Below are 72,089 nucleotides of genomic sequence, written 5' to 3'. Positions count from 1 at the left end.
CTCTCATTTTGCTACAGAATCCCCGCAAATGTGCCATGGGATCACCGTGCCCTTCATATAAATCAAACTTAGGCATCTTGAACCCAGCCGGGAGTTGGACGTCCGGGAAAGGGCACAGATCTTTGTAAGCTACGCTGACTTGGTTGCCCAATCCGTGCAGGTTCCTAAAGGATTGCTCCAGGATTTTGAACCTTCTCAATACCTCATCCTGTTCATGGGCTTTAATAGGCTTTTCAGTCTCTACCGGTACCTCAAAGTGCGGATTGTAGGCCTGTGGTTCGGGGGCATGGAATGTATTCTTAGGGGGATAGTATTGCGTATCGTGAGCCTGAAACAATGGCTTACTGGTCGTTCTTTGTAGGGTGGCTGATGTGGGTCCCACAAAAGTGGGAATATTTGGTGTTGGGAGAGGTTGATGGGGTGGTGGATCTTGGGAATCATGTGGGCTTCTTTCCTGATGATAACGGGGATTCGGGAGGCTTGTTGAAGGGCCGGAGTGAGAGTATTCCGGCATGTGCCCCAGTGGCTCAGGGCTCTTTTGTGCTTTGGCTAGAGCCAGCTGCATTGCATTCATCTCTAGTCCCATCCTTTCAATCTTTTCCATTGCTTCTTTTAACAACTGGCTCATCGGCCTTTCTTTCTCGTTACTATTCTCTGAAGTAGTCATGCTTGTTGCTACTGGTCCTTTGGATCTGGTTTGGTAAGAGTGTGTTGCCAGAATTCTTTAACAACTAACTGTCTGGATTCAGACAACAACAAACTTTGTTAGCGTTAGAGCTTAATAGATTTGATCATAACACATAGAGGATGCAATGCTCCTAGGCAGTTAACCGTTTCTACATGCTTTGCTTCGAACAACATGCGTCATCCCGGCTTGCTCATTTATCCCTTTTTAAAGTACTTTGGGAAACCCTGTGTTTTATTGTATTTTCTTTCTTTCTTTATTAAAAACGGTCGAATCTTATGGGGATTGCCTACGTATCACGTCCCCGCGCGAATCAGACCAGGCGTAGTTCTGCCTTAAAGTAAGGACACACAAAATTCTTGTGAAATCATTAAATTCATTCTCAAAATTTTACTATTACAAATTACTTCAAACAAGAAATAACAATAGTACAGACCCCACAGTTTTTAACTCGGTTTGACTAAAACAACATATGGGAAAAGCAACAAAGCCAAATAAACAAGACTTGATCAAAGATTAGTTTTCCAACTTAGGGGCCCGCGAGGCATCATTCGGCCTTTCCGCGGCCCTTGGTGTGAGGTCCCTCTGCAGGCTTTTCAATTCATTCATGATTCGGTGGACGCAGCCCATGATGGAAACAAGGAGGGTCTTCCGAGGCATTTGCTCGCATGCCAGGCATCTCATGTAGATGTAATGCCCAATCTCGTCGATCCTTCCTCGAATGTTGTCCCTTTCCGTGAACAACTGCCTTATCTGTCGGTTCTTTAATCCTAGTGTTTGCGCATTGGTGGCAAGTTGATCCTGGAACATCTCCATTTGCCTTTCCATTCTGGTCATTGCATTATAACAGCGCCTTCTGTCGGCTTGGGCATCTCGTGTTTGCTTGAAGATCCGCTCTTGAAGAGCGGAATTCGTTTCCTTTAACGTTCCGATGCTCAGTTCATAATCCCTTATGACTTGCTGCAGGCGCTGCCTCCGGGCCATTGTACCTTTTGCCCACTTGGTCCGCAATCTTGCTGTGCTAGCCTTGGATCTTTCCAAATCTTTCTGGCATTCCGCAACCTGATCCTTTAACCCCGCTATCAATCTTTTATCCGCCCGGCTCCTCAGCTGATTGTCGGCCTCCCTTTTCATCTTCCGGATCTGAGCTTTGAGGATCTCGCCTTCTCTGATTAATCTATTCTTTTCTCCCTTGTGGGAGGCAGACTGTAATTGGTATTCAAACTTCATATCCTGAACTTGTTGCTTTAGTTTGCCTGTTTCGGCAAGATATTCCCGCTCTTTGGCCAACCAGCCCCACTGCTCTTGTGAAGACTTGGCAAATTCCTGCAGGTGAGGTCTTTTGGCCGGCCTTCCAGATGATGTCTCCCCTTTGTACCAGGCCTGATACCCGGGTGAAACTTCCCCTTTTGCCGGATTCGCTACACAGGTATTCGCTTCTAAGTATTGACATTGACTCCAAATTTGGCGAACCCTTGCTTCAGAAAACTGGCCATAGGGACTGATCTCAATCACCTGGGTGCTTAGATCCTCGTCTTTCGGTACTATCTGACACCTCCCAAGTTGCCTTAAAACCCGATGCGGCGCATATGGTTGAATGCTCTTAAGTCCCATTAGGAGAAAATGGGGCCTGGCTGCTGGCATGTATATGACTTCGTCGATCGGTAACCATCCTAGCGTCCACTATATTTGACTGGCGTCGAGGGTACGGAAATATGAGGTCCATGCCGCGACTCCTTCAGGTAGGTAGGTCTCATTAACTCTGGTATAGAACTCCCCTATGCAGGTCTTTTCAATGGACCCATGGCTCAGAAACTGGGCTCGGTGACATAGGTGTTCGGTCATCCACATTTGCAACAACAAATTGCAACCCTCGAAAAAGTTTCCCCCGGCTTTTCAAGACGTGAGAGCCCGGAACATATCAGATACTATCATGGGTGCCAACGTACTATCTTTCTGTGTGAGAAACGTACTGACGACCCCTGCTATATTTATGTCAATATTCCCGTCTTTTCTTGGGAATACTAAGAGTCCTAAGAAAGTTATCATGAAAGCAATCCGTCTATGTTCTTCCCACTTTTGACGATTACCTTTGCTGCACAACTGGTTTTCTGGCTTGTCGAATCCTTCTATGTGACCATATCTTTGGTATATGAAACTCATGGTGCAAAAACCTTTTGCCAAGTCAGGGTTATGAGTTGTTCTGACTATCTTTAAGGAGTCCAGAAACCGGTGTATTGCTACAGCTCTTGGAGCAATCAGATATTTGTGCCTCAATGGAGTCTCAGCGCTGCCGATATACCCTGCTATTTCTTCTAAAGTTGGGGTAAGTTCAAAGTCCGAGAAATGGAAGACATTGTGCGCAGGATCCCAGTGGGGGACTAGTGCCCTTATGATATCTCCCCGCGGCCTGATATCCAACAAACTTGTGAGACCTTTCAGATACTTCTTGATTTCGTCATGCCCTTCTTTGCCTAAATCATTCCACCAGAGCCGCAATTGGAAGGGGATTTTATTCATGATTGAAAAGGGTTCATTTGGAGTCGTGCTCATTCTGCACATTTATTAATAAGATTTTAACAAATGAAACTTATTCTGACAAAAACAAAAACATACGCGATTTTTCTCAAAAGGATTTCTGAACACGACCTCTCAGCACTTCATGAACGAAGATTTTTTAAGGTTGTGTGGTAAAAAAAACGAGGTGGCCGTCTGTACCAAGGCAGCCTTCCGGAGTTCCTTTTGGGAACATTTGGCTATTTTTGATATAAGCGGCATCACCCGACCCTGTGACAGAAAAATGTACTTGGCGTTTTTGCTACTTTTATTGATTATCAAAAATGGGAGGTTGGACCCGGCGGAGGTTGCATACGTATCTCACACCCTATGAGAATCAAACCTGCGTAGTTCGGGCAATTTAAATGAACAAGCATCTCTTTTTTCATTTTTTATTGCAAGACAAACCATTTTTGAAAACAAGGTAAAATAACTCTTCATTTTTCAAAAAGATAAAATAACCTATTTTTCCAAACCAAAATAAAGACTCTTTTTTCATTTTCTTTTCGACAAACGATTTTCCAAAATAAACGAATCAATTAATACCTTAACTGTTAGGTCTCTTTTTGTTTCCTCTTTTTTTCCTTTTATCAACATTCCCAAGATTCAGGAACCAGTCAACATGCAGGTTTGAAACAAATATATGTACGCAGCAAGTAAGATGCATCAGGATGGTCTTCTCTGTTTCAGGTTGCTATTCCTAGATGGACCCAACCCCTGTATTGAGCCCCCTAAGTCAAAAATGCGCATGATGCAGACAAGCGTTCCTACTAGGGATCCGACATGAAGTCACGTTATTCTATGTTCAAAACCTGGGTCAGTGTTCTAGACAGTGTACCCGAGCGAACAACTCGAGCTGAGGAAGGAGCTCCTTTCCGGGAACCAAAAGGCCAGCCGACTTAGAAACTTTCCGAGCCTCTTTTAATTAGGGTATGACACTAACAGAATAGGGAGTCTCAACCAGTAAGCACATCCCCGGAGGTAAGAAGAGAAAGGTTTCAGCACAATTTATATACAGTTCAAATAGTATCAAAGCGGTAAAAGCAGCATTTAGCACATTAGGCTCAAAACATGTAAAAATCAGATAATAAATAAAGCCAAATAATAACAATTATTTTAAGCTCGAATTCTTAACCCTGAATCAGTGGTTCTGGGTCAACAGTGAAGGCTACAACAAAAATCCCCAGCAGAATCGCCAGAGCTGTCACACCTCCTTTTTCCGCACCCGCGAGGGTGCAAGGGAGTTTTTTCCAATTAAAGGACAATCGAAACGGGATTGGTTTATTTATTTCAGAGTCGCCACTTGGGAGATTTAGGGTGTCCCAAGTCACCAATTTTAATCCCGAATCGAGGAAAAGAATTACTCCGTATTACAGTCTGCGTACCAGAAATCCGGATAAGGAATTCTGTTAACCCGGGAGAAGGTGTTAGGCATTCCCGAGTTCCGTGGTTCTAGCACGGTCGCTCAATTGTCATATTCGGCTTATTTATCTGATTTTATACAAATGTGAACTTATGTGCAAATTTTATCTTTTAACCGCTTTCATAATTATTATTATTAAGAATGTGAACCTCGCTTAAAACATGTCCTTGGACTGCGTCACATGAAATGCACCCACAATCCGGAACATAGTTTATTCGACGTTTTGGGATTTTGGATTTGGGTCGCATGAAATGCACACCCGAGTTTAAGAAGATAGATTATTAAAGGTGCGCCTAAAACAACTAGCGTCTTGTTATTTTGGGGAAGGTCGTAAAAATTTGCTAAACGGCACATCCCGAATTCTAAATATTTTAATATATACATACATTTAGAGGGCCCCGCAGCTTTGTACATTTTTGTTTGTCGAGGCTCGTCTCATTCTTATTTTTAAAAGGAATTTGCAACGTCATGGACACGCATCTCGAACCACGTCACAATCAATGTACCCGTGATTAGAAACACATCTCTAATCCGTCGAGATTTGGATTTGGGTCACATAAATGTGCACCTGAATTTAAGAAGGTAAGATTATTAAATACGCGCTTAAAGAGACTATCGCGTTATTATTCCGGGAGGGTCGTGAGATTTGCTAAACGACCCGCCTTGGAAACTGAATGCTTCGATATATACATTTAACGAGGGCCCCGCAGCTTGTGCGTTTTTATTTGTCGAGGCTCATCTCGTCCTTATTTTAAAAGGATATCCTATAGCAACTACGTTTCTTGTCGCGTTTGTCTCTACTAATTGAAAACAGAGATAGTCCTAGTTAATTACATGCTTGCAGGTTATTTATAGCAGGATTCAAAATGCTTTTACAGAATAAGAAAACGTGACTGCGCACACGGACAGCTGATCGAACATTATGGGCCCAAATCCAGCTCATGCGGGATGGGCTAGACCTGGGCCACTGTTTATCCGATGCGGGCCTGCTTGGTCTGTTTCGACCTGGGCTCGACCTTCATGAGGTTGGGGAACGCAGACTTGTGCTATTTGTTATAAAGGTGTGGTTCGACAATTATAATAAGGCAGTTTATCAAAGGGGAATGAAATTAACTAACATGGATAGTTTTATTCTTTGACATGCATTTAAGGACATGATAATCACAAAAACACAACTAATTTCCAAGATGTAGCTTATTATACTGCCAATCCTCTTGTCTGTCAACCTACCCACCATATGATATTAAATTATCCTACATTTACATTCACTATATGAAAGGACCAACTCCAATACCCAAGCAAGATTGTAAACCATTACACACTACATGATACTTGATATAACAACTACATGTGGACATAGACGTCTTCAAATCTTCTCTTTCGTATTCATGCTCAACTTTCAAGTTACATGGACAGTATTAGTCGTGTACCTGGTATAGAGAAACAAAAGAAGAAGGAAAATGATCAACTGAGTGGTACACAACAAGCACATCAGCAGCAGATAAACAACACAACACAGCAATAACCAAACAGCCACAGTGATGAAGCTCAACAAGTGATCGAGCAATGAACAGACAACCCTAGAAAACAGAGTAGAGAGACAGCAGGAAGCCCAGGATATCGAATGTAACAGCAACAGAAATCCAATAACCACAAAAGCCCGGCAAACAACCAACAGCAAACAACAAAGACAGCTTGACCACCTTGAACTCTTATACAGTTTTCAGACTATACTCATTCACAGTATTCTGAAATTTGTTTCTGTTTTTTCCTTTTCAGTTTTCTTACTCACCGAATCTCTATGAAGACTAAAGAATGTCCAACCCCTTTTATGTTCTAAAACAACTTATTTATAAGCCAAGCCCCAGGTTATTCCAACTGTCTTGGTTCCTCCAAGTCGCAGTCTGCCCATACCCCTTGATCCCCCATGCCTAAAGGCATCTTTCTTGAAGTAACTTATCAGCCCCCATGTCTGTCCTCTTGATCTAATCAAGAGTTATGGGTTTAGTTAATTATTCATTTAATTCCCATACTCTTATGTCTTGTTCCCCATTGGCATTAATTTAATCCTAATTCAGTACCCTATTTGTCAGCTCACTTAAACCAAGCTTTTTCTGTTCTTTTCAAACCCCAGACTACCCCTGTTAATCCTTGGTTATTATTGCACTAACCCTCTGCAACAATGGGGCATTTTGAACTTCTGAAGGTTTAAAATCGAAGCCTTCCTAGACTGAATCTTTCAGTTGTTTTGTAATACAGTTATAGGCTAATTTCAGGCAATGTAGAGCATCCAACTAACAATCAACAGGTTCGTTTACTTACGTGAAGTTGTATGAATTAGAATATTTGACCCTTCAGTTATAGGAAACTAATCGACGACGTTTATCAAGTCGACTATACTAAATATAACAGGTAATAATCAGTCGTTCATATAAACAACACGTACAGGGTCCCGAATGACTTCAGACAACTTTTGTTCAATTACTGGGAACCTATATGAATTAACTAATTTGACGATTAATCTAATCGACGAGCATGTATATCACCAGATGTATTCACACATACAGAAGAACAAACAACCAAATAAAAGGTCTTTGACAGAGATGGAAGAACTTTGACAGAAAAAATATCAGAAATTACCAAACAATCACAACAGAAACATGCTAACAAACTTAATCAGCATGCAAATAAAACATAAAAAGAAAAGAAAAACTTACTGAAAACTTTTTAAGAAAAAGTCGACCCAGGTCCGAATCAGATTTGGCCTTTTGAAGCCGAATAAACTTTAATCGGGGTATTCTCAACCGAGAACACCCTGATTGAAGTCTATTAGACCCCAAACCCTCTATGAAACAAGTCAGATTCCCCAGGTTCTGGTGTTCTAGGGTTTGGATCTTCAGATTTGAGATTCTAGGAGTTGTGGGTAGATTCGGACCAAACCAAGCTTGGTTTGGTCATGAGGGAGGTCAGGGGAGTGTCTGGTACGAATATGGTGTGGTTTGGTGTAGGTCAGAGTTCGACTCGAATCTTCAAATGAAGATTCGAGAAACTAGGGACTGATTCGAAGCACAAGGATAGCAGATCCATGTTCAGGGCAGTGAGGTGCATCAGGGGTGTTAAGGGGGTGGTCGCCGGCATCCTTGCCGCCGGGTTCTGGTGAAAGGGAAGCCATGGCGGCTGCTAGGGTTTCAGGGGTTTGGGATCCCTTCTGAGAGAGACGAAGGAACGGGGGTGGGTGTTTGGATAGGGGGGGTGGGGTAAAAGGGTTAGGTTTATATATGCATTGGAGGTTTAGATCCTGGCTGTTGGATCAAACGAGATCTATGGCCAGGATCTATTCACTTAGGAAAGACGGTGTCGTTTGGGTGTGATGGTGGGTGAGACCGGGTAAGGCTGGATCGGGTCAAAATTTGACGGGTTTAGGGGATGTGATCCTGGCCGTTGATTCGTTTGAGATCAACGGCCCAGCTTAGATGGGACAAAAACGACGCCGTTTGGACCGTGTCCGGGCAGCCTGTGTTTGGGCTGGATTGGTGTCCTGGACTTGGGCCTATTTCTTTTGGCCCAAAACGATTTCAGCACTCTTTCTTTTGTTTTCTAGTTTTAAACTAAAATGAATTAAAAAAAAAATAACTAAAAGAAATTAAAGCAACTAATATTGTAACACTTTAACCTAATTATCACACACATATGGAAATATTTAAGTAGGTTAAATCCCAACCTAGAATAAAAGATGCATATATATATTTTTTGAATTTTCTTTTAATGACCGAATTATGGTTTAATGACATACATATTTTGTATTTTGTTTGATAAGATTAAACAAAAAATGGACAGAACCACAAATGACTACCAACACGTGTCACGTGAAAATCAAAAAATTGTACAGCGAGGCCATTTGCCATTATTTTTGATTTCTTTTGGAGTGATTGTCCGTGAAGCAAAAATCACATGCTTACAGAGATGAAAGCAAGTAAAGGGAGAGGAGTCCTAAGTTTATAATTAATATGGATCAATTCAATGCAATACCCAGCGATCACTCCCCAGAAGAGGGGTCGCACGTGATATTAACGCATCGGTCATCATATCCATATCTACCCTTCCCACCCTGTTAAGGTGTTAAGGCGCGAAATGGTATCGTTATTTATTGCATGCTATTACCCGTCCCAACCTATCAGTCCCGGGGTATCAGGACTTCTAATCCTAATGGGGAAGGAAAGAGATATAGGCATATATGGGGTTCAAAGGTTAAAATTCTAATTGCGACATACAAAACAAGTAACAAATATAAGGATGAACAAAACAAATAGGTAAGGCTCAAGTAAACCCCTTAACCAAACAAACACTTAGTTTAGCATGTCTTAGCATATACTGATTTTGTCTTAAGTTAAAAAAAAATCAAACGCCAAGCGGACTAGTTCAACACATACATTTAGACAGAAAGTCTACATTAGGCAACTCGGATCCGATTGTCAGAGATTAAGGTATTTTAAGCGAGTGATTTAAAAGGTACTGGTTTCAGGAAAAAGTAGTCCAATGCAGAGGAGTTTTGAAAAGGAAGTATGGACTGCAGTAAAAATAAAACACAGAAATGGTTGTGAAAGAGTTTCAGAGATAGAAATATCTAAGGAAAAGGGTAAGTTGCAACTGTTTTAAAAGATAATTTCAGGGTCTGAGTAAAACATTTAGACAGAATGTTTAGAAAGAAACTGTTTAAGAAAAAGATGTAGATTTGAGGGATTTAAAAGCATACTGAGTCAAGAGAGTTTTTGTTAAAGAATTAAGACTTCTGAAATCGTTGCTGTATTAAGACGTTAAGGACCAATTAATAGATTATTATTACTTTAAGCGAATCAGACGAGTTTGATGCTGATCCTATAGGCATGATATCTATTTTGATTTTTAAAACCTGTTATTGAACTTGTAAAAGATGATTGTGTTAATTAACCCTACAGTTTGCCTAATGCATATGCATTCCTTATAGGCATGATCTCTATATGCATTGATTACATGAACGTTAAGTCCTATAGGCATGATTTCTATGTGATTTGTAACACAATGAAGCGTTAACCCTATAGGCATGGTCTCTAGGTGATGTGGAACCAGAAATATTGAACAGCCCTATAGGCAGGATTTCTAAAAAATTACAATCCTAAAGCATGGTTTCTACCCCTACTGATGCAAGAATGTAAAACCCCTCCCACACCCTTTTACTATATTCCCCAAATCCTTTATACAAATTATTACAGACCAAAAGAAAGAAAATAAATACATTAAAAACTAACAGCTAGATCCGAGCAACCTAATTCAATCTTAATGCCCAACAACATATGATTAACCAATTCCGAATTTCCAAAGCCTTCTCTTTATCCAAAGTGTTTCAAAGTTCCAAAGAATCTCAAGGATTCCTGGCATTGCTTACACTCAGGATACCATTTAGAATTAGAATAGTGTAGTGCGGAACCGCCAGCCCTCAGGCATCCAAGTTCAGTGGGAGCTCAAGGGTCCCAAAGCATGGCTTACCAGAGAGGGGCAGAACTTAGAACTAGGAATGAGTGCAAAGTGAAAGAGGGATTGGGGAACCATAACAAAGGGTGGTCATGCCCAGCCATGGGTATAGACTGGCACACCCCTGACCAATTGCTTGGTCCAAACAAATTAAGATCAGACTTTAGAAGTCAGACTTGAGTTTGGATGGTGATTAGAACACCACCAGACTTGAGTCAAGGCTCAGCACATAAAGGGGGAAGAAGGGAGTGGGAATTGATTTGAGTAAGGGTTCAAAGACCTAGTTCAAAGTCATGGGCAGCAATAACAGGGTGCTGCCATGACTCAGAATTGTACTCTCACACAAAAGGGGGTCAGAGGGAAGGGACTCACCTAGAAAAGCATTTACAGAAACACAAGGAAAGAAAGAAAGCATAATAGGCTAAGGGTGCGGAAACATAAGGAAGGAGAGCATAACAGACTAGGATGTAGATGCATAGTGCAAGAAAGCACAACAGGCTAAGAGTAAAATAAACACATAGTAGAGAGGGTATTATTTAACTAGAGTGACATACCATTTGCAAGTTTTAGAACAACAGAACAATAAAAGTAACTAAAATAGCCAGAAGTCAGCAGGATCAAAATCCAAATTCCTCCGCAAGTACTTGAGAGTTCAAAAGGAACTCAAGAATGTTTCAGATAGTTAAAGAGAAGAGGATCAGAGTGCTCAGTATTAGAGGTAGAGTAGTAGTAGAGAGAGTTTTTTTTAAAAATTGGATAGTGTTCAATTGTGAAAAAAAAGTGCTCGAAGTGTGTTTGAATTCTGAAGTTTTTTTTTTGTGTGTTCGTGTTAAGAGAGGAGCATGTATTTATACTTTGAAATCAGGGTAAGCAAGGCAAGAAAATAATCATGTATCAATTAAAATCAATCAATAGCAGAGATTCCTTTATTTAAGGAGTCCAAATTTGAACGGTAAAAGGCAGAAATTATTTAAGGAAAGGGGATCAAGTAACACATTGTGCATAGCATACAAATAAGGGGTAAATACATAGGGGAGGATTTGAAACACACGGTTAAATAAATAAGGCAAGGAGTAAATAAATTAGTACATAGTAAATCAGGAAATCAGAAATTCAAAATCACTAATGAACCGAGTCAGAAAATAGGGGAATCGAAAGGTTAGAGAGGGTCTTCAAATTAAACAAGGAATGAATCAATCAGGCTTACACAAGGAAGTCTGAAATCAGTCCCAAAATCAGAGGTTATTCTGAGTGGGAAATTCTACCTATAAAGAGTGCATAAGCTTTAAACATGCGAGGCTGGATTTCAATCAAAAATCAGTGAGTAGTGGACTATAGGCAAGAGGGAATATCAGAGAGCATGCAGAAGGTCAGGGAAAGATGAAACAACTTCAGGAACTCAGAAATTAGGGATTTGAAACCAAACAAGTTCAGAGATGGGAAGCAAACAAGTCACGTAACAAGTGGCCTCAAGAACTCGAATGAAACCCCCGAATTCTAGGGTTTTTACCATTAATCGAGTGTAGAGACGAAAGCAAGTAAATCAGGCAGGAATAACAACAAAATAAGTTCAGAAAACCCAAAGGAACTTAAGACCTTACACATTTCATGAAAACATAATAAAAGAACAAGATATAGTAAAAGAAATCATAAGGAAACGGTAGAAGAAAGTATAGTCGAAGAAAAACACACAAGAATCACAGTAGAAAAAATATAGTAAAAACACATGAGAGTCACAGTAGATCAAGTAAAGCTAAAGAAACCCTAAGTCGAAGAAGATGAACGGTTTTGAAAGCAAAGTTTTGAAAGAAACTTCGAGAAATCGTTTGAAAACCTTAAAATAAACATAGATCTAGAATAGATCTAGAGAAATTAGGAGAACCTCGAAAGGCTAGGGTTTCAGAAGAACCCTAGAGGCGAGAAAGGCCTGGAAAAGGTCTGATCTGAGTCGGATGAGTCAGAGATAGGATCAGGACATGCCGGAGCAAAGCCGGAGATGGCCGTGAAACTTGAATCGGCGGAGATCTGAGCGAAAACCTTCAAGGTCAGACCTCGATTCTTCAAGCAGCAAGTGTACAAGAGCACATGGAGGTGAGTATAGGTCACCCAGGGCTTGGGATGCCATGGGTTCCGGTGAAATAGGATAGAAACCGGTGGGGAAGATTAGGGTTTCGGAGAAGGCTTAGAGAGAGTTTGAGAGGACGAGGGTTTAGAGGCGGCGTATCTGATATAAGTGATTTAGGGTTAGGGTGTAAGTGGGAATTAAAAAGGAAAGAACTGATCGTGGCCGTTGATCAGAATGATCAACGGCCTGGATTAAAAGGGGAGGCCGGGCGGGTTAGGTTAGTTGGGTCAGGGGCGGGCTAAATTGAAATTGGGTTGTTTGATTTGGGGATTGAAATTGGGTCGAATTGGGGTGCAATTTGGGCTGTAATTGAAATGCAACTGGGGCTAGGTTTTAAATAGCCACTTTTCCCCTTTCTATTTTATAAAAATAGTAATAACGATTTTAAAAGCAAATTAAAAATACTAGGTAGGCAAATATTATAAATATTAATTTAAAAATATTGGAGCAAATTTTATTGTTAAAAAATGCTATTAATTACAAAATAGGCTATAATTGCAATTATATGCAATTTAGCTTTAAAAATGTCAAATAAATTGGTAAAAATATGCAAAAATCACCTTAATTATATTTTGGTGTAAATATGAGAATGAAATAAGTTATTCATCAAAAATGATAATTTTGGGAATGATTTTGGATTTTTGTGGTATTAAAATAGGTAGTAAATTGGTTTAGAAATCACAAAAATACCAAAACTCTTAGGTGTGCTTATATATGCACATATATGCTATTTTGAAAATATTTTGGGTATAAAATACATAGGGAAAAATTAGGTATCAACAGCTGCCCCTCTTTACCCGAGGAGGATGAAAGAGTTATCGGGTAAAGACAAGATGGCCAATTTTGACCGGAAACGGTGATTGAAAAAGAACTTTGACCGCACTTTGGTTTCTGAGCTGCCTACATATCTCTGGTTTTACAGGAATCAGGCCACATGTAGTTCAGGAACCATTGACGGAATGTGTCGATGGAGATTCGAAAAGACGGACGCGATGGTCAGATTTAAAAGGTGTTTGGAGTCGAATAGATTGTGGAGAACCGGAGCGGGATCGCTCCTGCTGAGGCGGCCATGGGCCAGCCGGTGTACCTGCAAATGAGCAATGCGGCGTATATTGTGCATAATTAAAACATGATGCAAGTTCCCATTGGACTATGAATGTTGTCTTCGGACGGTTAGGATGGCGTCCTCAGACTATGACGTCCTGGGCCATGAAGAGCATAAAAATAAAGATTCGCAGGCCATGAAATGGTGTTCTCGGGCTATGCAAGTGGTGCCTCCGAACTATGATGCCTTTGAATAAGTTGGCGATCTTTCAACCCATGAAAAGGTGGCCATCTTTTAGCCAAATGAATGTAAAGGGTGGCGATCTTTCAGCCAAAGCGAGAATAATGCAGGTGGCAATATTTCAGCTGAAGTGCGAGATTGAATGCAGGTGGCGATATTTCAGCCATTCGAAAAAATAAAGTGGAGATATTTCATCCCAAGCGCGATGGAGACAATGCTTAGTCTCGGAAGGCAGATATGTAACCTTATGCAGGATGGAGGTAGAGCTTAACCTCGGAAGGCAGAAGATAGCCTTATGCAATGCAGGAAATGCAAATGGAGACAGAGCTTAGTCTCGGACGGCAGATAAGTAGCCTTATGCAGGTGATGATGGAGCTAGAGCTTAACCTCGGAAGGCAGAAAAGTAGCCTTATGCAAAATGCAGATGGAGACAGAGCTTAGTCTCGAAAGGCAGAATAGTAGCCTTATGCAAAGATATGCAGATGGAGGTAGAGCTTAACCTCGGAGGGCAAATAAGGTAGCCTTATGCAAAATGCAGATGGAGACAGAGCTTAGTCTCGAAAGGCAGATAAGTAGCCTTATGCAGGATGGAGGTAGAGCTTAACCTCGGAAGGCAGAAAAGTAGCCTTATGTAAAATGCTGATAGAGATAGAGCTTAGTCTCGAAAGGCAAAAGATAGCCTTATGCAGGATGGAGGTAGAGCTTAACCTCGGAAGGCAGAAAAGTAGCCTTATGCAAAATGCAGATGGAGACAGAGCTTAGTCTCGAAAGGCAGAAAGTAGCCTTATGCAGTGCAGGAATGTAAAGGAGCAAATAGTAGTAATTTTCTTAGCTGATAGGCGGTTGCGATATCATGACTGCTGGGGAATGTTGGGTGTAGATAGTAGACCTTTATGAGTTGAGTGATTGTTTCGAGGGTTTCGACTTTGAAGAGTGAATGCGTTTTGCATTGCGATCTGAGTTCCTGCATCCAAAAAAAAATCGTGAGTTCTGTAGAGGGGGAAGGTTAGTTCGTATCCCTTGGCTCCTAATGTTACGTATCATTGGGGTAGCATTGCTAAACGACGGTGATGCAAATGATGTTTATGCATGATTTAGTAAATGTAATGTAAGTATATATATTTTGAAAAAAAATGATTTTATTTTGGATGAACCAACAACTACAACGTGGTTCAAGACACGACAACCTTGCTTGCTCTGAAATTTTGAGGGTCCTCCTCAAAATTCTGTCCCAGTTCACTGGGTTGGCACTGCTGACGGTTGTGCTGAATAACTGAAAGCGGATCGGTTCCAGAATTTTGAGGGTCTTCCTCAAAATTCTGCCCCAGTTCACTGGGCTGGCGCTGCTGATGGCTGTGCTGAATAACTGAAAGCGGATCGATTCCAGAATTTTAAGGGTCCTCCTCAAAATTCTGCCCCAGTTTACTGGGTTGATGTTGATGCGAAAGCCGACAAACTGACTTCGGAATTTTGAGGATCCTCCTCAAAATTCTGCCCCAGTTCCAATAGCGGGGAAAATGGAATTTTTATTAAAATGTGACCGAACCCATAGGGCTGCCTACGTATCCCTCTTAAATGAGAATTAGGTCAGGCGTAGTTCAAATTACATCATATAGAAAAGCATACAATCAAATGCAATATCTCTTTACTGCATCTGAGTTGATCGGCTTCGGCCAGACTTCTCCGTCCATTTCTGTAAGAATAAGGGCTCCTCCGGTTAGAACTCGGTGAACCATGTATGGACCCTGCCAATTGGGAGAGAATTTCCCTTTGGCTTCGTCTTGATGTGGAAATATCTTCTTCAACACTAGTTGTCCTGGTGTAAACTTCCTTGGTTTAACTCTCTTGTTGAAGGCTCTGGACATTTTGTTCTGGTATAACTGACCGTAACAGACTGCATTCATCCTCTTTCCATCTATGAGGGCTAACTGCTCATAGCGACCTTTTACCCATTCTGCGTCATCTAACTCGGCTTCTTGTATGATCCTTAATGATGGAATTTCTACCTCAGCGGAAATGACCACCTCTGTACCATAAACCAACATCTAGGGAGTTGCCCCGGTTGATGTGTGGTACGATAACCCAATAAGGCGAATGACAACTTCTTATGCCATTGTTTGTGCCTCTCGATCATCTTCCTTAGTATCTTCTTGATGTTTTTATTGGCCGCTTCTACGGCTCCATTCATCTGCGGTCTATAAGCCGTAGAGTTCTTGTGTCTGATCTTGAAAGTCTCACACATTATTTTCATCAGGTCGCTGTTAAGATTGGAACCGTTGCCGGTGATGATTGACTCTGGAATTTCGAACCGACAAACAATACGGTCGCGGACGAAATTTGCTACCACCTTCTTGGTAATTGCTTTGTATGATGTTGCTTCAACCCATTTAGTAAAATAATCAATTGCTACCAAGATGAACCTATGCCCGTTTGATGCGGTAGGCTCGATTGGACCGATAACATCCATTCCCCAAGCGGTGAACGGCCATGGTGAGCTTGTTGCATTAAGCTCGTTTGGAGGCACTTTTATCATATTTGCATGTATCTGACAGCGATGGCACTTTCGGACATACTGGATGTAGTCTGTTTCCATAGTCATCCAGAAATATCCTGCTCGGCGTATCTTCTTTGCTAAAACAAAACCATTCATGTGCAGTTCGTAGGTCCCTGAATGTACTTCCTCCAATAACTTGGTTGCTTCCCTTGCATCGACACACCTTAGTAAACCCAAATCAGGAGTCCTCCTGTACAGGATTCCTCCGCTGTGAAAGAAATTATTGGATAGTCTCTGAAGCATGCGTTTCTGGGTAGCATTGGCAAGCTCTGGATATTCTCCTATGGTCAAATACTCTTTGATGTTGTGGAACCATGGTTTCCCGTCGGCTTCTTCCTCAACATGAGCACAATAAGCTGGTTGGTCATGAATATTGACCTGGATGGGGTCAATGAAATTTGTATCTGGATGTTGAATCATAGATGACAAAGTGGCAAGTGCATCAACGAACTCATTCTGTACCCTGGGAACATGCTGGAATTCTGTCTTTCTGAACCTCTTTCTCAATTCCTGTATGTGATGTAGATAAGGGAGTATCTTGGGATTCTTGGTTGCCCATTCTTCTCGAACCTGATGTATGAGTAGGTCCAAGTCTCCGATTACTAGTAACTCCTGAATGTTCATATCATTGGCCAGTTTAATCCCTAGAATGTAGGCTTCATATTCGGCCATGTTGTTGGTGCATGGGAACCTAAGCTTGGCGGATGCCGGGTAATGCTGACCGGTTTCTGATACTAGGACTGCTCCTATGCCAACTCCTTTGAAATTTGCAGCTCCGTCGAAAAACAACCTCCAAACATCATAGGATTCTGCAATATCTTCTCCTATGAAAGATACCTCTTCATCGGGAAAATAAATTTTTAGGGGCTCGTATTCTCCGTCTATGGGATTCTCGGCGAGATGGTCCGCCAAGGCTTGCCCTTTGATTGCTTTCTAGGTTACGTAAACAATGTCGAATTCACTTAGCAGGATCTGCCACTTGGCAATCTTGCCAGTGGGCATGGGCTTATGGAAGATATACTTCAGAGGGTCCATTCTGGATATGAGATAAGTAGTGTAAGCACATAAGTAATGCCTCAATTTCTGCGCGACCCAAGTCAGAGCACAACAAGTGCATTCTAAAAGAGAATATCGAGCCTCGTACGGTGTGAACTTCTTACTGAGATAGTAGATGGCTTGCTTCTTTCTCCCTGTTTCATCATGTTGTCCTAAAACACAACCGAATGCTCTATCCGATACCGCAAGGTAAAGCAATAGGGGTCTTCCTGGCTCAGGTGGAACCAAGACCGGTGGCGTTGATAGGTATTCCTTGATTCTGTCAAAAGCTTTCTGACAGTCATCAGTCCATTTGGTAGCAGCGTCCTTCTTCAACATTTTGAAGATAGGTTCACAAATGACCGTGGATTGAGCTATGAACCGGCTGATATAGTTGAGTCTTCCCAGGAAACTCATCACGTCCTTCTTGTTCTTTGGCGGCGGCAATTCTTGGATAGCTTTGACCTTTGATGGATCCAATTCTATTCCTCGACGACTCACGATGAAACCCAATTTTCCAGCAAGAACCCCGAATGCACACTTGGCAGGATTCAGTTTCAGATTGTACCTCCTCAGTCTGTTGAAGAACTTGCTTAGATCTGCCATGTGATCCCTGGCTTTCTTGGATTTGATGATGATGTCATCCACATATACCTCGATCTCCTTGTGTATCATGTCATGAAAGATGGTAGTCATGGCTCTCATGTAGGTGGCACCAGCGTTCTTCAAACCGAATGACATCATTTTGTAACAGTACATTCCCCACGGCGTGATGAAAGCCGTTTTATCTGCATCTTCCTCATCCATCCATATCTGATGATACCCAGTGAAACAATCAACAAAAGACTGCAACTCATGCTTGGCGCAGTTGTCGATAAGAATGTGTATATTAGGCAAGGGGAAGTCGTCTTTGTGGCTGGCCCGATTAAGATCCCGGTAGTCAACACAAACTCTAACTTTCCCATCCTTTTTTGGCACTGGCACGATGTTGGCTAACCATGTCGGATACTCTACTACCCTGAGAACCTTGACTTTGACTTGCTTGGTAACCTCTTCTTTGATTTTCAAACTCATGTCGGGTTTGAATTTCCTGAGCTTCTGCTTTACCGGTGGGCATGTTGGATCTGTTGGCAGTTTGTGAGCTACAATGGATGTGCTGAGACCAGTCATATCATCATATGACCAGACGAATATGTCTTCATATTCCTTTAGGAACTCCGTGTACTCTTTCTTGACAAATGAACACTGATGCGCGTTTCTTTGACATTTTTTGCATCTCCCAGATTAACGACCCCAGTTTCATCCAAATTAGACTTAGGCCTATTTTCAAAATTCTCAACTCCTCTAACGACCTTTTCTGGTATATCATCCTCTTCGGAGTCCGTATCCATTTGTTGCGTTGTCTCGTTGCAAGTCACAATCATTGGTTCATCATCAGGGCAAGTAATAGTAATGTTGTGTAAAATAAAGTGAATGATAGGAAAATAATAAGAGCGAGATATATAATAAACTGAAATTCTTCGATTAGATTCATAATTGTTTTGAATATCAGAGCTCTTTTCAGAATTAAAGACAATGCAGAAATAAAATCAACTAGTAAAAGTAAAATGTGATACATGGTGCTTTTGTTTAGCCTTGCTACCCCGAAGCTTTCCGGGCCCTGGTGGTTTTGATTGACCAATTGTTGAGGCACTCTCCTCGGTTCACAACTTGTATAGAAGGGCCTTCCTCCCCTTCCTCCTCGAAAATAACACTGCAATCCATATCATCATCCTCTAGGAACAGATTTTTCACGGCTGCCAATGCTTCATCTTCCTCCGACCCATATATAGTATCTGCCGGCTAGAAAGTCTGCTCCAGGTGAGGTATCGGGTGCTCCAGTGGGTAGTAGGGGCCGCTCCATGGTGGAGACCAGTGATTGAACTCCTCCCAAGTGTACTCATACCCCAAACCAAATATAGTGCCATGTTTCTTCAGCTTGATGGGTTTGGCGATTCCTTGGAGGTTTTTGTCGAGTCCCTTTCCAGGTTCGTATCCACACCAATTCAGGATACTTTTAATCTTGTTATCCCACCATTTATTTTTGTCTACATCGTTGACTCATTCAATGTGGTGGTATGTTTCTCCGCCTATTCTCCTTCTGCCTCCAATCATCGGGATGGTCTGGCGACTATATATGGGGTTGCTACCATCGCCGTGAATGATCACCTCTTGGTGATTCCATTCGAACTTCACTGCCTGATGTAGGGTCGATGCTACAGCTCCAGCGGCATGGATCCACGGTCGTCCCAACAGCAAATTGTAGGATGCTGGGACATCTATCACTTGAAAGTCGACGTCGAACCAGGTTGGCCTCATTTGCAAGCATAGGTTGATCCCTCCGATAGTGGACCTTTGGGACCCATCGAAGGCTTTGACGTTGATGGCCCCACCAATGTTCTGAGAGTTATCAATGGACAGATGTTGAGGCTGGAGCCTCCATCGATCAAGACTCTAGTGATGAAGTAATCCTCGCATTGCACGGTGATGTGTAGGGCCATGTTGTGACTCAGTCCTTCCGGCGGCAGTTCATCTTCGTGGAAGGTGATTTTGTGGCTTTCCAGTATTTGTCCTATCATATTTGCCATTTCGCTTCCAGTTATGTTGCTGGGCACATACGCTTCGCTCAATATCTTCATCAAGGCATTTTGTGTGCGTCAGAGCTCTGTAGGAGAGCTAGGATGGAGATCTGTGCTGGTGTTTTGTTCAACTGTTCCACGACCGAATACTCCTTAGCTTGTATTTTCCTCCAAAGATCATCAGGACCAGTTTCAGTAGTCCGTCCTGAGGCTTGTTTACTGGACTCAGCTAGGTGCTCTAGAGTGTAAACCCTGCCTGTTCTGGTCATACCCTGCGCATCAATTGCTTCTCCTGTCTTGGTCTTTCCTTTCCTCCTTGCTTCAGCTGTATAATCCCATGGTATGGCATTTGAGTGGAACGGTGTTACATCTGTCATTGCTACAGGCATGGGTACCCTCGGTGGTAACACAACAACTTCAAAGGGTACAGGTGCCTTTGGAACCCCACACTCAACCTCAATTGGCCCGGCCACCTTCGCAGAAGAAGGTTCTTCAAATTTGAGAGGTATAGACATATCCACTTCATCGCCCATAGAGGGTTGGTTCTGTACAACAATCGGGTTAAGTGTGACTATCGGTTTCTTTGGCTTACCATCCTCAGCAATCAATCCTATCGATCCCTTGGGGTCCCAGTCATCTTCGATCTCGATCATGTGAATGTCCCCACCTCTGTGATCAGGAATAGGGTTGTTGCGGATATTAGGAGCAGGCTCCTTTGCTATGATAACCTTATTGTCGATCAGAGTTTGAATCTTGTCCTTCAACGAGCGGCATTCGTCAATGGTGTGACCTTTCATGCCGGAATGGTACGCACAGGTCTTATTAGGGTTGATCCACTGGGAAGGATTTTCTGGAGTTATGGCAGGGATAGGGGAGACGTAACCAACAACTTTAAGTTTCTCATACAGCTAGTCAATTGGCTCAGCGATGGCTGTATATTGTTTGGGAGGTCTGCGGTCAAAATTTGGTCTGGGTCTAGGGAAATTTTGGCGAGTGGGAGGTGATTGGTAGTGAGAGGGTTGGGCATTATAGGTTTGGTAAATAGGTGCAGGTTGAGAGTATCTGGGTAAAGTGGATTGATATGCGGGAGGTGGAGATGATTGGTAAACGGGTGGTGGATTTTGGTAAGAGGGTGCGGGTGTAGGTGGAGGCGACGGGTAGGTGTGGTATTTTATAGTGATTTGGCTCCCTGTGCGACCATCACGACATTGACATCCTTCTTCTTGGACGTGCCACCAGACTGTAAAGCCTTGTTGGTGGCCTGCAATGCTTCAAGATTAGTAACCATACCATTCTTAATGCCTTCTTCAATTCTTTCTCCCAGCTTGATGATATCGGAGAATTTTCGGCCCTTGATCAGCATCAACCTCTCATAATATTGTGGGTCTTGAGCCCGGACGAAGAATCTGTTCATCTGTTCCTCTTCTAAGGCCAACTTGACCTTAGCAGCCTCTGATCTCCAACGGGTAGCATACTCGCGGAATGTCTCGGTAGGCTTCTTCTTCAAATTCTGGATGTAGAATACATCCGGTGCATTCTCTGTATTGAATCGGAACCTATCCATGTAATCCAATGCCATACCTACCCAACTCGTCCATTTCTTGGGGTCCTGACTGATGTACCAGGATAGAGCATCCCCCTTCAGGCTTCTCATAAAGAGTTTCATACGGATTTTCTCATTCCTTCTGACTCCGACCAGCTTATCACAATATGTCCTCAAATGGACTCTGAGATCTCCCGTGCCATCGAACATTTTGAACTTGGGAGGTTTGTATCCCTCAGGAAGTTCAACATCTGGCTGAATGCAGAGGTCCTCATAATTCAGCCCCTCTATGCCTTTGTTTCCTTCCATGCCCCGGACCTGGCTGGTCAGCTTCTTGAGTTCTGCTGCCAAGTTTCTGATAAGAGAGTCCTTATCATCAGACTCAGGTGCACTTGATATTGGTTGAGTGTAGTGGGGTATGGTATCTACGTAGATGGGAGTGTTGTGGAGGTGGTTGTTTGTGGTGTTCAGTGGTTCAAAAATGAGCAGTGGAGTGTTGTTTGGAGTGTGGCATGTGTTGCAGAGTTGAGTGGGTTGCATCTGTGGTTGTAGGGTGTTCTGTGGAGGTGCGGGATTTTGCTCTTGTTTCGGATAGGACTTGGAGAAGGATGAGGTGGAGGGACCTTGGATCTCGTACTGTATGATGATGGTGCCAGAATGCACGAACTAACCTTTAGGGAGGGGAATAAAAATAAAGAAAAACAAAAAAGGTAACAAGTTAGTGCGGGTTATGAGAAGAAAATGTTGCAATATTTAAACACATTGTGCAAGAATATAAATCGCGTCCTAATTTGGGTGCCTCGTTGTGCCAGAGGTAGGCCTAGCGACAAATTAACTAGGAGAACTTATAACGCTAAATGCCTCATTTTATTGATAAAAAATAAGATGACTCCAAAGCGAAGCTAAATAACGGAAAATATAATGTCACTAGTGGACATCGGCCTTATTACATCATTAGAAGCAAAATAAAAGACTCCTAACTACTTGGTCCCAGATGGACCTTCCCCAGATTCAGTATCTTTATCCCCCTCGAACAGCTTCACCAGCTCGCGCAGTCCTAGCAATAGATAAGCTTGGGCCAAATGTCCGCCTGCATTACCTTCAGCGTTTTGACATTCTTCAATCCTCTTGATGGACTTTCCTTCTAGCTCCACTAGACCCCGCTCCAAATACCCTAGTCGCTTGTTGGCGCTGACAGCCATATCCTTCCATTCCTCGATCAACTTCTGATGGGCTTCTTGTATTTCCCGATGCTCACTTTCACACTCTCGAATCCTCTTGCGCAGTTGATTGTACTTAACCCGTGCTTTAGCTTTCTCGTCGATGATTCAGTGTCCGTGAATGAACCCGAGCTGACCCATACCATTGTGATTATCTTCCAACCAACCCGAATAATGCAGCACGCAACCAGCGTGATACCTGTCTGGCTCAATAGATTCTTTCCCCAAAACGAGCTTGCAATGCCACATGTGTTGAGCTTGGCATTTGTGAGGGCTATCATCGTCCTGGAAATCGGCCCTAAAGTGACTCATTTTGTCGACCCTTGGTATGATTTGCTTTCTTCCAGCCTGCCTCATGGCTCGGAGGGAAACATAGGGATAAGTTCCTCTTAGACCAATGAGTATGAGAAATGGTGCATCTCGGGATCGAACAATGAATTCTTCCATAGGGAACCATTCGACCATCCACTGTACCTGGTCTTCTTTTAGATTCTCAAATAGCTCCACCCATATTCCAGCGTCCTCTGGCTGAGCGAACATGTTAGGCATATAATTCATACGCCTCGGCTGGTGGAAGGCAATGTGATCATCCCAGTTTCTGCGTAAGATCTCTTGTCGGTATTCTCCTTTCTGGAGGTGCTCCATGAGCCAAAGCTGAAGTAATAAATTGCATCCCTCAAAATGACTAGCCTTTCGCTGACAGTTGTCCAGAGCCCGATATATCTCAGCAACAATCATGGGCACTATGCTGAAAGGTTGTCCGCCGATTCCTTCCATCAGAGTCTTTGTTACCATGGCCAATCTGGTGTGGATCCTAGCCTTCTTCATAGGGAACACTATCATCCCTAGGAAACAAAACATGAATACGAAGACCCTTCTGTGAATATGCCCCAGTGAGGTGAGGGCAAATTCATCTGAGTAGGTGCGGTATGACTTGCTATGGCCGTACTTCTCGTACAGATAGTCGAATGGGATGTAGGAGTCTTTCAAACAGGTCAAGTCTGGATTCTTCTTCAGTCCCATCATCTTAAGGAAACCCCTACCCTTGCGATTCTCTAGCATAAGCAGACCCGGAGTCTCCCAAGGAATACCAGCTAAGCCTCCTATTTCTTCGAGCAAAGGAGTCATTTTAAGGTTCCCGAAGCGGAATACAGACCTGTCACTATCCCAGAACAGAGTTGCAGCCTCTATGATTTTGTTGTCAGGCTGGATTTCTAGAAGAGAAGGCAGATTCCCTAAGTATTTACGAACGAGTGTCTGATCACTGGAGTGAAGATATTCCCACCAATTCAGCAGCCTTGGATGAATGTTGGTTACCATGCCGAATCTGGGGACTTCGTGCCTCATTTTCTGCAAAACAGAGTGTTAGACCCTTACCCCGCCAGACTCGACTATTTAAACCAATAATTAGCATAAAAACATTTAGTTCTCCAAATAAATGCACAAAACATGTAGGTGTCCATTTGGGTTTCAGGGAAACCCGATGGACTTTGGACAAGGCTATCTTAATGAGTCATTATGTGGACAACATAACTGACTCGGCTAGGTTTGACCATGATGCATGCACAGTTAGACAGAGTAAGGTTTTTATTGGGTACCCTTGAGCGGACAACTCAAGAGGGAAAGGCACGGAACCGCCGACTGCATCGCTGATCGACTGATTTTACTGCAAATACGCCTTTGCCGAATTTAAAGGGTGATAATATTGGAAGAGCGCAACCACTCATTATAAGCGTTGCTATGGTGTTTGTTTGGCACGAGTGGGATATGATGTTGAAGATGTAGTTTACAAGAATGAAATAAATTGACATGTATTTTCACGTTCATAAGATAAATAATTACAATAATTGTAGTAATTACAACAACATTGAAATAAAGCAATAAAGGAAAGCAGCTAAAGGAAACAAAAGACATGAAGAGCCAAGTCAGTTTCGTAGTGAAAGAATAAAAGACAGTAAATAAAGCAATTAATGAGATAGTAAAGTCACAAGCAACATGCAATGGTAAAAGCCTAAAGAAAATCCCTAGCAGAGTCGCCATGCTATCGACGCCCCCTTTTCCTCTAACCGTGGGGTCAGAAATCGGGTATACGACATTGGGAGGACAACTCTATTCCCTTTCGAGAATAGGGTTTGGAAGTTGAAGAGTCGCCACCTAATGATTATAGTGCATTAGAACACTTTAAGAAGGGTTTGAGATGAAGAGACCAGAGATTAGGGTAAGGGCTAGAAATTATCCCGAGGGGAAGGTGTTAGGCACCCCTCAAGATCTACTAGTGTGGTTCCCGGCCATGTTGCAATTGTGACTTTACAAGTAAACAATCAAGGCTCAAATAAGGATTCACACATAAGATTGCGACCAAGTTGAAAATTTTCAAAGAAAAGTAGAGAAGGCAGAAATTCATGAAAAAGAGATTTGAACAGTTTTACAGGAAGAGATGAAAGCAAGTAAAGGGAGAGGAGTCCTAAGTTTATCATTAATATGGATCACTTCAATGCAATACCCAGCGATCACTCCTCAGAAGAGGGGTCGCACATGATATTAGCGCATCGGTCATCATATCCATATCTACCCTTCCCACTCCGTTAAGGTGTTAAGGTGCGAAATGGTATCGTTATTTATTGCATGCTATTACCCGTCCCAACCTATCAGTCCCGAGGTATCAGGACTTCTAATCCTAAAGGGGAAGGAAACGGATATAGGCATATATGGGGGTTCAAAGGTCAAAATTCTAATTGCGACATACAAAACAAGTAACAAATATAAGGATGAACAAAACAAATAGGTAAGGCTCAAGTAAACCCCTTAACCAAACAAACACTTAGTTTAGCATGTCTTAGCATATACTGATTTGGTCTTAAGTTAAAAAAAATCAAGCGGCAAGCGGACTAGTTCAACACATACATTTAGACAGAAAGTCTACATTAGGCAACTCAGATCCGATTGTTAGAGATTAAGGTATTTCAAGCGAGTGATTTAAAAGGTACTGGTTTCAGGAAAAAGTAGTCCAATGCGGAGAAGTTTTGAAAAGAAAGTATGGACTGCAGTAAAAATAAAACACAAAAATGGTTGTGAAAGAGTTTCAGAGATAGAAATATATAAGGAAAAGGGTAAGTTGCAACTGTTTTAAAAGACAATTTCAGGGTCTGAGTAAAACATTTAGACAAAATGTTTAGAAAGAAACTGTTTCAGAAAAAGATGCCGATTTGAGGGATTTAAAAGCATACTGAGTCAAGAGAGTTTTTGTCAAAGAATTAAGACTTCTGAAATCGTTGTTGTATTAAGACGTTAAGGACCAGTTAATAGATCATTATTACTTTAAGCGAATCAGACGAGTTTGATGTTGATCCTATAGGCATGATATCTATTTTGATTTTCTAAAACCTATTATTGAACTTGTAAAAATGATTGGGTTAATTAACCCTACAGTTTGCCTAATGCATATGCATTCCTTATAGGCATGATCTCTATATGCATTGATTCATGAACGTTAAGTCCTATAGGCATGATTTCTATGTGATTTGTAACACAATGAAGCGTTAACCCTATAGGCATGGTCTCTAGGTGATGTGGAACCAGAATTATTGAACAGCCCTATAGGCAGGATTTCTAAAAAATTACAATCCTAAAGCATGGTTTCTACCCCTACTGATGCAAGAATGTAAAACCCCTCCCACACCCTTTTACTATATTCCCCAAATCCTTTATACAAATTATTACAGACCAAAAGAAAGAAAATAAATATATTAAAAACTAACAGCTAGATCTGAGCAGCCTAATTCAATCTTAATGCCCAACAACATGTGATTAACCAATTCCGAATTTCCAAAGCCTTCTCTTTATCCAAAGTGTTTCAAAGTTCCAAAGAATCTCAAGGATTCCCGGCATTGCTTACACTCAGGATACCATTTAGAATTAGAATAGTGTAGTGCGGAACTGCCAGCCCTCAGGCATCCAAGTTCAGTGGGAGCTCAAGAGTCCCAAAGCATGGCTTACCAGAGAGGGGCAAAACTTAGAACTAGGAATGAGTGCAAAGTGAAAGAGGGATTGGGGAACCATAGCAAAGGGTGGTCATGCCCAACCATGGGTATAGACTGGCACACCCCTGACCAATTTCCTGGTCCAAACAAATTAAGATCAGACTTTAGAAGTCAGACTTGAGTTTGGATGGTGATTAGAACAACACCAGACTTAAGTCAAGGCTCAGCACATAAAGGGGGAAGAAGGGAGTGGGAATTGATTTGAGTAAGGGTTCAATGACCTAGTTCAAAGTCATGGGCAGCAATAACAGGGTGCTGCCATGACTCAGAATTGTACTCTCACATAAAAGGGGGTCAGAGGGAAGAGACTCACCTAGAAAAGCATTTACAGAAACACAAGGAAAGAAAGAAAGCATAATAGGCTAAGGGTGCGGAAACATAAGGAAGGAGAGCATAACAGACTAGGATGTAGATGCATAGTGCAAGAAAGCACAACAGGCTAGGAGTAAAATAAACACATAGTAGAGAGGGTATTATTTAACTAGAGTGACATACCAGTTGGCAAGTTTTAGAACAGTAGAACAACAAAAGTAACTAAAACAGCCAGAAGTCAGCAGGATCAAAATCCAAATTCCTCCGCAAGTACTTGAGAGTTCAAAAGGAACTCAAGAATGTTTCAGACAGTAAAAGAGAAGAGGAGCATAGTGCTCAGTATTAGAGGTAGAGTAGTAGTAGAGAGAGTTTTTTTTTTGAAATTGGATAGTGTTCAATTGTGAAAAAAAAGTGCTCGAAGTGTGTTTGAATTCTGAAGTGTTTTTTTTGTGTGTTCGTGTTAACAGAGGAGCAGGTATTTATACTTTGAAATCAGGGTAAGCAAGGCAAGAAAATAATCATGTATCAATTAAAATCAATCAATAACAGAGATTCCTTTATTTAAGGAGTCCAAATTTGAACGGTAAAAGACAGAAATTATTTAAGGAAAGGGGATCAAGTAACACATTGTGCATAGCATACAAATAAGGGGTAAATACATAGGGGAGGATTTGAAACACACGGTTAAATAAATAAGGCAAGGAGTAAATCAATTAGTACATAGTAAATCAGGGAATCAGATATTCAAAATCACTAATGAACCGAGTCAGAAAATAGGGGAATCGAAAGGTTAGAGAGGGTCTTCAAATTAAACAAGGAATGAATCAATCAAGCTTACACAAGGAAGTCTGAAATCAGTCCCAAAATCAGAGGTTATTCTGAGTGGGAAATTCTACCTATAAAGAGTGCATAAACTTTAAACATGCGAGGCTGGATTTCAATCAAAAATCAGTGAGTAGTGGACTATAGGCAAGAGGGAATATCAGAGATCATGCAGAAGGTCAGGCAAAGATGAAATAACTTCAGGAACTCAGAAATTAGGGATTTGAAACCAAACAAGTTCAGAGATGGGAAGCAAACAAGTCATGTAACAAGTGGCCTCAAGAACTCGAATGAAACCCCCGAATTCTAGGGTTTTTACCATTAATCGAGTGTAGAGACGAAAGCAAGTAAATCAGGCAGGAATAACAACAAAATAAGTTCAGAAAACCCGAAGGAACTTAAGACCTTACACATTTCATGAAAACATAATAAAAGAACAAGATACAGTAAAAGAAATTATAAGGAAACGGTAGAAGAAAGTATAGTCGAAAAACACACACAAGAATCACAGTAGAACAAATACAGTAAAAACACATGAGAGTCATAGTAGAGCAAGTAAAGCTAAAGAAACCCTAAGTCGAAGAAGATGAACGGTTTTGAAAGCAAAGTTTTGAAAGAAACTTCGAGAAATCGTTTGAAAACCTTAAAATAAACATAGATCTAGAATAGATCTAGAGAAATTAGAAGAACCTCGAAAGGCTAGGGTTTCAGAAGAATCCTAGAGGCGAGAAAGGCCTGGAAAAGGTCTGATCTGAGTCGGATGAGTCAGAGATAGGATCAGGACATGCCAGAGCAAAGCCGGAGATGGCCGTGAAACTTGAATCGGCGGAGATTTGAGCGAAAACCTTCAAGGTCAGACCTCTATTCTTCAAGCAGCAAGTGTACAAGAGCACATGGAGGTGAGTACAGGTCACCCAGGGCTTGAGATGCCATGGGTTCCGGTGAAACAGGGTAGAAACCGGTGGGGAAGATTAGGGTTTTGGAGAAGGCTTAGAGAGAGTTTGAGAGGACGAGGGTTTAGAGGCAGTGTATCTGATAGAAGTGATTTAGGGTTAGGGTGTAAGTGGGAATTAAAAAGGAAAGAACTGATCGTGGCCGTTGATCAGAATGATCAACGACCTGGATTAAAAGGGGAGGCCGGGCGGGTTAGGTTAGTTGGGTCAGGGGCGGGCTAAATTGAAATTGGGTCGTTTGATTTGGGGATTGAAATTGGGTTGAATTGGGGTGCAATTTGGGCTGTAATTGAAATGCAACTGGGGCTAGGTTTTAAATAGCCACTTTTCACCTTTCTATTTTATAAAAATAGTAATAACAATTTTAAAAGCAAATTAAAAATACTAGGTAGGAAAATATTATATAAATATTAATTTAAAAATATTGGAGCAAATTTTATTGTTATAAAATGCTATTAATTACAAAATAGGCTATAATTGTAATTATATGCAATTTAGCTTTAAAAATGCCAAATAAATTGGTAAAAATATGCAAAAATCACATTAATTATATTTTGGTGTAAATATGAGAATGAAATAAGTTATTCATCAAAAATGATAATTTTGGGAATGATTTTGGATTTTTGTGGTATTAAAATCAGTAAATTGGTTTAAAAATCACAAAAATACCAAAACTCTTGGGTGTGCTTATATATACACATATATGCTATTTTGAAAATATTTGGGTATAAAATACATAGGGAAAAATTGGGTATCAACATCTACCCTTATGTCCCTCTCCGAGTTATGAGACAGACTGGTAGGAAGCAGGTTATACAAAAGGTCGACAAGATGAGTCACTTCCAGGCTGACTTCCTAGCTGTTGACAGTCCTTATAAGTGCCAAGCTCAACATATGTGGCATTGCAAGATCATCATGGGAAGGATAATATCGAACCAGACAGATACCATGCTGGCTGCACCCCATACTATTCAGGCTGGCTGGAGGATAATCACAATGGTATGGGCCAACCCGGGTTTGTTCGAGGTCACAGAATCATCGATGAAAGGGCTGAAGCACAGGTCAAATACAACCAACTGTGCAAAAGGATTCGGGAATGTGAAAGCAAGCACCGTGAGATTCAAGAAGCCCATCAAAAACTGATTGAAGAGTGGAAAGACATGGCTGTCAGTGCCAACAAGTGATTAGGATACCTGGAACGAGGTTTAATGGAGCTGGAAAGGAAGTTTCTCAAGAGGATCGAGGACTGCCAGAATGCTGAAGGAAATGAGGGTGGAAACCTGGCCAAAGCCTACCTGCTGCTGGGACTTCGCGAGCTGGTGAAGCTATTAGATGGAGCCAAAGATGTCGAGTCTGGGGAAGGTCCTTCTAGGACCAAATAGATAGGAGTTTTCTTTTACTTTATGAAATGTAATATGGTCAATGGCCACTAGTGAAATTTTATTCCTTGTTATTTAGTGTCGTTTTGGAATTCGTCTACTTTTTATCAATAAAATGAGGCATTAGCATTCTAAGTTCTCTAAATCAATTTGTCACTAGGCCTACCTCGGGCACAATGAGGCTCCCAAATTAGGACGCGATTTACATTCTTGCACTATGTGTTTAAATATCGCAACACTTTCTTATAATCCCCATGGACTTGTTACCTTTTTATTTTACTTTTTGTTTATTTACTCCCCTCCCCAAAGGTTAGTTCGTGCACTCTGGCATCGTCATCATATTCCACAAGATCAAAGGGCCCTCTACCCACTCCTCCTCCTAGTCCTATCAGAAGCAGGAACAAAGGAAAGATGGAAGATTTGAACAACACCAGAAAGGAAAACTCAACTGAACGGGTAGAGGTCACTCATGGTGCTCATATCTCCAAAGAAAGTGCATCCCAACTCGAGTAGAAACTGGTGAAATTTCAGGAGGAACTTGATCAGGTTCGGAATCTGGCAAACTTGTCATTTTCCCTCACCACTCCAGATATCAATTTTCCAAATGCTCAGAACCCCACGCCTCCACAAAATATCCTAAAACCACAAAATCATCCCGCTCCTCACCACCACTTCAATACTTGCCACACTCCACTACTCATCCCAGAACCTCTGAATTTCACAAATGACCATTCACCATAACACCCCCATCTATGTGGAAACCATGCCACCCTCTACCCAACCTGTCTCAAGCACACTCGTGTCTGATGATAAAGACTCACTCATCAGGAACCTAGTTGCAGAACTCAAGAGATTGACTTGTCGAATTTAGGGTGTCGAAGGAAGTAAAAGGATTGAAGGGTTGAACTACGAAGATCTTTGCATACGACCGGATGTCGAATTGCCCGAGGGGTATAAACCTCCTAAGTCTGAGATGTTTGATGGTACAGGGGATCCGAGAGTCCACTTGAGAACATACTGCGACAAGTTGGTCGGAGTAGGGAAGGACAAAAGGATTCGCATGAAGCTTTTCATGAGGAGTCTGAAGGGAGATGCTCTATCTTGGTACATTAGCCAAGACCAGAAAAAATGGTCGAACTGGGTGAGTATGGCGTCCGACTTTATGGACAGGTTCAGGTTCAACACATAAAATGCACCAGATGTGTTCTACATCCAGAACTTAAAGAAGAAGCCCACGGAAACATTCCGCGAGTATGCCATTCACTGGAGATCAGAAGCTGCTAAGGTCAGACCTACTTTAGAAGAAAAACAAATGAACAAGTTTTTCGTCCGGGCTCAAGACCGGCAGTACTATGAAAGGCTGATGTTGATTGAGAGCCAGAAATTTTCTGACATCATCAAGCTAGGGGAAAGGATCGAGGAAGGCATCAAAAGTGGTATGGTTACAAACTTTGAAGCTTTGCAAGCTACCAATAAGGCTTTACAGTCTGGGGGTACATCCAAGAAAAGGGACGTAGGTTCCGTAATGGTTGCACAAAGAGCTAAAGCCCCTATCAAATACCAAGACTATCTGATACCTCCACTCACATATCAGCCTACCCCGAATTACCAAGCACCCTCACCCTCTTACCAAGCTCCATCACCTACTTACCAATCACCCCCACCTCCTACATATCAACCTACTTCACCCAGATATTCCTAACTCGCACATGTCTACCAAGCCCACAATGCTCAGCCATCCCACTATCAATCACCTCCCACACGTCAAAACTTTCCTAAACCTCGACCAAATTTCGACCGTAGACCCTCCAAACAGTATACCGCCATTGCTGAACCGATTGACCAGCTGTACGAAAGGCTCAAAGCTGCTGGTTATGTCACTACTATCCCTGCTATAACCCCTGAAAACCCTTCTCAGTGGGTCAATCCAAATAAATCATGTGCATACCATTCCGGCATGAAGGGACATACCATTGATAAATGCCGCTTTCTGAAAGATAAGATCCAGACTCTGATCGATAACAAGATTATTGTAGCAAAGGAGCCTACTCCGAATGTCTGAAACAACCCTCTACCGGACCATAAGAGTGGAGGTGTTCACATGATTGAAATAGAGGATGATTGGGATCCTAAAGGATCGATCGGTTTAATCACAAAAGGTGACGAACCAAAGAAGCCGATAATCACCCTCAATCCGATCGAAGTCCAGACTCATCCTTGTGGGGATGCCGAGGTAAACATGTTTGTACCACTTGAATTTGAAGCACCACCCCCTACAAAGACACCAACATCAATTGAAGTTGAGTTTGGGTCTCCAGCAAACGCACCCGCACCGTTTGAAGTTGCGGTTTTACCCTCCAAAATACATGCTCCATTCGGAGTAAAGGTGCCCATCCCAATAACAATGTCGGTTGTAACACCGTTCCATATAAATACCATACCTTGGGATTACACAGCCGAGGTGAGAAGGAAAGGGTTCAGGGAAACAGTTGCGGCACAGGGTATGACAAGAACCGGTAGGGTTTATATTCCGGAGCATTTAGCTGAGTCGAGTAAGTAGGCTTCTGGTTGGCCGACCATTACTAAAACCAGGCCCAATGATCTTTGGAGAAAGATACAAGCCAAGGAATACTCAGTCATTGATCAGCTGAACAAAACACCAGCACAGATTTCTATCCTAGCTTTGCTGCAAAGTTCCGACGTACATAAGAATGCCCTGTTGAAGGTGCTGAGTGAGGCATATGTACCAAGCAACATCACCGGAGGAGAAATGGCAAACATGGTAGGGCAGGTATTGGAAAGTCACAAGATCACTTTTCATGAAGATGAGCTGCCACCAGAAGGGTTGAGTCACAACAAAGCGTTGCATATCACTGTGCAATGCGAAGATTATTTTATAACTAGGGTCTTGATTGATGGAGGGTCCAGCCTCAATATTTGTCCGTTGGTAACACTCAAAACATTGGGAAAGGGTCTGCATGAGATCAAGGATGGGGCCATCAACATCAAAACTTTCGACGGTTCCCAAAGATCCACCATTGGGGAAATCAGCCTGTGTTTGCAAATGGGGCCTACTTGGTTCGACGTTGATTTTCAGGTTATAGACATGCCGGCATCTTACAACTTGCTGTTGGGACGGTCGTGGATTCATGCCGCTGGGGCCGTAGCATCGACACTACATCAGGCGGTAAAATTTGAGTGGAACCACCAAGAGGGGATCATTCACGGTGACGGTAGCAATCCCATATTTAGTCGCCAAACCATCCCAGCGATTAGAGGAATGATAAGTATAGGTAGGGAAACCTATCACCACATCGAGCGAGTCAATGCCGTACACAAAGACAAGTGATGGGGCAAAAAAATGAGAGCATACTAAATTGGTGCGGATATGAACCTGACAAGGGACATGGCAAGAACCTCCAAGGAATCACCAAGCCTATCAAACTGAAGAAACATGGCACCACTTTTGGTCTGGGATATGAGTATACTTGGGAGGAATTCGACAACTGGTCGCCCCCATGGCGCGGTCTATACTGCCCCTAGAGCAGCCAATACCATATTTGGAGCAGACTTTCCAACCAGCCGATGTTATATATGGGTCGGAAGAAGAGGAAGCACTGGCAGCAGTAAGGAATTTGTTCTTAAAAGATGATGACATGGATTGTTGTGTCATTTTCGAGGAGGGGGAGGAGGAAGGCCCTTCCATACAGGTTGTAAGCCGAGGATCATGCCTCAACAATTGGACCATCAGAACCACCAGAGTTCGGAAAGCCTCAGGGTAGCAAGGCTGAACAAAGAATCATGCACTATCTTTTATTTTTACTAGTTGATTTTCCTTTCGCATTTTTGAATTTTCGCAATAAGATCTTCCAATGTTCAAAACAGTTATGAAATTTATCAAAGCATTTCGATTTCCTTACAAATCTTACTCTTATTATTTTCTCTCATTACTTTACTTATACAGCATTACTATTACCTATCTTGATGAACCAATGGATGTGACATGCAACGAGACAACGCAATAACGGACATAGATTCAGAGGAAGATGATTTACCGGAAGAGATTGTTAAAGAGGTTGAAAATTTTGAGAACATACCTAAGTCCAACCTAGATGAGATCGAGATTGTTAACTTGGGAGATGCAGAAAATATCAAAGAAACTCGGATCAACGTTCATTTGTCACTGTCAGGAAAGGAAGAATATATAGAATTTCTGAATGACTATGAGGACATATTCGCTTGGTCATATGATGACATGACTAGTTTGAGCATATCTATTGTGGCCCACAAACTGCCAACTAATCCGACATGTCCACCGGTAAAATAGAAGCTCAGAAAGTTTAAACCCGACATGAGTCTAAAAATCAAGGAAAAAGTCACTAAGCAGGTCAAAGCTAAGGTCCTCAGGGTAGTAGAATATCCGACATGGTTAGCCAATACTGTGTCGGTGCTGAAGAAGGATGGAAAGGTTAGAGTTTGTGTCGACTATCAGGATCTCAATCGGGCCAGTCCAAAGGACGACTTCCCCTTGCCGAACATACATATCCTGATCGACAATTGCGCCAAGCATGAGTTGCAATCATTTGTCGATTGCTTCGCTGGATATCATCAGATTTGGATGGACGAAGAAGATGCTGAGAAAATGGCTTTCATTACGCCGTAGGGGATGTACTGCTACAAGATGATGCCATTCGGGTTAAAGAATGTAGGGGCCACCTACATGAGGGTCATGACTACTATCTTCCATGATATGATACACAAGGAGATTGAGGTGTATGTAGATGATGTCATCATAAAGTCCAAGAAAGCCATTGACCACATGGAAGATTTGAGGAAGTTCTTCAACAAACTGAGAAGATACAGCCTGAAACTAAATCCCGTGAAATGTGCATTTGGGGTTCCTACCGAAAAATTACTTGGGTTCATTGTGAGTCGCCGAGGGATAGAACTGGATCCATCTAAGGTCAAAGCTATTCAAGAACTGCTACCGCCAAAGAACAAGATGGACGTAATGAGCTTCTTGGGAAGACTTAGCTATATCAACCAGTTCAGAGCATAATCTATGGTCATCTGTGAGCCGATATTTAAGATATTGAAGAAGGACATCGCTACCACATGGACTGATTATTGCCAAAAAGCTTTCAACAGAATCAAGGAATACCTATCAACACCACGAGTCTTAGTTCCGCCTGAGCCGGGTAGACCTCTATTACTCTACCTTACAGTATTGGATGTAGCGTTCGGTTGTGTTTTGGGGTAGCATGATGAAACAGGGAAGAAGGAGTAGGCCATCTATTACCTCAGTAAGAAGTTTACCCCGTACGAGGCTCAGTATTCTCTGTTAGAGCGCACCTGTTGTGCTTTGACTTGGGTAGCTCAGAAGTTGAGGCACTACTTCTGTGCCTATACTACATATCTCATATCAAGAATGGATCCCTTAAAGTACATCTTTCAGAAGCCCATACCCACTGGCAAGCTGTCCAAGTGGCAAATCCTGTTGAGTGAATTTGACATTGTCCACGTGACTCAGAAAGCAATCAAATGACAGGCACTAGCAGATCACCTTGCTGAAAATTCCATGGACGGAGAATACGAACCCCTAAAAACATATTTTCCTGATGAAGAGGTATCATTCATAGGAGAAGACATTGCAGAATCCTATGATGGTTGGAGAATGTTTTTAATAGAGCAACAAATTTCAAAGGAGTTGGCATAGGAGCAGTCCTAGTATCAGAAACCGGTCAGCATTATCCAGTATCTGCCAAACTCAGGTTCCCGTACACCAACAACATGGCCGAGTATGAAGCCTGCATCTTAGGTCTCAAGATGTCCATTGACATGAACATCCAAGAGTTGCTAGTAATTGGGGATTCAGACTTGCTTATACATCAGGTCCGAGAAGAATGGGCGACCAAGAACTCCAAGATACTCCCTTATTTGCATCATCATGTGCAGGAGTTAAGAAAGAGGTTCACAAAGACAGAATTCCAGCATGTTCCCAGGGTCCAGAATGGATTCGCCGATGCACTGGCTACCCTATCATCCATGATACAACATCCAGACAAGAATTTCATATATCCCATTCCGGTAAAGATCTATGATCAGCCCACTTACTGTGCTCATGTCGAAGAAGAAGCAGACGGAAAGCCTTGGTTTCATGATATCAAGGAATACTTGGCCAAAGGAGAATACCCAGAACTTGCAAATCCTACTCAAAAACGCACACTTCGGAGGTTGTCCATTAATTTCTTTCATAGCGGAGGAATCCTGTATATGAGGACTCCTGATTTAGTATTGCTAAGGTGTGTCGACGCAAAGGAAGCATCCGGGCTATTAGAGGAAATTCATGCAGGGACCTGCGGTCCACATATGAATGGCTTTGTTTTAGCAAAGAAAATACTCCGAGCTGGTTACTTTTGGATGACTATGGAAACAGACTATATCCAGTATGTCCGAAAGTGCCACCACTGCCAGATACATGCAGACATGATAAAGGTGCCTCCAAATGAGCTTAATGCAACAAGCTCGCCATGGCCATTCGCCGCCTGGGGAATGGATGTTATCGGAACAATCGAACCCGCCACATCAAACGGACACAGGTTTATCCTAGTAGCAATTGATTATTTCACCAAATGGGTTGAAGCAGCATCTTACAGGGCAGTGACTAAGAAAGTCATGGCGGATTTCGTCCGCGACCGTATCATGTGTCGGTTCAGAATTCCAGAGTCAATCATTACTGATAATGGATCCAACTCAACAGTGATTTGATGAAATCCATGTGTGAAACCTTCAAGATCAAACACAAGAATTCTACAGCTTACAGACCTTAGATTAACGGAGTCGTAGAGGCTGCCAACAAGAATATTAAGAGGATACTAAGGAAAATGATAGAGAAGCATAAGCAATGGCACGAGAAGATCTTATTTGCTTTATTGGGACACCGTACCACAGTCCGCACATCGACAGGAGCAACCCCCTATATGCTGGTTTACGGTACAGAGGCAGTCATTCCTGCCGAGGTGGAAATTCCCTCATTAAGAATCATACAGGAAGCAAAGCTAGATGATACAGAATGGGTGAAGAATCGTTACGAACAGCTAGCTCTTATAGATGGAAAGAGAATGAATGCAGTTTGCCATGGTCAACTTTATCAGAACAGGATGTTTAGAGCCTTCAACAAAAGAGTCAAGCCAAGACAGTTCACACCGGGGCAGTTGGTGTTAAAGAAAATCTTTCCACATCAAGATGAAGCCAAAAGGAAATTCTCTCCCAACTAGCAGGGTCTGTACATGGTTCACCAGGTTCTAACAGGAGGAACCCTCATACTCGCAGAAATGGACGGAGAAGTCTGGCCAAAGCCGATCAATTCAGACGCAGTCAAGCGATACTATGTGTAACCTTTATGCTTTCTTTTATGATATAATTTGAACTACGCCTGACCTGATTCCCGTTTAAGAGGGGATACGTAGGCAGCCCTATGGGTTCAGTCACAATTCAATAAAATTTCCATTTCCCCCGCTATTGGAAATTGGGGCAGAATTTTGAGGAGGACCCTCAAAATTTCGAAGTCGATTCCAGCCATTTATCATTAACAGTGGTCAGGAGCAGCATCCCAGTAAACTGGGGCAGAATTTTGAGGAGGACTCTCAAAATTCCAGAGCAAGCGAAGTTCATGTCGCAGTCGTCGGTTCATCTAAAGAAAATTATTCTTAATTATGCACTTATGTTATGCTTTTACTAAATCATGCATGTTTATTACTAAAATTGCCTTGTTTAGCAACGCTACCCCAATGATACGTACAGTATCACCAGATCAAAGCCGAGCAGGTCAAGCAAAGCCAGCGGGGATATGAACTAACTTTTTCCCCTTTACAAACTCACGATTGTTTTTGGATGTAGGCACTTGAGTTGCAAAATCATCAAATATACTATACGCTCACTCACAAAGTTCAGGAATACAACTCTCTGAACTGTTGTGCGGATAGTTGCACTTGCTCGCAACTGTTATCCGCACAATAGTGTCCCCAGCAGGCACAATATCCCCAGCAATCACGATACCGGAATCCGCTATCAGCTAAGAAAACTCTATTGCCATTTGCCATTTTTACTTCCTACATAAGGCTACCATTCTGCCTTTCGAGGTTAAGCTCTACCTCCATCTGCATTCTCTGCATTACATAAGGCTATCATTCTGTCTTCTGAGGTTAAGCTCTACCTCCATCTGCATTCTCTGCATTGCATAAGGCTACTATTCTACCTTCCGAGGTTAAGCTCTACCTCCATCTGCATTCCCTGTATTTCATAAGGCTACCATTCTGCCTTCCGAGGTTAAGCTCTACCTCCATCTACATTCTCTGCATTGCATAAGGCTACCATTCTGCCTTCCGAGACTAAGCTCTGTTTCCATCTGCATTCTCTGCATTGCATAAGACTACCATTCTGCCTTCTGAGATTAAGCTTTACCTCTATCTTGCATGGCTGAAAGATCACCACTTCATTTACATCTTGTATGGCTGAAAGATCGCCACTTCATTTACATCTTGCATAGCTGAAAGATCGCCACTTTATTTACATCTTGCATGGCTGAAAGATCGCCACTTCATTTATATCTTGCATGGCTGAAAGATCGCCACTTCATTTACATCTTGCATGGCTGAAAGATCGCCACATGCTGCATCTCATAGGCTGAAAGTTCGCCAAATCATCCCAAGGCATCATTGTTTGGAGGCACCATATTCATAGCCCAAGAACGCCATGACATGGCCTGAGGACCCCTTTTATCTTTTGCATATCATTATTCAAAGGCGTCATAGTTCAGAGGCATCATTCTCATAGCCCGAGAGCACCATTTCATGACCTGCAAATCCTTATTATACGCTTCATGGACCAGGACGTCATGGTCTGAGGACGTCATCCTAACCGTCCAAAGACAACATTTCATGGTCCGACGGGAACTTGCATCATGTTTAAATTTCCACAAAACATATGATTCATTTGCAGGTAAACCGGCGAGCAATGGCCATCTTAGCAGAAGAAATCCCGCTCCAGTTCCCGCAACCCTATTAGACTTTAACCATCCATCCTAACCCAAATATCGCGTCAATCTTGGAAAATCTCCATAGGCATATTCCGCCAACGGATCCTGGAATACATATGGACTGATTCATGTAAGACCGGGGATATGTAGGCAGCTCAGGAGCCAGAGATCGGTCAAATTCTTCAAACCATTCCGTTCGGTCAAAATTGGCCATCATATCTTTACCCGATAACTCTTTCATCCTTCTCGGGTAAAGAAGGGCAGCTGTTGATACCCAATTTTTCCCTGTATATTTTTATATGCAAATTACTTTTAAAATAGTAGGTATATGAATATATAAGTATGTCCCAAGGTTTTACTATTTTTCTCTTAATTTTTATAGATTTTTAAATCTATTTATTGCCCTATTTTATCAAGAAAAACCCAATAATTATCCCCAAAATTATCATTTTTGGTGATTCACTTATTGTATTCTCATATTTATATTAACATATAGCTGTCATAATTTTTGCATATTTTTACAAATTTGTTTAGTATTTTTAAAGCTAAATTGCGTATAATTGCGATATTAGCCTATTTTAAGATATAATTGTTTTCATAATTATAAAATTGACTCCAGTATTTTTAATTTTATAATTACGTATTATTAATAATTTTAGTACCTTTAATTTATTTTCAAAAATTATTTTACTATTTTTATAAAATAAATAATGGAAAAATGGCTATTTAAATGTTAGCCCCATTCATTTCAATTTTAGCCTTATTTGAACCTCCAATTGAACCCAATTTTAAACCCAATTACCCTGACCCAAGCCCTGTTTGAACCGACCCAAACCCAACCCTGTTAAACTGCCCCACCTACTCAATTAATCCAAGCCGTTGATCAAACTGATCAACGGCCACCAAATACCCTTTCCTTTTTTAATCCCGACCTACCCCCTAACCCTAACCATTTCACAACCCCAGCTGCCTCTGAAACCCTGCACTCTCTCAAACTCTCTCGAGACTTCTCAGAACCCTAACCGCCTCTCACCGCTTCCAACTTGAAAGCCACCGGAATCCATGGCTTCCAAGGCTATAGGAGTCTTATACCTACCTCTTGTTGCTCTTACACGCCTGATCTCTGAAGATTCAAGGCCTGACCTCGAAGGTTTGCACCCAGACCTCTGCCGATTCAAGTTTCCAGAGTCATCGCCGGCCTTGCTCCGGCATACCATGGTGTTTTGAGCCTGGTTCTGACCTCTCCGACTCAGATTGGTGACCTTTTCAAAGCCTTTCTCATTTCTAGGTTTCTTCTGAAACCCTAACCCTTCGAGGTTTTCTCCGATCTCTTTAAATTCGTTGTGTATCTATGCTCTCTTTGAGTTTTCAAACAATCTCCCTAACTTTTCTTTCGAAAATTACTTTTCAAAGTCTTTCTTTTACTATTTAGGGTTTTCTGAAAATGCTTAAGTATTTCTCTAACTTTCTTTTCCTTTTATTTTGTGTGTATTTGCCTCTACTCTTATACCAAGTATATTCTTCTACTGTGCTTTCTACGTTCCGTTCTTGTATGTTCTTCTACTGTGCTTTCTATACTATGCTCTTGTATGCTTTTCTACTATGTCCTGCTATTTTTTTCTACTATGTTCTGGTATGTTTTGCCTACTGTATTCTTCTATCGTGTTCTTAAGTGTTCTTACTATTTTCTTCTATTGAACTTTGTTTAAGTTTCTTTTAAAAGGATCTTCTTAAGCATGCTTTCTTCTACTGTTCTTATCAATCTTTTCTCATCATGTTTTGAATTAGTTTCTTTACTTTATTTGCCTTGAACCCCTCTACTATATTTACATGCTATTCATGAGTTTTGGTGCTGGAAGAAGCATGTTAGAAGTTTCAGTTCTTTTCTGAAACCTCTAAATATGTTTCGATTCGACTACTTGCCTCATCATCTCTGTACTTGATTCAAGGTGGAAACCCTAGAATTTGGGGGTTCTGCCGAGGTTTGATTGAACTAGGGTTTTATTTTAGAACCCTTAACTCTTTCATACTGACTTTGAGTCTCTGAACAGAGTTTGGACATCTTTGTTTTCATACAATGCTGAACTTTTTGCTAAACTCTTCTACACTGGATTTTTCTACTGATTTACAAGACAGTCTTCTTTCATGCTCACATGCTCCTTATATATGATGAATTTTCCTCTAAATGGTTTTTCAAATTTGCAATTAGTGCAAACTTCCTTCTCAATATGGATTGATTGATTTCTTTCCGTTGTTTGATGATTCTCCCTGTTACACGGCCTAAGTTAAAACCCTTCTTCACCTTTTCTGACTTGGTTCATTCATGTAAAATCTCAGACTCTTTTGATTTACTGTTTGTTAATTGATTTGCTTACCATATTTGCACAAACCTTGTATTTCAAAACCTTGTCCTTAAATAACCTTTTATGTATTTGCCCCTGATTGCATGTTGTGCACAAAGTGCTTACTCAATTTGTTTCCTTAAATGGTTTTCACCCGCTTGAATCTGAATCCCTTAATTAAAGGAAGCCTTATGTAATTGATTGACAATCAGTTCCTTAACTGTTTTTCTTGCCTTATTTCTGCCTGATTTTTACACTATAAAAGGCACGACCCTCTTCACACACTACAACATCAGAATCCTTCTGATCTCACACTCTCACATAATAGTATTCTCTTCTTGACTGCACTGTGGCCTATTTTACAAGACTTACTGCTTTCCTTTACTTGTTTCCCTGAAAAACTGGTATGTCCTGATTTAATTCGTAGCACCACAATAATGTGTAATTACTGCTTTTGTATCCATGTTCATAAGCTATTTCTGTATATCTCAGCACTTAAACTAGCATGTTGATTTCCTTGTGTGTGTTTTGTTTTGAACCCCCATTCCTCTATTACCCCTATGTGTTTTGAGTGGTGACTTATGGCATGGCAATGTAAGTTGTTGTCCATGAATTAAGTTTGAACCGCTAGGGTCTTTACCTCTAAGAAAACAGGCCAGAGGGTGTGCCAGCATCTCCCATTGTTGGGTATGCCCTTTAGCCCGCTTTTTTGTTGCCTCTTGCAACTTCCCATTCCCCTATACCCTTATGTGTAATGATATGAGCTGCTTTCTTTTTCCATTTTCCCTTTTCAGAATCCTACTTCTGCACTTGCACTCTCTCTTAGTCCCTAAGTTCTGCCCCCTATTGTGAGCCTTGCCTTGGGACCTCGAGCTCCCTTTGAACTTGGACACCTGAGGGCTTGCCCTTCCACACTGTACCATGGCTTAATCCGTGATACATTTGGGTGTAAGAACTGCTCGAAGTTCATATGAGACTCTTAGGGAACTCTGACACATCCCAAATAGGAGAAAGGCTTTGAAATATGATCTCTTGGAGTTGATTTACTTCATCATTCAGATAGGAAGTCTGAATCAGGCTCTCCTTGGTTGTACTTTTAAATTTCTGATGTATTTTTCCTTTACTTTACTTTTTCTAGGTTGTAATAATTTTGTAATAAAACTCTCGGGGATGGTCAGTGAAGAGGGAGGGTAACTATGTATGCAAAAAGGGGTAGATAACCTGCCTATAGGAGTTTATGAATTTCTGCATTCTCATATAGATACCATGTCTATAGGAATCTTGCATTCGCGTCTAGATACCATGTCTATAAGAATTTCTGCATATATACCATGTTTATAGGAATCTTGCATTCTTGTCTAGATACCATGTCTATAAGAATTTCTCCATAGATACCATGTTTATAAGAATCTTGCATTCTCATATAGGTACCATGTCTATAGTTTATTTCTGAACTTCTGCATAGCATATAGATATCCTGCCTATAGGAATTTTTGAATTTCTCCACATCATGTAGATATCCTGCCTATAGGTTCTTTCTAAATCTTGCATATGCATTCCTCATCAAGCAAACATGTTCATAGGTCTTAAATAACCAACTGCAATTAGATATCATGTTCATAGGCTTTAAACGAAATTCAGCATCTAGATGTCATGCCTATAAGGTTTTTGCATTTTTTACTACATTTATAAGAGTGTCCAAAATCGACAATACATAGAAAGCATGCATATAAGAGCCTTAATCGAATCTGAATCGTTTCACTCACTTATAGGTCTAAAACCAGTAACAATGACGCATGCTCTTTTGTTAAAACTCGCCTTTCTTTAATAACAGATGATTTTCTCAAATCAGTATGTATTCATGTTTGTTTTATTGTTCCGGAATCAGTGGATATCATGCCTATATGGGTATTCATCTAACACTTAGGCAAGCCATAGGGTGAAAGTTTATAAACTGAATCAGACTTTTATCAGCTACAACCAGCAGGCAGTCCTGATTCGGGCTTCTTATCTGAACTATGTAACGAATCAATCTGCCTCCACCGTTTAAGTTTTAATCAAACCCTAAACAGTACATGCAAGTCATGCTACATTATGTGCTTTTTTGGTTTAAAGGAGGTCTGTTTGAGCCCTTTTATTTGTTTATATGCTTCCCCAAACTTGTTATATGTGTTTTGTTTGTTGCCTTAGTATTTTACCTTTTGAAACCACAAATAAGCCCAATACCTCCTCCCTCTAGGATTAGTAGTCCCAAGTGCCTCCGGGGTTGATAAGATTGGGGCGGGTAATAGCATGCAATAAGTAAACGAGACGATTCTGTACTTTAATACCTTAATGGGGTGGGAAAGTTTAGACATGGATATGATGACCACGCGATAATATCACGTGTAACCCCTCACTGAGGAGTGATTACCGGATGTTGTGTGGGATAATCCATATTATTAATAAACCTAGGACCCACATTCCTTTGTTTTGTTTGTTTCTTTTAAATCTTTTTAAACCATTTCTTTTAAGAGAATCAACTCTTTTTAGTTCTCTTTTCTTACTTTTGTTTATTTGTAAACATTACGTGAAAATCCCCTCTTATTTGAAGCCTTTATTTGCCTATGTGTTATTTGCACTTAAGTCACAATAATAGTTTGGCCGGGAACCACACTAGTAGATCCTGAGGGGTGCCTAACACCATCCCCTTGGGATAATTTCAAGCCCTTACCCAATCTCTGGTTACTCAAAACAAACCCCTCCTAGTGTCTTAATGCACTTTAATCATTAGGTGGCGACTCTTCAATTCAAAATCCAATTCCCGAATGGGAACGAGTTGTCTCCCGAATGTCATAAACCCAATTTCGCGAGAAAAAGGGGGCACGACAGCGAGTTACAATAGTTTGAAAGGAATAATATTTGGCACCTGGTACCCAGACCCTCAGATCGAACCATTATAGGAACCAGGTGAGTATTCAGAAACAATCTTGATGAACATGGAATTACCACAAGGAACAAGGCATGACTAGTGGTTCAAGGCTACAATCAAGTTGAAGGGATTGACTATGATGAAACGTTTGCTATGATCGGTCGCATGGAAGCTATTAGAATTTTAATTGTTTTGCATCTCATATGGAATTCACCTTGTTCCAAATGGATGTCAAAAGTGCATTTTTGAATGGACTCCTTAAGGAAGAAGTCTATGTAAAGCAACCTATAGGGTTTGAATGTCATTAACACCCTGAATATGTGTTTAAACTGGACAAAGCATTATACGGGCTGAAGTAGGCTACTCGAGCTTGGTATGAAAGGCTATCAAAGTTCCTCTTGGAAAATGGCTTTAAAAGAGGGAAAATTGACAACACTCTGTTCTTAAAGAAACGGGGAAGGAACCTGCTCATTGTTCAGGTCTATGTTGATGATATCATTTTTGGGGCAACAGCTGATTATCTGTGTGAAGAATTTGCAAAACTTATGGGAAGTGAATTTGAAATGAGCATGATGGGGGAACTGAACTTCTTCTTAGGTCTTCAAGTAAAACAGTCTCCAAAGAGTATATTCATTTGTCAGAAAAAATACATCAAGGAGCTCTTGAAAAGGTTTGACATGGAAGCATCAAAAGTGATAGACACTCCCATTTCTATGGCCACTCGACTAGACATGGATGAAACTGGATCTCCTATGAATCAAACCATGTGTAGAGGCATTATTAGGTCTCTCCTCTATCTCACATCCAGCAGACCTGATATTGTCTTTAGTGTGGGGCTATGTGCAAGGTTTCAATCAAATCCCAAGGAATCTCATTTGAAGGCTGCCAAAAGAATACTGAGATATCTCAAAGGAACACATGACCTGGTTCTGTATTATCCCTCGGGTGACAGTTTTGATCTCATTGGTTATGCTGATGCAGACTATGCAGGTTATCTTATGGACAGGAAAAACACTTCTGGAATGGCTCACTTCTTAGGCTCATGTCTTATCTCTTGGGGAACAAGGAAGCAAAATTCAGTGGCTCTTTCAATAGCTGAAGTAGAATATGTAGCCGCAGCATCCTGTTGTGCTCAACTTCTATAGATTAAGCAGCAACTGGAGGACTTTGGGGTAATCACTGAGAGTGTGCCCCTTCTATGTGACAATACCAGTGCACTCAACATGTCCAAGAATCCAGTTCAACATAAAAGGACAAAGCATATTGATGTGAGATATCACTTTCTGAGTGGATAATGTGGAGAAAGGGCGGATATTTATGAAGTTCTGCAGCACAGAAGACCAAATTGCAAACATTTTCACCAAGGCATTAAGTAGGGAACAATTTGAAAGAAACAGAGTGAAGTTGGGGCTTTTAAAGCCCAATTGAGAATGATTTCTCTTTATCTGGCTATGAAAATCACCTTCAAGAAATAACTGGTTAAAAGTGTTTCCTGGCCATGTCTAACTCAGTTTAATACCATTGCAGGTAAACACGCATGATGAGTATAAAACCTGTAGATATAGTGCATGAATGATAAAAGATGATTGATTCCTTCAAATAAAAGGTCAAGAACCTGGTTCTTGTACCAACAGTTAGTAGTTCTGTGCATCCTTTAATACACGTCTTAAAAGGGTATAAAAAACATCTGCCATGTCATTCAACTTTTCAGATCCACTGTCACGTCTTCACTTCAAATCGTTCCATCTCCCTCTGAAACGCTGCACTTCTCCACGCCCAACCGCCATTTCAGAACTGGTGCCTATTCTCTCTCTTTATAATTATCATCTCCTCATAAAACCCCTCTTCTGTTCTTCCTAACCATAAGTCCTTCATTAGAATTTCCCAAAATCATCTTCACACCATCTTTCCCATGGTTGAGATAAACTCCAACCTCCCTGACTCAGTTGTACCTACTACTGATAAACCTATGGAGACTTCCGTTCCTACTGAGCCTTCCTTACCCACTCTTACCCTTTCCGCTAAAATCACACCACACACAGATTCCCCATCTCTCTCTATTTCAGAAACCCCTAAAATTGTTGCTCCGTCATCTTCATCTTCTGAGGTTCCCACTAGTCAAATACCAAGTGGAGAACAAGGTCAAAACCCAGAGGTCACAAAGAGTTTCCCTATCGCTGCTACAGATTCTGTGGTGGCAGTAGTAATAATTGAGGAAGAGAATGTTGTAACCGTCTTTGTGGTGTCTTCTGAGGGTGTATTGCATGAGATCATCTCTCAAAAAAATGAGGTATAAGGTGTGAGGGACGAAGGGACCATTGTAACTGTTGAAGGCTATGCACTAGCAGATACTACTAGGCCCTCACATGAGGAACCTGATCCCTCTCCGGAGGACCCGGGTCAGGGCTCTCATTCCCAGGATAGTTCTGCTCCTGCATTCGCTGTTGTGCCCTTGGAAATACAAGCACCTGAAATGAGGTCCAGTGATGAAGAGGACCTAGATAACGTGGCTCTTGATGCGTTCATAATAAAGCGGAGGGTTGTGTCCACTCCTGAGTCTGAAACCAAATGACCTACTACCAGGCTTCAAGCTAAGGTGGCATATGATTCTTCCCTTCAAAAAGGCAAGAAAAGTAGTAAGAAGAAAAGGAGGAAGTTGGTGAAAGACAGTGTACTCGTAAGTGTTGACGCGATCCATGTAGTAGAGGTGGAAGAAGAAACACTAGATGAACCTGGTTTTCTGGTTAGACGGTCTCAGAAAAAGAAAAAGCCTGCTTCAATAGAAAAGGGATCACCTTCTAGTTCCAAATTGAAAAAGGTTGTGAGTGAGTTCTCGATTTCTGATGAGGATGTGCTAGTCAAATCCAAGGGAAAAGGAAAATTAAGTAGTGAGAAGTCCGAAAAATGCAAGTCTGAAATTGTTCAAGAACCTGGTTCTGTGAAGAGGTTAAGGAGTGAAGTCAGTCTTGGCTCAAAATGCCTGAGGCACCAAAAGGTTCTGTTGGGTCATACATTTAACCCCGCAATCTCTGAGATGGCTGGCATGCGACAGATTCTTGAAATAGGTGAGTTTCAACGATGGGGGTATCTATTTCAAATAGATGGCCCTAAGGCTTATGAGAATGAGGTGCAAAGCTTATTTGTTATCCTTTTTCCCATTGAAACTGACTACATCTGCGCTTTGGTGAATGGATTGGATATAGTGTTTGATGTAAAAGCTGCTTGGTGAAATTCTTAAAGTTCCTACAGCCGATGTGTCCAGTGTAAAAGATGTTTGCAGTTCAACTTCAGAAATGTCGTGGTAAAGGACAACGCAAACCAGAAGGGGGACCAGATCCATAAGAAGGCGTTACTCCCTATCTATCAGCTACTTTTTGAATTGGTCAACAAAGTTCTATTGCCTCGAACTGAGAGGAGGTCCGTGACCTCTAAGTCTGACCTATTCTTGATGGAGCAACTGGACAGCTTTAACCCTGTAAGCCTGCTTGCTATTATGATTGAGCACATGCAAAAGGTAGCCAACTTCAAGGATGGCAATCATGGCCTTCCCTACAGGTTTTTGCTTACTAGAGTATTCAATTTCTTTGCGGTGCCATTGGGGCAAGGCAAGGTGGGGACTAAGAAGCAGACTTTCTCATAGACTACATTAGAAGAATGCAAGTGCTTGGAAAAGAATGGGGGAGTAGGAAGTACATCAACCGTCTCACAACAATTAATGCTCAGAATAGTGTAATTGAGGAAATTCGTCAGTTGAAGGCTCAGAATGCTATCCTGGAAGGTCAGCAAGCCCAAGGGGTTCCGGCGTCAAATGATGAGGTAGCTCGTTTGGCAAAGGAAAATGCTGATCTCAGGGCGCAAGTAGAGAAACTGAAAGCAGAACTGCTCAATGAGCAAAAGTCGTCAAATGCCCGAATAGACCTTGTTCTCCAAACACTTGTTGCAGCCTCCAAGCCTTCTACTCCTAGTGCCCCCTAAGTATCCCTTCAGTGACCAGATTCTGGAAATGTTCTTTAATTTTTTTGTTTGTTTTGACAGATTTTTAGTTCTCTTTTTTTTATGTGGTTGGGATGAAACACTATTGCTCCCGTTTTAACAGTCCAATATTGCCTCTCGCTTTTTAAGAAAAGGCATATTAAAATTTTATCAACATAAATTCTATCCTCTTTTATTATATTAGTGCCTTACTTCTGTTTTTCTATTTTCTATCATGTTTGTGTGCACATATGTGGTATGGGTTAGCTTGGCTGCACTTCTTTGTGTTGTTCTTCTATTTGTGTATTTTTAATGATGCCAAAAAGGGGGAAATAATAGTATAATACGACCATAAAGTCAGGGGGAACATAGCATGTGTAAGAAAAAGGGCATAAAGTCAGGGGGGAACTTGTGCTCTCATGTTACTTAATCTGGTTCTCTTAGCTCTAAATCCACGTTATCAATAATAAGTTTGTCATCATCAAAATGGGGAAAATTGATAGGTTTTCAATATCTTTGTCTTGTGTTTTGATGATCTAACAAACTCAATGTCAAGGACCAGATAGGGAACCTAACTCACTTAGACTACACTGCATTTAACGGATTCCAGCTAAATGTGAACTGCTACAACTTCAGGAGCTAGGAAATTAAACAAGGACCTGATACCCTTATGGTTCCCTCATAGCAATACAAAGTCAATTGGACACAACTGGAAATGAAGTGACTGCCTCCACTATCTCTGCCGTATTACACTGTTTCTAGCGCCCACTCACTTCTTGACCAACTAAAGTGCTCACATCATTTCAAGTGATGTGATCAAGGTGTACCAACAGGAGTTTATATTGAAACATTACTTGAATGTTTCAGTTTCTCATTCAAGAGTTTTTGCAAAAAATAGAGAAATCAATCGTCACGAGCTTGAAGAACAAAGTTGAACGCGACTACGGGCCAGTTCCTAAAGTTAGCATATTGTTGTCCTTAGTTGAGTTGTAACTTTGTGATTGTAATTATTATATCTCCTAAATTGCTTAGCTAGAAGCATTGATTAGGAATCCTCTTTTAAAATCTGTAAACTCTTTGAGTTTATGTTGTGACTAGATTTAGTCATAAGCAAAAGTCTTTGTAACTGTAGAGTGACAAAGTGGCTTGTGGTAAGAACATCACAAGTTAGTAAAAGTCTTTGTAACTAGGAGTCACAAAGTGGCTTGTGGTAAGAGTACCACAAGTTAGTTGAGTTGAATTCTTTGTAATGGAGTCATTATAAAGTGGCTTGTAATAGGTTTTTACAAGTTAGTGAAGTTGAAAGCCTACTGGTGTAGGCGGTGGTTTTCGGTCCCCTTGTGTGAGATTTTTTCACGTAAAAATCCCGTGTCTCATTTACTTACAGTTTATTACCATTCTCAGTAGAATCTCGTAGAGGACCAGGTACTCTACTGTTTGATGGACTCATACAAACTAACAGTAATAATATCCGGGAATTTAGGGGCAAATTCAATACTTCGTTTAATAGGAATAATTTTTTCCTTGACCCAAAAATCTTACATTTGTCTGGAAAAGATGCATTTTGGGCTTGGATATTACTAGTCTATTCTGAATTATGATCTTTTCGAAAATATCTAAATGCCTAAAATGCATTTCTATATTTATAGAAAATACTAGGATATCATCTATATAGACAATTATGAAATTAGTATAAGGTATGAAAATATTATTCATAATTTTCTAAAATTCAAAATGGGCATTTTTAACCCAAAAGGCATTACGTTCCATTCATACTGGCCTATTGGAACATTGAAAGTAGTTTTATATCTATCTTTTTCTACTATCTAGATTTGCCAATATTGTGATTTTAAATCAAACTTAGAAAATATAATAGCCTCATGCAATCTATCTAATAAATCCTTTTTATTAGGGATTGAATATATAATCCATTTTAACACATTATTAGGAGGTTTATAATTAATAACTAACCTTGGAACTCCCCGTTCATGTTCTGCATGTTTATTAACATACAAAGCTGTACAAGTCCATTTGGACTTTGAGGGTCTTATTAAATCCTTTTGCAGTAAGGATTCAATTTTCTTTTTGCATAACTTTAAATCTTCAGAGTTCATTTGACAAGGCCTAGTTTTAGTAGGAATATTATCCTCCAAAAAGTCTTCTTCGTAAGGAAGACTTACAATATGTTTCTTCCTATTCCAAAACTGGTTTGGATGATCTCCACAAATCTGTAAAGAAAATTGATTTTTAATAAATCAATTTTATCAATGAGTTTACGAGTTTTTAAATCATGTTCAATAGTAAGGCTACAAATCTCATTCTTTAAAAATTAATTTGTCTAGTCTTTGCAGTAATACAACAACAACGACAACATACCTAGTAAAATCCCATTAGTAGGGTCTGGGGAGGGTAGAATGTACGCAGACCTTACCCCTACCCCAGAAGGGTAGAGAAGCTATTTCCGGGAGACTCTCGGCTCAACAGAAGAGATAATAATTTCAGAAAAAAATGAAAGAAGAGATAGGTAACAACAAAAGAAGCAAGAGAAGTGATAATAATATCTTAAAATAGACCAAATAAGTGAAAGGGAGTGCAATAATATATTCATATGCAAAATAACAAAATAGTGTGAACATAACGTATATCACTACCAGACATAGGCAAAACTCTATCAGACTACCCGGTACAAAGAGGAAAAAACTATGAACTACCCCTAGCCTACAACACTAATGCTCGACCTCCACGCTTTCCTATCAAGAGCCATGTCCTCGGAAATCTCGAGTCGCGTCATGTCTTGCCTGATTACCTCGCCCCAATTCTTCTTAGGCCGCCCTCTACCTCTTCTCATACCTGCCAAAGCCAACTGCTCGCACCTCCTAACCGGGGAATCTATGGTTCTCCTCCGCACGTGTCCAAACCACCTAAGCCTCGCTTCCCGCATCTTGTCATCCACGGGAGCAACTCCCACATTCTCCCTAATAACTTCATTCCTTATCTTATCCAGTTTAGTATGCCCACACATCCATCTCAACATCCTCATCTCGACTACTTTCATCTTCTGGATATGTGAATTCTTAACTGGCCAACGCTCAGCCCCATATAACATAGCCGGCCTAACCACCGCTCTGTAGAACTTACCTTTGAGTTTCAATGGTACCCTGTTGTCACACAGGACTCCAGATGCTAACCGCCATTTCATCCATCTCTCCCCATATAACATAGTCTTTGCAGTAATATTATTAGAAATTATCTCATTTAAAAATCTTTGAACTGGCTGAGTTATAAACTTGAAAGTAATTTTTTGCCCATTAAAGATTCCTCTGAAACTATGAGTATCCCAGTTGGTAAAAGGAATTAGGCGGTGGAAAAATGAGACCCCTAATATTATATTGTGGGAAATATCTTTTACTAAAACAAAGCTTTCTGGTATACAAACTTTGTTTTGCCAAATATATGCTTTTGGTAGTTTATAAGAAATACTTGTTTGGTGTCCATTGGCATTTTTAATCTATGAGTGATTTTATGAAAATATCTTGATGGTATTACCCCTTCTTTATACAACTCAAATATGCTCTACTATAAAATAAAACAGTAAACTCTTTTTTGAAATTATAATCAATTAAAAGAGTTACTTTTATAATAAATTTCTGAGTAGTAAAGAGTTGGACTTTTTGCAAGAATTCATCTTCTGCAAAGTCAATTGCTCCTAGAAATTTACTCTTTGCATCCTCTTTACTTGTACCAACTTCATCACCAAAAGAATTTTCAGTAATATTAGTACTGAATTCGTGATTTCCACTAAGGTCAAAGTTTTCTAATTTGAAAACTCTTTTGTCTAAGGCTATATTTGAAGTCTTTAGTCCCTTGATCTCTTCTTTCAGATTACTAATCTCACTATTTAGATCTTGGATAGTAGTCGAACTATCAATGGCTTGGGATTTTCTCTTAAAATCTTTGTGACATCAGACAAAATATATGGTCCCTTTTGAGAAGGAATTTCTTCTTTCTCCGTATTGACTTCGGGACTTGTTGGTAATTTGTCCATTTTGTCGATAATTTGGGACCTTTGTTTCGGGTCTTTAATAACTCTAAGAAAATCTAATAACTTATCATTGGTCTAGACATTGATATCCAAATCCTTAAATTGAGAATATATATATATATATATATATATATTATAAAACCATGATCAGTTTGTTTTGAACATTGTTCCTAATTATAGGGTTCATGATCCTCTTCAGATGAGATATAATTTTCCTCCTAAAGGACTCGTAAATCTTTATCCGTTGATGAATCTTCCCTATCACTGTTATCTGAACCAGAATTTTCTGGGGAAGAATTTAATAGAATCTTATATAAAGAATCTTTAGTCTTATCATCTATGTCAAGGTTCTTAATATTATCTTTGACCTTGCAGTCCCTGGCATAATGACCTACCCTACCACATTTGTAGCAAGCATTGAGATTCTTAGATTTTATAAAATCTTTTTTTTTCTTTATAAAGACTTTTCCTGTTCTTTTTCCGCTCTTGTTTTTTATCAAAAGATCCCCTTTTCTTTTTATAATTTTGAATTATTTTTTCTTCTTACGAGGCTTTTTCCCTATTTGCATGGATATCTATGGCGAATTGATCACAAAACTCCCCTAGCTGCTATCTTTCATTAAGACGATGTTTCTTAATCTGCTGATTCAGCTTAATCTCATTATATAAGGCTAAACCTTCTTGAGTACATACACTAAATAATTTTTCATAGGATTATACCTCATAATTTATATTCATTGTTGTGCCACGAAGGTCTTTTCTTAAACTTTCAACAAAGAATAGTAGGAGTCCGTCAATAAATTTGGACTTCATATTACATTCTGGCAATTTCATAACTCTGAAAAGGAAAACATCTTTATACCATCTAAAAGATGTTAAGATTTACACCTAAGATTTTGAAGCATAGTTCTTGCATTTGATATCTAGAACTTACCCTATGTGTTTGCAAAATAAAATAGTAGTTTTATCCAGTCTTGGAAGTGATATAGGCATTTCTTTGTTGAACAAGATATATATAGTTTACCCGCCTAATTGTTATGTATCGTAGTTAACCCTTTGAACCTATAATCCTGTTTCTTTGGCAACCACATTACAAGCCTTACCCATTTGTTTGAATTAACCATCTATTTGAATCTTTTCACCTCTCATGAGCACTTGAATTGTTATGAACTTTGTAAAAGTTAGAGTTTAGGGTGGTTGGTTTGGCTTTTGAGTGAAACTAGTGAAATAAGGAGAAATGTGCAATGTTTTGAAAAAGTAAGAGCCACTTGAATTGAAAAGACAAGGAAAAAGGAAAAAGGAAAAATAGTTGTATTGTTGTGCAAAATTCCTTGATAGTGGTGACTCTTGAAGTAATTGTGCTTAAAAAAGTATAGAGTTAATATATATTGATGTGAAGTTGGAGTTATGGTTTGACATAAGTGTGGGGTTTTAAATGTTAAAGTATATATATTAAAGTTCTTAGGAAGGTGTAGTCACTATTATATCTAAATATATCCTACCCGACCCGCAACCTATATTACAACCAATTAAAGTCCTACTTGATCCTAGACTGAATGAGATCAATTAGTAGAGTAGTACACTATGGGCAAGCCTATGGTTCATCTTTGTGGCATATGAATGTTGTTTTTGATAGTGAGTGAATTCTTTCTATCTTGAGTTCCTAATGGTATTAATTTCTATTGTGTGTGGAACTACTCTCTATTGTTGTGTGAGGGCACTTGATTCATGAAGGAAAGGCAATGTTGTTGACCTCTATGTTAGAGTAAATGAGTGAGTTGTGAATAATGTGTGGTACTTGTGAGTCAAATATTTGAGGCAAGGATGTTACACTATTGTGCTTAGTCTATTTTAAATACTCTTGGTGTGATGAGTTAGGAGAGTTGCTTAGTAAGGTTGTGTCTATATAAAGTGTGATTTCATTGCTCGAGGACGAGAAATAGTTAAAGTGTGGGGTGTTGAGGATAGGCTAGAATTACGTATTTTAGTCTCTTATTACACTCTAATTTACTGCACTTTAATTGAGTTTGAGCTTTAATCGCTAGTGTTTTGCACTAAATGTGTGTTTTATGCCTTGTAGGAGTAATTTCGATCTATGTAGATGTTATGGAATGAATTCAAACTATTCTGGAGCTTTGAAGTCTGAGTAAAAGCTCAAGAATTAAGTTAGGATCGTGTTCGGGGAGCAACGGGTGATAGTGCACTTTAAGAACGAAATGAAGAATTGAGCAGGCATACTGAGCATTGTCGAGTAAAATGCACATAACTTTTTGCTCAGAAATCCGTTTGGACTCCACAATATATCGTTGGAAAGCTATTTAAAAGGGTTACAACTTTCATATTTTCCATTTTTTAAAATTTCCACAGTCGCGCCGTGTGGGGCACTGCATAGCGCGCTGCGGCTGTGTAAATTGATGTTGCCCTCAAATTGCATGCTCTCTGAAGTTCCCCACAAGCACACAGCGTGGCGCGTCGTTCCATGCAGCGCGCCTGCTAATTTTTACAGAGTTATTTTCCTATTTCGCTATGGAGAAGGTATTTTCGTCTAGGCCCGACCCTACTTGGTATAAATACATGTAAAAACGTCAGTTTTGCGACTTTTGACATACTTTAGACCAAGGGAGAGCACAGAGCCGCCGTGGAGGCCGGGTTTCATCTTTTTTTCCACCAAATTTAGTAATTTTTATGTTTCTTTATATGATTTGTTGTTTGCCTACCATGTCTATGTGGAGCTAAACTTCATGTTCTAGGGTTGTGGTTCTTTCATGACTATTGTTATTCGAATATTGATTTTGATTTCTTGATTTATTATATTGGTTTATTTATTCAATCTTGTGCTTAATTATTTGATTGATTGATCACCAATTGAATGTTATCTGTGAATCTAGAGTTGAACTCGAAAGTAGGAATTCTAGATTGCATATATGATTGAGTAGAGCAAGTTCTTGAACCTGGGCATCAGGGAATGAATTCGCGATTAGGATAGACATATACCTAATTGTCTTGCTTGGTTGATTTACAGGAATTATAAATGCGTTCTTGTTAGTCCTAATTCCATAGACATATAGGCGTTAGATTAGTTTGAATATGCGAGTAAGAACTCGACAGATTCTTATAAGAAATATTAATCTTGACAACCAATAAACCAGATAAATTAATTAGTCAGTTCAATTGAAGAATACAATAGGATTGTTAGATAGCCCATAACCTAGATCGTTTCCATTGCATTGATAACATAAAAATCTGCTATCCTTTTATTTAGAGTTCATTATTTGTTTTCTTTTTATTTTAATTATATTAGAATCAAATACTTCTAGGTTTAAGTATTGTTTAGATAATTAGGATAGTCTAATTCAGTTAATAGTTAATCACAAGTTCTCGTGGGTTCGACATTTAATTTTTAGTCATTTTATTACTTGATAACCGCGTATATTTGCGTATGTATTTGACCGAAACAATAGTTACAAAGTCAGCAAGTTGGGTCTTATTGACGCAATTATATTCAAGTTCAAGTATTCAATAGGTACTATACTCTATTCCTGTATTTACATGGAATCTCATGACAAGTTAAGGGCCCTCAAGTTATTCAGCCTTTCATAATCTTCATTGGCTTAGTTTTCTTTTCCATATTTTACTGCAAAAACAGTAGACAAGAAGCTGATGCACGAGACAATTGCTGCTGCTTTGATGGAAAAGAAAAGGCGAGAAGCTGATGCAAAAACAAAAGATGAGAATCTAGGGTGTGTTTGGTATAACGGAAAATATTTTTCAAGAAAATATTTTTTTGGAAAACAAGTAGTAATTTTATTCATTTTTCGGTATTTGGTACGCAAATTAAGGAAAATGACTTCTTAAAAGATAAATAATTTAGATATAATAAACATGAAGTCATAAACTTTCAAACCAATAACTTTCCGAATCCATAAATTTCATAAACTTTTGAATCGTTAAACTTTCGAAACCGCGAAATTTTCGAACCCGTAAACTTTATAATTTTTAAACTCGTAAACTTCAAAACACATAAACCTCTGAACTCATAACTTTGGAACTTGTAAAATTTTGAACCTTTAAACCGATAAATGAAAAAACTAAAACTAAAAAATATATTTAAAAAATATTTTTTTTTGGGGGGGGGGGGGGTGGGGTGGGGCGGAGGGGTAGTAGGGTAGGTGATAACGGAAAAACTGAAATTTAAAAAAAAAAAAACTTTTTTTGGAGAGGGGGTGTGATGGGTTGGTGCGGGTGCAGAAGGTTGAGAGCGGAAGGTTGAGAGGGAGTTTTGAAAAATATTTTTCCTTCTCTTGTTCGTAAAGTAAATATTTTCCAAAACATTTAAGCCAACCAAACAGGAAAAAATTGAAAAAACTCGTACCAAACACACCCCTAATCTTCATTGGATTTCACCGAACTGCTGCTGCTGCTTCTTCTTAATTCCATATACCTCAATTCCCAAGTAATTCAAAAACTCAAAACAGAAGTAACCTAAGAAAGTACACAAAAGCAGAGAGACCAAATCCGCCGGAGTAATCTACTGCGTCGACTCTGCCACCGCTGTACTCGTACGTGCCGACAAAGATTCATCTAGAAAACTTAATCGGCATTGGTGTTGATCTTTTTTGCCTTCTCATCATCTTGTTTTTTCTCTAAACTAAATTGGAGAAAATTAAGAGAGGAAAAACACTATGGACAGAAAATGACACAAATGAATGAAGATTTGAGAGGATTTTGACTGATAACTATCCATTCCAACTAATATTGGAGACACTTTTTAACTAAAGCAAGATTCTAAGAGTGAAAACCTGATCCAAAAAAGAAGAAAGAAAAACTGAAGATACATTAAAGTAAGAATTTTTTCGGTGGTCTGCAATATTTTCAGATGGGAATGTGAGTGAGCAAAAAAAAAGTAAGTGATTAGAAAGAAAAAGAAAAAGAAACTAAGAAAAGAATAAAAAGAAGTGGAAAAAAAATTAGATGAAATACACTATCCTTCATCTAGGGGCTATAAGGAGATATTCTTAGGGTCGTGGACTACTTTGCGGGGAATTTGATGTATTTTTCCCAAAAATTACCTAAGAAAGTGACTCCACTCTGAAGACAAGCAAATAGTCCAATTATGTCGATATTTCCCAATTTATCTGTTGTAGATCAATTTATAAATACAAACATGGCTGCTGAAATATGGAAAAAAAAAAGACGAAAAATGTGTAAGTATGCATGCATAGCTGTGTGGAGTGAAGGGTAAACAATTTAGATTCAGAGTTCAGACGTTAAACCATGATTATACTTTTGTTGTCTACATGATGAAAGATCATCCTCTTTGCACATGATCAAAGCTTTTTCAGCATTCAGATACAGGATAATGCATTGAAGAGGGGAGACCTTGTTTCTCCCCTCAAACAAAAACAAAAAGCAATTAGAGGAAAAGCACCAGATGAACACCAAACTCCAAAATTTATCTCCCAACGTGAACAAAAAAATGCTTTTGACACAGCTATTATGTAAAATTCCTTCCCACCCACCCAAAATAAGAAGAGCCTCTTCTGTACAGTTGCAGGACATTAGTCTGACCAAATGGACCAAAACCATAGAAAAACAGGATGCAAAAGGTCTGCAATGTTAACTTCACCAATTAAGTCACCTTCAGCTGCAGGATAAAGTGAAACCTGAAACAGATCAGCAAATATAAGAAGGCTGGCGAAATATAGAGTGAAGAGGTGGTATAATAAGAAAAAGTCCTTCCCAGCCGATGAACAAATAGAGAAAGAGCTGAATAGCAGTTTACAGTGCAAAAGAAAGAGCTTTAAAGCAGTATAGATTAAGGGCATATTGACATTCCCCTCAAAAAGCATGGAATTATAAAATTCGATGTGTAACCTACTGCTAAACCTAGCAGTTTAAGGCTACGCTTTGACCACTTGGCACACCTTTCGCAGTATAGGTCTACTAAATAGACAAGAAAAAACAATGTTCATACTTGGAGTTATTGTAAAGGTATAATCTTAGTCAAGCTTCTTTTATCTTCCTCATGTCTGTTATCCTTTTTTGACAGACTTTAATGTACAGCTATAAGTTTACCATTACTTACATTCATTTCATTAGGGAAAGAAATATTACTCCCTTACATTCATTTCATTAGGGAAAGAAATATTACTCCCTCCGTTCCACTTTATGTGGCAACATTTTCTTTTTAATTCATTCCAAAAAGAATGGCAGCTTACAAATTTTGAAAACAATGAACTTCTCATTTTGTCCTTAATGTAAATGATTATAACCATCTCGTTAAATTCCGTGCCTATTCAAACTTTGCCACATAAAGTGGAATGGAGGGATTATTCAGCAGACCACAAGTTGTTATTATTTTTTTCATTGTTTATAATTTCTTTTTAAAGATTACTATATCCCAATGCTTCCCGAGGGTCAAACTAAGTGAACTTTGAATATCTTTTTCCATTTTTTTTATAGCCAAGAAATCTTCAAGGGCCAGTGGGGCACAGTTTAAAACTCGGTGGATAATGGGTCCGCACCCTTCTCCATTAAATACCAAACTTTTGTCTGCAACGAAATTTGAACCCGTGACGCGTGCGATCTACATTCCCGTCACTAGACCAAAGCCCTAGGAGCTGAATATCTTCTGTAGCTTTCAATAAGCAAAGAGGAGCCGAACAAATGCATAAGGATATTTTATTTCTAAGAAATGATATCCTTGGATTTTATAGCCAGTAAAGTAACATGCCTTACCTTAGATTTTGCCTCCTACTAGCACACTATACTAAAGCACTATTTCGTCAACTTACCTTCACTTGATAATATAAAAATGATCAACTGCTGTAAAGTCAAACAATTAAAAAAAAAAAAATGGGATGGTGAGACTACCTTGCACTCAAGGGCTGGCTTGAGAACTATTTCAGCTTGGCACCCTTCAGGCCCTACTCAATGTTATGCATTCAGCACAGAAGACATGTAAATTAATAGCTGAGCTTAAGCCTCAAAATTCCTGACTAACAGGCTTCAGGCTACCATGCACACTACGGTTAGCTCTCGAACTATTTAAGCTATCTTCAGGCACTAGTCAATATAACCCATACAGAGCAGAGGTCGAGGTAATTTTATAGCTGAGCTTAAGCCTCAAATTTCTTGGCTCACAAGCTTCTTCACCCTCCAAGGTGTTTCATATCCAGCTTCTATCCTACGTAACACTCGCTCCTGCTTCCTCTATCTCTATCCTCTTATGTCAACACGAACAAAATCAAAAAACCGTCCCCCACCCTTATATTACTCAAGCCACGTTGAGCTTGCGCCTTGATAACTCATTCTAAATTAACCTCGGTGAAAAAGCTATAAAAGTTGGAAATTGGAATGCTTGGCCAGGAACTAGTTCGGGATTATTCCAGTTAAGCCAAACAAAGCATCTCTAGGGTTGTCTCAGATGGATTACATACTTATTTTAGATGGATGCTCAACCTCATTCTTTCCAAAATCTTTCATCTGTCTTTTTTCCTATATCTGTCATCTGTCTTCATTATAGTAAATTCTACTCCCTCCGTTCCAGTTTATGTGAACCTATTTCCTTTTTGGTCCGTTCCAAAAAGAATGACCCCTTTCTAAATTTGAAAACAATTTAGCTTAAACTTCCAATTATACCCTTAATGAGAAGCTTTTATAACCACACATACTCTAGACCCCTTTTTTGACTTGTTTAGAACCAGAAATTCCAAAAGTCTTCATTTTTTCTTAAACTCCGTATCCAGTCAAACAGATTCACATAAATTGGAACGGAGGTAGTACCTTTTATTGACAAAACATGACAATAGCACACGAAGTTATGGTCTTTCATCAAATAGAGAAATGATAGCCTTGCTTATGAAAAGCATGTGTCTCCCTACCTTCCTTCTTCCTTGTTCTTTTTCCACCCATCTATAGAACTCTTTAATCCTGAGTAAAGTTCAATCTGACAATGAGATGTTTCCAAGCAGAATGACATATCTTATGCATTTGTAATGGATGATGAGCTATGTGCATGATTTAAATGTCATACAGAAATAAAGAAAACATAAATATTATCACAGCACCAAAGATTATGAGCTGAATTCAATTATATTTTCATGGCTTCCTCAGAAATAAATGTCACTAAAACCTGCATTTATTCGTATAATTCTCATCAAAGGAGTAGAGCAAAAAAGAGATTGTGTATCACGAAAAAGGGATATAAAAAACTGATAAATCCTATCTATCCTTCACCACCTGCCAATGGAAGTTCAGAATTTTCTGCAGGAGTACTAGATTCAATAAAGATGGAAGAGAGAAATGAGCAAAAAGGAAGAGGTATATCTGAATGATGTCCGTTTATACTTTATACTGATCATTTTAAAGGAGTACATGAATTGAATATAGTTAAAATGACAAAAATACAACTCAGATGTCATAAAATAAAGAGGTAAAATGGCAAACTCATTCATGGGAAAATGCAGCTCTCAATTCCTTTTTACATAGCTTCTAAAATGATACAAAGAAGAAAAAGGAGACATATCCATACCAATTAATATGTCTCCTTTTTCTTCTTTGTATCATTTTAGAAGCTATGTAAAAAGGAATTGAGAGCTGCATTTTCCCATGAATGAGTTTGGCATTTTACCAATGAAAAGGTTCCCGGGATGGGTTAATTGGTATGGATATGTCTCCTTTTTCTTCTTTGTATCATTTTAGAAGCTATGTAAAAAGGAATTGAGAGCTGCATTTTCCCATGAATGAGTTTGGCATTTTACCAATGAAAAGGTTCCCAGGATGGAGGAAGGGGAAGGAGAAGCAGAAGAACATTGCTAGAATTTCAACGACAACGATTTTACCTCAACAACTTGGTTTTACATGCACTTCAATGATGTCATCATCCTCCATCCCGAGGCTACTGGGAGTTGCAGTAGGATTAATTTTATCCCCATCAAAGCAGAAAACCATATTTTTCAGATCAAGCTTGACTTTATCAGCATACGATTTGAACAGCCTCTCAAATTTATCATCCTACGAGAGTATAGATAGGATTGAGTGTCATAATAACCTTTAATTCCTCGCTATGAAGCATGAACTTATTCATATCATCTACACGAACTACACAAACAACGGAGAGCCAAATAAGAAAGACAAAAAAAACATGCAGAAATATGAACCATGACGAGTTAACATGATATAGAAACAGCTACAAAGTGAAATAGTTCAAGGCCAGAACAAAAGAAAACAAGCAATATCTTGAAGATTAATGGCAAGTCAATGCTAACAAGTGCTGATCACTTCAAGGCATAAATTAATTAATCGCTTTGTAGTAGGATTAATTTTATCCCCATCAAATCAAAAAATCAAATTTTCCAGATCAAGCTTGACTTTATCAGCATACAATTTGAACAGCCTCTCAAATTTATCATCCTACGTGAGTATAGATAGGATTGAGTGTCATAATAACATTTAATTCCTGGCTATGAACATGAACTCATTCATATCGTCTACACGAACTAGACAAACAACGGAGAGCAAAATAAGAAAGACAAGAACATACAGAAATATGAAGCATGACGAGTTAACATGATATAGAAACAGCTACAGATTGAAATAGTTCAAGGCCAAAACAAAAGAAAACAAGCAATATCTTGAACACAAAATGGAAAGTCAATGCTAACAAGTGCTGACCACTTCAAGGCATCACTGGTAAATGTTTGAAGAGCGTCGATGACTGCCGTCTTTACTAATGGGTTAATTATCAAATGAGGTTATTGGGATATGATGTATCAATTTTCCAGATGGTAATTAAAGCTGTTGTTACTACAAAACAAAAAGTCTGGTGCAGTTATTAAGTTCATATACCAAACTACTATTTTGATTGTAACGGAAAGATGGTAGGAAACTAAATCCTGCAGCTTTTGGTACATACTTGTTCCGTCATAAAAGTAATACTCCAACAGAATCGAATAGATCCTAAAGTGAACCACTTTCTTAAATAAGACAATTTACAAATTAGTGATATTATATAATTCACTTTTTTTATATATACATAATTAACAATATGGCGTAAAACCAGCTATCAAGCTTTCAAGTGTTTGAAGCGCCATAAGAGATCACGAAACCATCCTACTAATTTCTTTCCTTGCATGCTCAAATATAAACTTATCTCCTTTATAGGAGGAATTACCTTGTCCTGTGCCAATCTCAACTCATTTATTTCTGCATATGTTACATGAACTCAAAAGCTAGTACCAGTAGATGTATGTACTTACACGTATACGGAGGTCTTTTAGTCTATTTTGCAGTGTTGTTAAAACTCACTTACATTTGGTCATATTTGTTCGACAATGATGCTTTTTTTACGAGGATGCTTTAACGCAAATGAAGATCAAAGTAACATAGAGGTTTTTCCATATTGCATTTTAAAGAGGAAAAGAGAAATACTTCAAAGAACTTTCTTCCCATTTATAGAACTAAAGCTTCCTACGATCTTAGCTTCCAAGGAAAATCAAATCATCGCACAACACTACTTCACAGAACTAAAGCTTCCTACGATCTTAGCTTCCAAGGAAAATCAAATCATCCCACAACACTAATTCACAAACAACACTTGGCAAACAGCACATTTTAAGACCCTCTCATTCAGGCTAAGTTTATTTGTAATATAAGTTGGGAAGTAGTAAATCATAAGCATCAGTGAGCATTGAACTACATATGTGTAACACAATATGGCTGATAATTGTAAGCTACTTATGCAATAATAAAACATAACATGATTTAGTTTATCCTATACAAAAATACCTCGAAATCAATCAAACCAAGTCCTTTTGTAGAAAAGCACTATACATTCATTCTTTAGGATAATTTCTTTGTGTTTGTATATTATCTGTTATTTAGGATAATATACAAGTACATACTCCATTCAAGTAGCTCGAAAAACACATCATGAGATAAGGAATGAAGGAGAGATAATAGAACACCTCCTTTAAACATTATGGTGCAGATGACATAACTACATCACAGATACGCAAACTTCTTTATATGTAGATAAGAATTGCACCCTCAAGGAATACCATGTAAACTCGAAATTGTTTTGCTCCATCCTTGTCCTGGATAGAAATGACTATTTTAGCTCTTTTAGTTGGGGGTTTTGATAGCGGCTCAGCAACACTATCTTGAATAGAACGGAGGGAAGCACAAAGATCTCTTTTTATAGATTCTTCAACATCTCGGAACTCATCCTTAGCTGAGTGGGCAATGGATTCCAGCTCTTTCTTTTTCAACCTAAGAACAGCCACTCATATAATAGTAAAGAGAAAAGGAGAAGATCAAGAGCAAGTGCATTTTAATTAATTAGTAATAGAAATCTTGTCAAAGACTACAGCAGCCTCATGTAGAAGAAGAAAAAGAAAAGAAAGAAACTCTCCATTTACTAAACCCTAAACATAAGAAATGGAGCATAGGTTGGTGGCAAGCTGTCATATGATAAGAATTTAATTGATGAATAAAAATATCAATGCTATTCAATGAAATACGGGAATCGATGGTCAATTTTATGCTTTCGCTATTTGCTCATAATCTATTTATTTGAATTTAATATCTCGTTGAGGAACTTAACTCATTAAAAACTTGCTATACCGGAGAAACAAGAATATCTAATCAGTTGCCACCTAAAGAAAGCAGGCATCAATGTTAGATTCACAAAAAAGGTAATTAATGTTTAATCAGCTCAATTAATTGATACTTGGAGAATCCAACTTCCAAAAGTGAAAACTCATGAGTTACAAAAGCTGATATTCCATTCAAAATACAACAACAACAAAACCCAGTGTAATCCCACGGAGTGGGTCTGGGGAAAGTAGTTCATAGGCAGACCTCACCTCTGCCTTGTGAATTCCATTCAAAATATGGAGAAAAAAAGATCACCATAATCAAATCAGACACCATATTAATTAAATTCGTTGAGCTGAAAACACTTGATCAGGTGCAACAGCTTGCTATTATGAATTTACCTAATTTCCTTTATAGTTGAATCTTCAACAAGGTTACTAGTATGAGCAGAAATGTTTGGGGAAGGTGGCAGCCAATCCTCCTCTTCACCATCAATTATTTGAACAACTTCCATCTTGTCTTCTTTCTTTTCGACCTTTTCCAAGTCCAGCAAACATATAAATTAACATCAAGTTAAAAAATTGAAAAAACAAACAATTTACAGAACATTAAAGAAGAGAATTTTACAGCAGAATCGTTCACTTTCCGTTTCTTTGAGATTACTGGAGACGAGTCTGGACTGTCATCTGCGAGTTCAAAAGAAATATGACAAAAATCTTAAAAAGGAACCAGATACATATACACACACACATTAATAATGCTCCCTCACCGTCAAGGCAGACAAGATTGAAGGGAGTATTGAAGGGCTGAACACGTCTGTAATCAAAAAGCGGTTCCAGTTCTTCATTGGATTCCCCCTATGACAGAAAGAAAACTATCAAATTCATTAAACCCTAAGAAGAACCCTCCCTGTTGAAATACTGGCAGAAAGAAGAAGCAGAATCGCACCATTTCTGAGTTCCCCAAATCTCTCTCTCTCTCTCTCTCTCTCTCTCTCTCTCTCTCTCCCAGGAGTATTTGAGGGATTTTCGGATTGTCCCGCCGAGAAAGAAACTTCCAAGCGAATTGCCCTATGGTGCAATCCTTTTATTCTATTTTTTTTACGGGTCTTTTAGAAGAGATAAAATGGGAAATGAAAAGAAAAATGTATCAGTCCCTGCTTTCCCTTTTCCCCCTACATTGATTCGCATGACTTTTATTTGTGATTTTAAAAGTTTATGTGTTAAAAATTGTATAGTGCGATGATATTTGCGTGATTATAAAAAAAATTATTAATAAAATGGGTAAAAATAAAGAGTTTAAAGTTAAATTATTTTTAATTGTATAAATATGTCATTCTTTTTGAACACGCTAATAAGAAAAGTGTGTCATCTAAATTGAAATAGACATTTTCACTTTTACTTGTCTATTTTAACAAATCAAAAGAAAGATAATTTTTTTTCTTATTTTACCTTTATTATTAATTCTTGCTTCCATAATTACTTTTCAGGACTTTTAGAAATTCTATCATTATTAGGGGTTATATGGTAAAATACATACTACAATTATTATTTCTTAAGGGACGTAAAAAATTTAAGTGGACAAGTAAAAATAAAAAGAGTACTTAGAGAGAAAATTTAGAGTCAAAGAAATTTTTTTTCTTACAATCAACTCATTAAAAATGGGCCCTAGAGGATTTAAAAAATAATTCTTTCTTTTTTCATCCCATTATTTCCTTCTCTTCGTTCTTCCTCTACATTTTCTACATACGTTCTCTTTAATTAAACTACTCTAGAACTCCTAAAAGTATGCACGTTCTTTTTTTTAAAGTTTGTTTGGAAAGTCACCTTATAAATGGACTTGGGTGTATGTACTTATACAGTTTTAGATTTTTATCTGATAAAATATAATTACTTAATAATCATGAAATTGAATGCAACTGAGGGAGAACAATTTTTTTTTAATTTCAAGGAAGGTAATAATTGCTAGTAATTAAGAGATGCTTTTTAAATTCTCCTTTATATTTCTTTTTTGAATATACTCTACTAATCTTTTACACTCTTTCTATTATGTTTCAAATATGTGAGAAATGATTGCTGAAAATAGTTACACGTTTTATTAGATTTATTTTCTATTCATTAGTATAAATATTTATTATAAGAAAATATTTTCTAAAATTATATATGTAGAAGAAAAATCTTCCACGGTCGACCGGAGAAGGGACACCAACTACCAGTTTCGAATATTAATCGTAAAGTAGTGCGAGAAGTATAAAAATCTTATTAAAAAAAACAAAATAATAATAATAATAATAATAATAATAATAATAATAATAATAATAATAATAATAATAAGTTTAATCAATTATGTAACCTCTGTATTACCAGTGTTTTGAGGGGCCAATGCTTCCTCTATGACCCATTCTTTGGGGAAGTTTATTTCATCCCATTTAATAGGTCTTTTGGTAGTGACTTTAGATCTACCAAAACTTGTTTCTATAAGAATAGTCTCATTTTTGAAATCCATAATTTTATACATAGGATTCAAAGTATATAAATGCTTATAATAAATTCTATAACAGATACATATAACTTCAATTCCTTGCATTTAATCATAACAATGCAATTTAATACTCAATATTAAAGCATTCAACGAATTTTCGTCACTTAGAGGAATTTGTAAATTCAGACAAGCATTAAAATATACAGGGTCATAGGCCAAACAGGTTTGCACCATCCCTATAAGGGATTTTTTCTAGTTCTGATTTCTGCCATCTCTGAGAGCTGCTATAAAGCTTTCAGGTAAGCCTCTTAATGTAAGTGTCTTAAAGGCAACTTGTATTAGACCAATATGTAAAACTCTATGAGTTTTTCTATAAGGGGCTAGATCATTATCAGAAAGCAATTTAAAAGTTTCATGATCACTATCTACAGTGATCGTCTCTTCCGTAGTTTTAACTACCTGTTTTAAGCCCGATTTTTCAATAATAATAATAAGCACTCTTGGTTCATAAAGCTTTGTGTTGATATGTATGAACAACATATCCCAAATTTGGCTGAAGCCTATCAATTCAGACGCAATCAAGAGATACTATATTTAGATTGTTTACATTTCTTCAACTGATGTAACTGAATTACGCTTGACCTAATTCCCGTTTAAGAGGGGATACGTAGGCAGCCCTGTGGGTTCGGTCACATCTTAATAAAATCTTTATTTTTTCCATTGTAAGAAACTGGGGCAGAGTTTTGATAAGGATCTTCAAAATTCCAAAGCAAGTCCAACCAACTTCATCATATGCAGAACAGTCAAAAAATTACTTATTAAATTGGGGTGGAATTTTGAGGAGGACCCTCAAAATTCTAATGCAAGGAAGTTGCAATGTCTCAAAAGTGTCGCAGTCATTGATTCATCTAATTTACTCAGTATCATAAACTACTATGTTTAAAATAACTAGGTAATCAAATGCACGCATATTTTTCGAAAACTTTACTTCTATAGCAGCTAGATGCTGCCCAAGGTAACTCAAACAGGATCCCCAGAGCAAAGCAAGCAGGCGAGTGCATGAACCAACCTTCCCCGCAAAACTCACATTTTTTTCTTTGGATGCAGGCACAATGAACATGACAGGAGTAATTGCTAGTATACACGTATCAAAATCACTATCCTCATAATGATAAGGCTGCCAAACGCAAATATGTCTCCAGATAAGAAAATACTCTGCTATCACTCATTATCTTTTCTTTGCATGAGGCTAAGCACTGCCTCCCATTTTGCATAAGGCTTAGCACTGCCTTCCCCTGTATGAGACTAAGCATTGTCTCCATTTTGCTTGAGGCTAAGCCATGCCTCCTTACTGCATAAGGCTAAGCACTGTCTTCCCCTGCATGAGGCTAAGCCTTCCTCCTTAACTGTATAAGACTAAGCACTGCCTTTCTCTGCATGAGTCTAAGCCATGCCTCCTTAACTGCATAAGGCTAAGCACTATCTTTCCCTGCATGAGACTAAGCATTGTCTCCTCCTCTTTGCACGAGGCTAAGCCATGCCTCCTTAACTGCATAAGACTAAGCATTGTCTCATCTTCTTGCATGAGGCTAAGCCCTACCTCCTCAACCGCATAAAGGTAAGCATTGTCTTTCATTGTATGAGACTAAACCATGTCTCCTCTTCCTACATAAAGCTAAGCATTGCCTTTAATTGCATGAGACTAAACACTGTTTTCCTTTCTTGCATGAGGCTAAGCATTGCCTCCCCAACTGCATAAGGCTAAGCTCTGTCTTTCCTTGCCTAATACAGAATGCTACGCTACTTAAAATCTAGTACTATTTTGCCTTCCCAGGGGCTAAGCTCTGTCCCAATCTTATGCAAGACTAAGCTCTGTCTTGTTTCGCTTCTTATGTGACCCAGCATCATGTCTCTGCATTTCATAGGCTGAAACATCGCCATATTATCCAAAGGCGTCATAGTTTGAAGGCATCATCCTCATAGCCTGAAGACACCATGTCATGGCCTGAGGATCTCTCAATACTGCACATCATTATTCAAAGGCGTCATGGTTCAGAGGCACCATTTTCATGGCCTGAGAACATCATTTCATGACCTGCGAATCTCTTATCACATGATTCAGATTCCGGGATGTCATGGTCTAAGGACATCATCCTCACCGTCTGAAGACCATCTATATGGTCCAAAGAGAATTTGCATCATGTTTAAATTCTCGCAATAACCCATATATGTTTGCATGCATCGTGTTTTAAGTTTTACAGGTAATTTAGGAAGTAACTGTTATTCAAACGGGAGCAATCTTCGCTCCGGTTTCCATTCACAATGTTCAAATTCTGCAAATATTTTAAACGTAACTGACTCCCATCAATTACTCACTTTTCTCTATGGCTATTCAGATACTTGCTCTATAACACACCCGTTACGCTTCAGATTCACATTCATAACTCTGCACCCGATACTATCCTTCACAAAAGAATGCTTTCCAAAACACACGACCATTCCTATAACAATTCCATCGGTTTCATTCACCGTTGGGTCCAGAACTACACATGGCCTGATTCCTGTAAAACTAGGGATATGTAGGCAACTCACAAACTGGAGTTCGGCCTCTATTTTTTTAAATCATCTCATTTTGTGACGACCCGGCTGATCGTCTTAAGAATTTACGCCCCGATCCCCTATTAACCGCTTTCCTCGAGTTTATTTCTGCTATTTCGATTTGCCGGGATGTTCGTTTTTGAGTTTCGGAGAGTTTTGGGACACTTAGTCCTTAAATGAGAACTTAAATGTTGAAAAGTTGACCGTAGTCGGAACAGTGTGAAGACGACCTCGGAATGGAAATCCGATCATTCCATTAGCTCTGTTGGGTGATTTCGGGGTTAGGAGCGTGTTCAGATTGTGTTTTGGAGGTCCGTAGCTAATTTAGGCTTGAAATGCCGAAAGTTGAATTTTTCAAGTTTCAATTCCGATAGTGAGATTTTGATCTGAATGTCGGAATGGAATTTCCGAAAGTTGGAGTAGCTCCGTAGTGTTGAATGTGACGTGTATGCAAAATTTCAGGTCATTCGGGCGAGGTTTGATAGACTTTTTGATCGAAAGCGTATTTTGAGAATTTTGGAGTTCTTAGGCTTGAATCCATGGTTAATTCGAGGTTTCGATGTTGTTTTAGGTGTTCTAAGGATTGGTACAAGTTTGGATAGTGGTTTGTGACTTGTTGGTGCCTTTGGTTGAGGTCCCGGGGGCCTCGGGATGAATTCAGATGGTTGACGGAAAGATTCTTGAGTTAAAGTTGCAGCTTCAACTGCTGGTCCTGTCATAACCACACCCGCGGTTTGAGTTCCGCAGGTGCGGTGCCGCAGAAGCGGCTCAGAGGTCGCAGAAGCGGTTTTGGGCAAAAGGGAGTCGACCGCATATGCGATCAAGTAACCACAGAAGCGGCACCGCATCTGCGGTAAGGTAGTCGCAGGTGCAGAAGTCCCTCTTTAATGAAATGTCGCAGGTGCGACCTTGTCTCTGCAGAAGCGGGACCGCAGATGCGGTCCCAGGGCCGCACATGCGGAAATCGCTGGGCAGAACATATAAATTCTTGCCTTCGCGAAAATTAGTCATTTTCCATCTTTTTCAAAATGGGAAGAAGCTTGGGGAGCACTTTTCAAGAGAGATTTTCAGAGGATTTCATTGGGGTAAGGTCTTGGTCCCTAAACTCATTATTGGAATGATTTTTATCAATTTAAGTATGAAAAATTAAGAAAAATCAGTGGTAATTGGGGGTTAGGGCTTGACTAATTGGAGGCCTTTGAGTGATGATTTGAGGGACTAATTGAGGTTGGATTTTGATATTTTTGGTATGACTGAGCACGTAAGAGTGTGAGGATTCTGGAAATATAAATTTTACCCAATTCCGAGGCGTGGTCCTGAAGGGCATTTTGGTCATTTTACATAATTTTGTGTATTAGCTTAGAATTTAATTGTAGAATCAATTACTTGAAGTGTTATTTACATTATGAAATTGAATTGAATAGATATGGGCCATTTGGAGTCGAGTACTCATGGCAAGAGCGTGGTTTCGGGTTGATTTTGAGCCGGTTCGAGGTAAGTGGCTTGTCTAACCTTATGTGGGGGGACCTTCCCCTTAGGATATGATATATTTGATAATTAAAATGCCTTGTACATGAGGTGACGAGTGTGTACTTGAGCTAATTATTGAAAACCCTATTTTACTTTAAGTATTCCAATTGAGTACCTTTTTCCTGTTTTATCCTACTTGTGAATTTAGCCTGTTGTAGTTTAGAAAAGCATGTCTAAGTAACTTAATTGCTTTATTTGCTCAACCTGCCTTACTTGAATTCTGTGCAGCATGTTAGGGTAGAATTAACTATTTCCTTGGTACGAAATTAGCATTTAATTGAGTATTCTTGTGTTGCTTCTGTGTGTTTTTAATTTGGGACTACGGGACGGCATCCCGGGAGATCCCCTGTACGTATTTATGATTTGGACTGAGGTGCGGGATACCAAGAGATCCCTGGCACGTTTATTGAGGATACCAAGAGATCCCTTGTATACATAGAGGATACCAAGAGATCCCCCGGTTATCATCCTTGCTATGAGTGGTATTTCCTTGTGGTTTGTCTTATCTCTATTTCCGTTATTGTACTCTTATTATCCTGTATAGATTCTTAATGTAGATTCTCAATTGTACTACTTATCTTATCCTGTCATCTTATTATTTATTTATTCTCAGTAGGGCCCTGACCTTCCTCGTTACTACCCGACCGAGGTTAGGCTTGGCACTTACTAAGTACCGCTGTGTGTACTCATGCCCCTTATGCGCATGTTTTTCATGTGTAGATCCAGGTACCGCTACTCAGGCCTACCATCCTTGAGGGAGACGACTGCTTTAGAGACTTCGAGGTACATCTGCAGCATCCGCAGACCGAGAAGTCCCTTTCTATCCCTGCTTTTAGTATTTAGCCCTTCTGTATTTTTCTGTTCCATTTAGACATTTCGGAGTTAGAGCTATGTAATACTTCTTAACTTGTGATTCGTAGGTTTCCGGGTCTTGGATTTATGTTTTGGTATTGAGAGTTGAATATGGTGTATGCCGAGTGACACATTTAAACACTATTATTACCTTATTACTTTTAAAGTTGTTTTACTTCCGCAAATTTTGGGTTTCTTCCACAATTTAGGTTTACTTCCGCAAACTTTGGTTTTCTTCACGGAGTGTAAACCGAGGTTGTGACAAGTTGGTATTAGAGCTCTAGGTTCATAGGAGTCATGGATCACAAGCCGGTTTATTAGAGTCTCGCTGATAGGTACGGAGATGTGTGTACTTATCTACGAGAGGCTATGTAACTGTTAGGAAAATTTCACTTCATTTGATTTCCTTGTCATGCGATATTTTGAGATCACAATTCTAAACTTTTGTCTTCTATTCTCTTACAGATGGTGAGGACACGTGCTACCCGAGATGATCAAGCACCCGCGCCCCCTACTGCAGCTATCATAGGCCGGGGCCGGGGTAGAGTCCGAAGACGCGCACGTGGTGCAGCCAGAGCACCTGCGCGAGCTGCCGCCGAGGTACCGCAAGCAGTTTCAGCCGAAGTCCAGGCACCTGACACGCCTACTACTACCACTACTCCAGCTTT

The 72,089-nt window shown here is 39.7% G+C and overlaps 1 protein-coding gene across 5 annotated transcripts; it reads right to left on the bottom strand.

Moving 5' to 3' along the window:
* Positions 1-57,621: 57,621 nt before the first annotated feature.
* LOC107770211 (uncharacterized) lies at positions 57,622-65,068 on the bottom strand. Of its 5 annotated transcripts, none has more exons than XR_012695510.1 (8): positions 64,909-65,068; positions 64,730-64,817; positions 64,588-64,646; positions 64,362-64,495; positions 63,423-63,633; positions 61,206-61,377; positions 60,246-60,310; positions 57,622-58,025 (listed from the first exon to the last, which is right to left on the bottom strand). XR_012695510.1 is itself a non-coding variant. In XM_016589488.2 (7 exons), the coding sequence occupies exons 1-6, from the start codon at positions 64,909-64,911 to the stop codon at positions 61,207-61,209; spliced, it is 666 nt and encodes a 221-aa protein (XP_016444974.1). In that variant the 5' UTR covers positions 64,912-65,067; the 3' UTR covers positions 57,622-58,025; position 61,206. The 5 variants fall into 5 exon arrangements, 2 of the variants coding, with proteins under 2 accessions (XP_016444974.1, XP_075078977.1); XR_012695509.1 differs by having other exon boundaries at positions 60,148-60,294; XR_012695508.1 differs by having other exon boundaries at positions 60,246-60,294.
* Between the last annotated feature and the right edge of the window lie 7,021 nt (positions 65,069-72,089).

This window comes from Nicotiana tabacum, chromosome 10 (assembly GCF_000715075.1).
Source record: "Nicotiana tabacum cultivar K326 chromosome 10, ASM71507v2, whole genome shotgun sequence".
Taxonomy (NCBI): domain Eukaryota; kingdom Viridiplantae; phylum Streptophyta; class Magnoliopsida; order Solanales; family Solanaceae; genus Nicotiana; species Nicotiana tabacum.
This window is presented reverse-complemented; position numbering and strand designations above follow the sequence as displayed.

Excerpts from the sequence above, each read along its gene's own strand:
- LOC107770211 (XM_016589488.2), bottom strand. Across the intron at positions 64,647-64,729 it reads CAATCTTGTCTGCCTTGACG|ATGACAGTCCAGACTCGTCT; the intron begins GTGAGGGAGCAT and ends TTGAACTCGCAG. Across the intron at positions 61,378-63,422 it reads AACAATTTCGAGTTTACATG|GATGATAAATTTGAGAGGCT; the intron begins GTATTCCTTGAG and ends ATACTCTCGTAG.